This window comes from Sander lucioperca, chromosome 11, assembly GCF_008315115.2.
Source record: "Sander lucioperca isolate FBNREF2018 chromosome 11, SLUC_FBN_1.2, whole genome shotgun sequence".
NCBI classification, from domain to species: Eukaryota; Metazoa; Chordata; class Actinopteri; order Perciformes; family Percidae; genus Sander; species Sander lucioperca.
Window position 1 is genome coordinate 32,607,334 of NC_050183.1, and position 72,089 is coordinate 32,679,422.

At 40.8% G+C, this 72,089-nt stretch overlaps 2 protein-coding genes and 1 long non-coding RNA gene across 4 annotated transcripts in view; all 3 read left to right on the forward strand.

The window, feature by feature from the left end:
- Positions 1–18,061: 18,061 nt before the first annotated feature.
- LOC116059143 (GTPase IMAP family member 9-like) lies at positions 18,062–40,528 on the forward strand. The gene is made up of 4 exons (XM_036007700.1): positions 18,062–18,162; positions 23,551–23,685; positions 38,783–39,808; positions 40,524–40,528. The coding sequence occupies exons 2-4, from the start codon at positions 23,661–23,663 to the stop codon at positions 40,526–40,528; spliced, it is 1,056 nt and encodes a 351-aa protein (XP_035863593.1). The 5' UTR covers positions 18,062–18,162; positions 23,551–23,660.
- On the forward strand, positions 30,319–35,208 carry LOC116059150. Of its 2 annotated transcripts, XR_004898749.1 has the most exons (6): positions 30,319–31,006; positions 31,641–31,712; positions 32,408–32,467; positions 32,659–32,796; positions 32,895–33,112; positions 34,697–35,208. It is a non-coding gene; the product is annotated as an uncharacterized LOC116059150 (long non-coding RNA). The 2 variants fall into 2 exon arrangements; XR_004898748.1 differs by having other exon boundaries at positions 32,659–33,112.
- Positions 40,529–65,616: 25,088 nt separating the features above from the next.
- Positions 65,617–72,089, forward strand: part of LOC116059142 (GTPase IMAP family member 7-like) — a 19,537-nt gene continuing 13,064 nt past the window's right edge. Inside the window, exons 1-2 of the mRNA XM_031312101.2 lie at positions 65,617–65,741; positions 68,624–69,525. Coding sequence (XP_031167961.1) covers positions 65,639–65,741; positions 68,624–69,525 — 1,005 coding nt within the window. The 5' untranslated portion in view covers positions 65,617–65,638. The remainder of the gene's footprint in view (positions 65,742–68,623; positions 69,526–72,089) is intronic.

The window sequence follows — 72,089 nt, forward strand, 5'->3', positions numbered from 1 at the left end:
TCTTGGATTTTGGGTAAACACAAAAAGCCATTTACAGATGGAGGGGTTGTCAAAGAATGCATGAGTGCAGTAGCTGAAACACTACTTGAGGGAAAACAAAAAAAATGAGCTTGTTTTTTAAATTGTTAAGATCTGTTGAGATTTGTTATTTGTAAAATTGGTTGACTGTTGAGTCAAGATGTGAAACAGAAAAGGAAAAATTCACACTTTTCCTCCCTTTATATTATTTTTCCGAAGTTAAGCACTTTTTTTGAAAATGCACAATTTTCACATTTTATTTATTTTCTCTTATTTGTAAATACAGCCCTAGTTTTATTTAGTTAATGAGAGAACATTATACATATCTACAGTCATGCATATATGTTCAGTTCTATGTTACATGACAATAAATATTGTCAACAAGTTTTTGAATTGTACTGAATTAATTTGATTTGATGGTCAGTTATTGATTACATTCAGATGTTGATACAACTACTAGGCTACTTAAATATATATAACACTAAATTGTTAGACATTATGATCTTACGGACCTTTGCTTCAAAACATTTTCTCTAACTGGACCTTTTTAAAATTTAGTTGAATACCCCTGCTCTATATAAAGGGCTCTAATTCAGTTGTTGGTGACCAAAAAAGGAATAAGAAGATGAGATTTTGCCTTTCTCCTGTTAGGCGATACTCTATTGATCCCACAAAGGGGTCTCCAGCTATCAGTCAACACTCCATACTTGGTCAAGCACAGGGAGTTGAACTAGCAACCCTTCGGTACCCAAGCCAAATCCCAACAGACTGAGCGACTGCCATCCTTAGTATCACCACTGTTGTTTAGTTTTTCTAAAAAAAGACCTGAACATGCTAGTACAATGTGAATTAAATTAATAACATGAAATGCTTGCAGGACACTAATTAATATTTCTAAGAGTTCAACTTTGGTTTGAATTTGATTGTTTTGAATATGGCTAATTTACAAAAATAAGGTTCCAAATATTCAGTGATAGATACAGAAAACACTCCTGAATGTAAATTCAGTGGGGACTTTAAAAAATGATTAACAATCTAATTTGAATGCATGGTGCAACTGTTGCACACTTAAAACAGACTCCGTCTTCTCTTTTGCAACTTTATTTTGCCAGTTCTGTTGGAATTATCTTTTAACACGAAGCAACACAACATCTTCTAATCTCAGCGACATAGCCTACGTTCACCTTACTCGGCTCAGCTCTTCACTAGGCTGCTGCGCTGGCTTATGACATCATCGTAATTGACCTTTCACCTTTCAGTAACATAAATCAGAATAATATCCAGAATATTTTTAAAACAAAATTACAATGAAATAACAGTGATTTCCCTACAGAATTCTAAACATATTCCCTATTCTAGGAAATTATGAAATTATAAAATAATACTAAATTCCAATTTGCCAGAATGTAGCTTGTAATTCTTTTCTGCCAGTGACAATGTCCGTGAACCATAGGCAATTACCCTAAGAACACCCTCTTGACGCTGGTACAAAACCGCACCTAAGCCCTCTTCTGAGGCATCCACATGAAGTACAAAGGGTTTCTCCAAGCCCAGATATGCCATCACTGGTGGATTTGTCAGCTGATCCACCATTCTGTTCAGTATTTCTTGGTGAATCATTGTCCACTGGACAGGATGGGATGGTGGCAACTGGGCAGACTTACGGCTCACATTCTTCGTCTTTTGGCTTTGCGTCTGTTCAGACAGTTTAGACGTTGCTAACAGTTCATAAAGAGGTTTGGCTATCCTGGAGAAGTCTGGTATATAGGATCTATAGTAACTGAGGAAACCCATCAGCTTTCTCACCTCTCGCACCGTGGTTGGTGTCTCATGTTTCAGTGCTTGAACTGCCTCCCCCTCTTTGGGATTCATCTTGTATCCCTCTGCAGAAATGACTCGACCCACATAACAGACCTCACTTTTGATTCATTTTTTTGGCCTCAGTTTTATACCACACTCTCTTTGCCGTCGCAGTACCTGTCTCACATTTTGGATGTGTTGTTCAAAGCTGGAGCTAAACACTAACACATCATCCAGATACGGGACACACACTTCATCTCTCAGATCTCCCAGGCATCCCTCCATGTAGCGCTGAAAAGCTGCGGGCGCATTAGTAAGCCCAAACGGGATCCTCACCCACCCATTCATACAATCCCCATGGTGTTATGAATGCGGTGCAGGGTCTGCTTTTCTCGCTCATGAAGCCCTGGTGGTAAGCCTTGCCCTGGTCCAACACCGTGAACCAGGAGTTGCCCCCCAGGTTTTCCAGGATCTCCTGTATCTGCTGTTGGTCATCTGACAGATGGCTCAGGTCCACAGGTGGATCCCAGGGCTCAGCTTGTGGCATCCGGCTGCTGTGCAAGTGAGGTGACACCGCTGTCTCGTGTCTCAGGTCCCTGACCAAATGTAGACTTTGTCTGTGACGGGTAGATGGCATCAACACTGTGCAACCATCCAAGTGTTGTGCGACTACACAGCATGATGTCATTGTCAGTCATGTTTTCAACAGTAACCTCTATTTTACCGTTATCTTCTGAAGGGAGCTGAATTAACTGCTCTCTGATGACTAGGCCTGTTGGCCATGGTGTTTCATGGTTTGGCTCCAACACTACATGTGACGCACTCAACACTCTCTTATTTAGTCGGCCGCATGGCACTGCTACCACTTTTTTTTTCGGGATAGTCACTGGTTGTCTGCCGACTCTGGCTATGTGGGGTTGGTTCTCAAGCTTTCGGTTCTTTAAGCCAAGTTTCTTTAAGACAAGACAGCTCTCGCCGTTTTGCGCCCTACTTCCAGTGCTGAACACAGCCTTTCCACCATGTGGCCGGAAGGAGTACAGTCTCCACAGGTGTCGTTCGTCAAGGCAAGTTCTTCAATCACATTAAAGCCAATGATGGGGCGTTCAATGTCACTGCTGGCAACCAGGATTGGGACCACGACAGACTCATTCCAGCCACAGCATTCTTAGACAAGGTGAATTCAATTTCCATCCATCCATCATATGGTATGTCTGTTCTATTTGCAGCTGATAGCGCCAATGCTCCCTCCTCAAGCAGCTCCTCCACTGGTCTCACCTTAACATCTGGCAAGTATTCTCTTTTCCAGTTCGTTCCCACTATCGATACCTGTGAACCGGTGTCCCACAGTATTGAAGTGTCAACTCCCCCTAGGGAAGCTCGAACTAGGCATCGCTTCACTACTAGCTTGGCTGTTTGTCGCTGTTTACCGGTGAGTGGTGCTCTTAAGCTGAACAGATCCACGTTGTCTGTGTTTTCGGCAGGATGAATCAGAATTTCAATCTTGTTTGTACTGGCTGAGGCATTTCTCATTCTACAACCTGATGCCCAGTGTTCTGCGCTGCCACACTTATAACAGTGACTACACCTTCCATCCGGATTGGACAGTTGACACTGCTGACACTGTTTACTATTTACAGTCTTTGTCTTTGCTGTGATCGATATTTTCGGTTCGGCTGTTCACTCACTCTCATTGGTTGAGGCTTAGAGGTCTGGTGGAGACTAGCAATTTGAGTGGTGAGGTTCTGAATAGCTTCACATATAGCTTTATTAACTTGGTCCACCTTTTCCATCAGTGTATCACGTTTGTTCGTTTCACCGCGTTTGTTCTTATCGTTTGGTTTGTGCGCGTAGGCTTCCTTTCCACATTCTTCACTTTCCTCACTAACCGCTGCAATTTTGATCATCTTTGCTTTTGATGTAGTTGACAACTTATTCTTTCTTTCCGTTTCCAGAGTGTATGCAGCCGTCATTTTCTCCAAAAGGACTTCATCTTCAACTTTCGGATTCTCTAAGTATGGATGGCGTCATCATGGAGGCCAGTGAGTACTGTTTGGAGGAATTGATTTTGGATTAGCTCTGTGCTGTACTTCAATCCAGATTTAACTCTTTCTGAAGCAAAGACAATTTGTTGTCTCAGATCCATGGCTCGCACTAAGAACTGGATGGGTGTTTCTTTTGAATCTTGAACAGCGCGCATGAGGGAGTGGTACAAGTCTTTGGCATCCTTCTCAATGTAATGAGTCCGTAATATCTGTCTGAGAGCTTGCAATGACAGATCAACTCTACTTTCAAGATAACTCTTCAGTTTTGTTCCTGGAGCTATAGCTTGAATGACAGCTTCTACGACTTCTCCCTCATCATATCCTTTTTTTAGTGCTCTTTGGATTTGTCTTTCCAAGCTAGTGTACGCTGGTTTATCCTTTTGATTTGGTTCTCCAATTTGTCCAATTATTTTTAACTCCCTTCTGTACAGTGGATGGACAAAAGAAACATTCTGGGAAGCTGTTACTGTTGCATTTGGGACAGAAGCATTTTCTCCTTGTTCATTTGGATCACTGGGTGCGATATTATTTTCTACCTCCGGGTGGTGCTCTTGTGCTATTTGTTGGGGCTGGGATATGCTATTATCGTCATTTTTCCCTTTGATTTCTTCAATTTTGTCCTTTACTTGCAGCAATAGAGACATCCCTTCATCCTCTAGTGAAATAACATCTTCCCCTTCTAGATACTGGAGAATATGCCTCCTCAGCTTACGAGGTAAGTCTTTGTCATTTTTTTCCACTGTTAGGCTGAGTGCCCAGCATAGATAATTCAATTCTGGTGCTGTCAGTATCAGTAAATTTTCTTCTATCTCAGCCACAAGAGTTTCCCACGCAGGCGACATCTGTTGCACTTTTGACATGATGGAAAACTTTTACCTTCACTGCTTCGTCTAGAGCACTGCAGTATTGACGACGTCGGTAGCTACGTAGTTAGCAGCTAGCTCTTACTGTGTCGTGGCTAGTCACTCGTGACTCATCTTGCTTGCTTCGTAATGAACTCCAACCGGGCGGAAACACCAAGTTTATGTTGCACACTTAAAACAGACTCCGTCTTCTCTTTTGCAACTTTATTTTGCCAGTTCTGTTGGAATTATCTTTTTACACGAAGCAACACAACATCTTCTAATCTCAGCGACATAGCCTACGTTCACCTTACTCGGCTCAGCTCTTCACTAGGCTGCTGCGCTGGCTTATGACATCATCAAAACTGACCTTTCACCTTTCAGTAACATAAATCAGAATAATATCCAGAATATTTTTAAAACGAAATTACAATGAAATAACAGTGATTTCCCTACAGAATTCTAAACATATTCCCTATTCTAGGAAATTATGAAATTATAAAATACTATAATACCGCAGAGGTACAAGTCCTGCATTCAAATGTTTACTTATGTGAAGTGAAAAGTGAAATAAAATGCATTATATCAGCACAATGTACTTGATGCTGGATAGTTTAACGAAAAATAATGCATCATATTTTAATTTCTAAATCTGCAACGTAACCAGTAACATTTCTCTGTCAGGTAAATGTAGTAGGTCAGTGTATCTGTTGGTCATTCGATTTTCCTTTCATAAACGGGTATTAAAAAACTAAAAACGTACAAAATACCAAATTTAAAATTGAAATACATGGTATTTTTTACTTTTCATGGTTAAAAGGGGACAAGAGACATTTAAAATATGCTTTGATTTTCAATTTCATTTAATATGATGAAAAATAAAATCACTTCAAAACAGAAACGAAAAAAGGCCTGTATTTTTCATATTCTGAGACCGGATGTTTTCATTTCCAAGGTAACAGCGCCGGTATACCAGTGTTGCTTTCAGCCCAGGCTAAAATGACTTTGGAACATAACATAGACTGTTAATATTAACAACATTTGGGGACTGAGGCCATAAGCTAAGCTAATTAAATAAATAACTGGCCTTGAACACAGCATACCTTAGTAAGCTTCATCTCCGAGTTGCTGTCTGTGGCTGCTACATCCTCCAGCGCTGTGCCAGATGATCCCGCCGCGGGGGAGAGAACCCAGCCAGTCATGGTCATCATGGCTACACCAAGGCGTTCAAAGCATGATTGGCTGGAAAGAGGTCACATGAGAAGAAATGCAGTAGTTAACACAGACATAGTGTCCATAGTTTGCTATCCTGATCATGTCAGGAAATTAATTAAAATGAGACGGTGCAGACTAAAACCCAACTACTACTTGTAAGCCTCACAAAATGGTAAAAATATGGTACATTATGGCTATGTTCAGACTGCTGGCAAAAGTGGCCCAAATAAGATTTAGACCACTTCTATATGTGGTCCTGAATCAGTCCCAGGTCTGATGTTTTTCAATTTGGCTGTAGTGTGAACAACCAAGGCGGATTTGATGCAAGTTTTACGTCAATCTACATCGACATTTGTCACAATTACGCGCCGGCGGGAGTTAGCCCAAGACACAGACAGTAAAATTAAAAACTTGACTAGGCCTATAAAATGGAGAACAGTGATGGAGCAAGTCAATGGAGGGAGAGTGAGGCGTTTGACCTAATTTGTGTATGCTCATTAATGTTACGGCTGCCATTACACAAACATTTTGAAAGTGAAAAGTGAAAATACTTACTTCCTCCATAACCTCCCTAACTTTAGTACAACAGCGTGCTGCGTCTGATGTCAGGCAGTTAGACAGGTGACGCGACAAGCGGGCGCAATCCCGCAACTCACGTTTGTGCTTGTCACACGCACACGCCCGCCGCGAGAGTTGAATCTGGTTGAGCGAGCAACACGCCGTGCAAATCAATGAACAAGAGACTCATTATTGCTGTTTGTGAATTCACTAAAATATATAAATGTTTTCTAAACAGTTATCAGGACAGAGACAGCGGGGCTTCTGCTTGTCAGAGCATCGGCACAAGACTGGATTAATCGGGGACGTCTGTAATTATGACTGTGCTAATTTAGCTAACTTTAGCTATCAACAATAACAGATCGTGGTTAGAAAAAGACTAGGATTACCACTTTTTGTTATAAATGGACCTGTGATTAGGGATATATGATACCAGAGTCAGCTAATCTCATTCAGGTGTAGCCTACGGCAGGGATACAGTAGTGCACAGAATCCCCATGGTTACCACACATTGATCGCCTGGCGTTTAATTACTGAGCGTTTTCCTTCACATGAGGAGCGAGACCCAGCAGATCCCGGCGTGTCTGTAGTCTCGCTCCCCGTGTGAAAAGCCCTTTATACCCACAATGGGGAAATTCTCACTGTTTCAGCAGCGAGGGATAGAGATAAAGTTTGAATAAAAGTAAAAATAAATGTTTTATTGTGGTAAATACACATCTTAAATAACAGGTAGTAGCTGAGAGCACATGGTTAGTGGAGTTAGACAAAATGGCGTCCCAACTGGCGCATAATTGTGTGTACTGCTCTTGTACAAAGACATCCATCTTTTTCCTTTCCATATTTCGTGAAGTGTTCTTTCTTTGCCATGTTTAAGGAATCATCAGAAATCATTACATTCATACTGTATGTTCAAATATAAACAAACTGGTATCCCATAGCAACAACAGAATCAAAGATAGAATGGAATAGAACCAATAACCATTTGGATTGAAAACATAAGAATACATGTTGTTGTTGTTGTCATAACGACTCTTTTAATGTTGTTGAGAATCTATGGATACTGGGACCCAGTTCTGACACAAATTCACCCAGACAGCTGCAGTTTGTATCAGAGAGGCATTTGACTGTGACAATCCAAAGGTGCACATTGCAACAGGAGAAAAACCACTGGTCCAGCAGAATACAAAGTTGGAAAACATGGAATTCAACTCCAGAGAGATTGAACCGCAAATTAATTTCTATCTCAGTTCACTTGAAGAACAAGTGCGGTGTGAACTGAAGGACAGCGAGGCGAGGCTCACCCAATGTGAATCTGAGGGAAGAGTTCACCTGATCATCCGAGAGGACTTGCTGGCCAATCTCCTCGATCAGCTCCAACAACAGAGAGAGGGCAGCACTTTGAGCCGTGACAAAAAGCTGATGCAGAGGGAGATGGTTGACTTAAAAGTTCAGCTGGCTGAACGTGTCCCCTCCCCACCCAGGGAAACAGAGTATCTGAAATCCGAGCTGGGAAAAATCAGCAACAGGCTGCGAAAAAAACCCAAAAAGATCTTGACCTGCAGTACTTTATTACTGAAGACCTGAAAGTCGAATTGGAGCAGATGAAGGGAGAGAAACAGCTGATGCAGAGGGAGATGTGTGACTTAAAAGTTCAGCTAGCTGAACGTGTCCCCTCCCCACCCAGGGAAACAGAGTATCTGAAATCCGAGCTGGGAAAAATCAGCAACAGGCTTCGAAAAACCCAAAAAGATCTCGACCTGCAGTACTTTATTACTGAAGACCTGAAAGTCGAATTGGAGCAGATGAAGGGAGAGAAAGAGGCTCTTGAAAATAAAGTGGAGACTCAGAAGATGGACTTTCGTAAAGAGAGACAGATGCTCGCGGTAGGTAAGGCCACAAATGTGAGGTTGGAGAGCTATCTGGAAATTGAGAGGGCTCAAGCTCAAGAGCTGAAGGATAAACTGAGCAAGATGGAGGAAGCTCTCCGAAAACAAGATGAAGAGGCAAAGGAGATACTGGAAAGATCCCAGGCTTCCCATAGAGCCCAGCTGGAAGAGGCTCTGGCTGAACGTGTCCACTCCCCACCCAGGGAAACAGAGTTTCTGAAATCCCAGCTAGGAAAAATCTCCAACAGGCTGCGAAAATCCCAAAAAGATCTCGACCTGCAGTACTTTATTACTGAAGACCTGAAAGTCGAATTGGAGCAGATGAAGGGAGAGAAGGAGGCCCTTAAAAATAAAGTGGAGACTCAGAAGATGGACTTTGGTAAAGAGAGACAGATGCTCGCGGTAGGTAAGACCAACGTGGAGTTAGAGTTGGAGAGCTATCTGGAGATGGAGAGGGCTCAAGCTCACGAGCTAAAGGATAAACTGAGCAAGACGGAGGAAGCTCTCCTAAAACAGGAAGAGGGAAAGACAATACTGGAAAGATCCCAGGCTTCCCTGAGAGCCCAGCTGGAGAGCCTCCTGGCTGCTCTGAAGAAGGCTGAGCAGCAGCTGGAGAGTCAGCTGGAGGAGTGGAAGGAGGACAAGTCATCGCTCCTTCAGGCCACAGAAAGCCTGAAGCTGACTCAGCAGGAAAAGGAGCAGGAGTGGGAGAGGACAGAGAGCACCATGAGGTCCCAGCTGGTAGATCTTCAGAGCCAGATAATGGAAAAGCAGAAGAAGAAGAAGAAGAAGAAGTGGTACAAAAAGCTTTTCTCTGGCTGAGGAAAAGAACATGCATTTGTACTTGTATAGTGTGTGTGTGTGTGTGTGTGTGTATGTGTGTGTTTGTGTGTGTGTCTGTATGTGTGTGTGTGTGTGTGTGTGTGTGTGTCTGTATGTGTGTGTGTGTGTGTGTGTGTCTGTGTGTGTGTGTGTGTGTTTGTGTTTGTGGGGGGGTCTCTGTGTGTGTGTGCGTGTGTGTGTGTGTGTATGGGTCTGTGTGTTTATGTGTGTGTCTGTGTGTCTGTGTGTGTGAGTCTGTGTCTGTGTGTGTGTGTGTGTGTGTGTGGACTTGTTCAACTATATTCGTGGGGTCCAAAAACCAGGAGTCTCGATAGCTTTGTGCGGCCAAAATGCTGGACCCCACAAGTTTAAAGGTCTGTTTGAGGGTTAAGACTTGGTTTTAGGATTAGGGTTAGAATTAGGTTATGGTTAGGGTGAGGGTAAGGGTTAAGGTTAGGCATTTAGTTGTGATGGTTAAGGTTAGGGTAAGGGGCTAGGGAATGCATTATGTCAATGGCGGGTCCCCACAAAGATAGGGCCACAAACCTGTGTGTGTGTGTGTGTGTGTGTGTGTGTGTGTGTGTGTGTGCGTGTTTGCACGCAAGGCGTGTGATGCGTCAGTGCAGTAGTGTTGCAGTAGTAGTGCTTGTAGTTGCATGCTGCTTCTGCTTGCCACTCTCTGCTTTCAGCTACTGCCACCGGTAGCCCTTTGTTTTCAGGGGTGAAAAGAGGAGCCGAGTGTGTAAGCCTCCTCAGCCGGTACATAGCCTCTCCACTGTCAAGATCTCGTACACGCCTCCCCGTGGCACACATGGTAACTGGTCCCTTGTGGCTCCAGGCTAAGTTGTACGGGATCTCGGAGCAGCAGTGGGCCCCAGAGACGTGGCATGGTGAGTGGAAACGCCCTGATGCCCGTCAACCACTGTCCCAGTTATGGGTAAATAGTCCCAGCTATGGTTAAATAGTCCCAGCTATGGGTAAATAGCTCCAGCTATGGGTAAATAGCCCCAGCTATGGGTAAATTCTAGACTGCTGGGGAACTTCCTTCCTATGACACACTGAGCTGCTCTCTCCTCTCTCTTTTCATTTGTTTCCATTTGTGTGCATCCTTGTCCCAGAAATGCCTGTTACTAACCTAGCTCTGGGGAGTTTACTCCCCAGAGTCCTTATGTTTCTTTTTCACCCAGAATATTGCCTTGGATTAGGATGGTACCAAGTCCTGGGTCTTGGGTGCAGCTGTCGCTGTGGTCCTGCTACACCCTGCTATGCTCTGCGATTCCCTGCAGTGTCCGCCTGCGTCCTGCCGCGTCCACCGTGTCCACCCGTGCTCTGCTGTGCCACGCTACATCCTGTAACGCCCTGCTGTGCCCTGCTATGACGTGAACTACTACGACTACCATTGTAGTCACTGTTCCATTATCTTTATTATGACTAGTAATAGTACAAAAAATCTTGAATACTTTAGTACTTCTACTTAAGTGTGGTGCTTAAAGAGCAATTCTACTTCTACTCAAGTCACTTTTTTGATAGAGCACTTGTACTTTTACTCAAGTATGGGTCTCTAGTACTTTATACACGTCTGTGGTTAGGTGGGTTTATCAGAACTTTTTTTTACTTAAAACAGCTGCCTGCTGCTGACGGAAATTGTGCTGAAGAGAGCAGTGAGAGTGAACCAAAACAGTAAAGTTGTAGGCTACAAAACCACTACAAGCGACCCCTTTTTCATTATACCTAGTCATTTTTTCCATAGTTAATAATACAAAATATTGATCAGTGCAGCTTTAAGGATTTATTTTATTTGAGAAACACATTGGCCAGAGTGACTACCAGACAGCCTCATCTATAGCCTAAATCTATACATCTATCTAAACAGGAAGAGAGTGGTGCAATAACAGGGTTTGTAACCAACGGCGGAAATCGTTGTGATCTATCAATGTCTCGTTAAAAGTACACTTTCCCATTTTCCACACAACTCTGGGGAAACGCAGACGTATTTCACGGGCAAGTTTTCCATTTATCACGGGATTTGTAGTTTTATCATCGCGTACGTGACCAACACCAATATCCCCCAGACAGAACTACAACACACCGAACCAACGTTACTGTAGTAAAGTTGGTTTTATATTGAAAGGTGCAAGCTGCATAATAGATTTTTCAAATGTGTTGAAGAGCCAACGTCCAATATAAAACCAACTTTACACACACACACACACTGAGCTTCTCTCTCCTCTCTCTTTCCATTTGTGTGCATCCATGTCCCAGAAATGCTTGTTACTAACATAGCTCTGGGGAGCTTATTCCCCGGAGTCCTTATGTTTTTTTTTCGCCCAGCATGTTTCCTTGGATTAGGGTGGCACCAAAATAATGGTTGCAGCTGTCGCCATCTTCCTGCTGCACTCCCTGCTACGCTCTCCGGTGCCCTGCAGTGTCCTGCTACGTCCTGCTACATCCTGCTACATCCTGCCGCGTCCTGCTGTGTCCTGCTACGTCCACCCATGCTCTGCTGTGCCATGCTACATCCTGTAACGCCCTGCAGTGCCCTGCTATGCCATGAGCTACTACGACTACTATTTCTAGTCACTGTTGCATTATCTTTATTGTGACTTTAATTGCCATTGTTCATCACACCCCCAACCGGCACCGTCAGACACCGCCTACCAAGAGCCTGGGTCTGTCCCAGGGTTCTCCCTAAAAGGAAGTTTTTTAAATACTTGCTCTTGGGGGAATTACAGGAATTGTTGGGTCTTTGTAAATTATAGAGTGTGGTCTAGATCTACTCTATCTGTAAAGTGTCTTGAGATAACTCTTGTTATGATTTAATAATATAAATAAAATTGAATTGAATTGAATTGTGGATTGTGGGTAGTGTAGTACTTCTCCATGACATTGTGAATAAAACCTGGTTTTCTTAAAACAATGTTGATTTCATACAGACCTCTAGCTTCTACAGGAGCAGAAACATTTGTTTCAATATCTCACCGCTTGTGGTTAGTCTACCTTGGCTGGTTTAGACATTATGGCTGATAATAAAAATCCTTATGATGACAATCATGAATGTATTATATTAACTGGATCGCAAATTGGAGCCTATTCAGATTAATGGAGTTGGTCGCCTGGTACATATTGCTTCTGGGTTTACTACCATGACTACTTCGTATTGTTTCTCCCACTGGCTCAACTCGTCAGTTCCCATTCGGCCTGTAGACTTTAAATCGTGGTTACGTCACAGGTTTGGAATCACTTTTCTCGGGTAGAAGGACGTTTTTCAAATATAAAAAGGTCCATGGATGTTTAAAAAAATCTGAATAAAAAGAGTTAGAACCAACCTTGCTTGCAGTTTGAGGTGTCCTGGCAGCAGTTTTACAGGCATCTCTATTACAACGGTGGCCATTGGGGAAATCCTTTTTGTGCTGCAGGGCCTGAGCATTCTTCCTGGAGGCCTAGAGAAAATTAATTAAAAGCTTTATAACAAAATGGAGGATGTAAAATTCTCTTGCAGATTTAGGAACTGCATAAAGAATGAAATCACAATATTAACAGTGAAAATTACTTTTGGTAGCAGAATATCAAATAAAAGAGTAAATCATCATATTTTGGTATATACCTGGTGCCAATACAATCTGATATTTATGATTTAAGTTAGCTAGAAAGACAACCAACAGTAATGTTAAACTGTTATTTTTATTTCTGTGCCTCAGCTAACCCTTGCTATTTCACCTAGCTTGCTAACTCAGATGCTTGTATTAGTTAATTATTAACTCAATATAGTTGATCCACAGGAAAACAGTGTGTATAAAAGCTACATATCTGAATGAATGGCAAAACTTACAAATAATGCTTCAACCAAAAGTTGATAAAACCAAATATTGTTTATATTGTAAAGAGTTAATCATTGGATTTTGGTAGTCACATAAAGTAGCGTTTGTTTTGTGTTGTATTTTTGTTTTGTATCGTCTTGTTGTCCAGCTGTCTTATGTGGTGTTTTTCTGTCTGTTAAAAAGGAAAATATTAATAAAAGGTTGATCAAAAAAATTGTTTTTCTTCAAATACATGCCAAGGCAGATTCCTGGACCTGTATCTAATGTTTACCTTGTGATTGTCACAACGGAAAATAACATTTTCTGCAGTTATAACTTCCCAGAGTTGTAAAAGTCTGTCATTATAAACCGCTGTGCTGTGTTTTGGTTTCTGATCAACATGCATCACGGATGTTTCTCACAAACTGGACTTCCTAGATCATATTTCATCCTCTCACCTGGAGCAAATCCCCAACACAGCCACTAGTGTTATTTTCTAACAGGTAGCATTCATAAGGTGGTTCAAACTCTATTTCATACAGGTTCAGTTGTTTTATAGCAACAGAACAAAATTAATGAATGACTTGATGGTACGTTCAGGTCTATTGAAACACTATATATACATATATACAATGCCTTGACTGCTGCATTAACCAGACTGTCTTCTCCACTGGCGACATTGTGGTTTTATTGCACATTATTCTCCACTTGTGTTCAGCAACATTGATGTTTGCAGGCACCAAAAACTAAGTCTGTCCCATTGATGTCCACAGGGTGGCTGTCTTGTACCATTCAGTTGTTTGGTGAACCAAAGAGCAATAGAAAGATTAGATTCTGCCTTTATCCTGTTTGTTTAGTGTTCTCTTTCTGAAATGACCTGAAAATGCTAGTATGATTTAAATTAAATTATCAGAAATAGATGCTCTGAGGATAGAAGGGAATTCAAACAGAAGACAGCAAATTATTTAGTTGGGGCACAAAGCTAAAACAAAGTTGTAGAAGTTACTGTTTAGGATAGATATAGCCTGGCCTTTCCTCTAACTCTTTCACTGTCGTTAAGTCATTTTAGTTTTTTTTTTAAATAATTCTTCATTGTGTATTTCTTAAATGTGTTTGCCTTATATAAATGTGCTCAATAATAAATAAATTGGTTTGCAAAAAGGATAGAATTTAAAAGATGGGTGTGATATACATAAATATTTTAAGTTTTAAAATTGGTTCCCCCATAAAACTCAAAAAAAAAAAAAATTCAAGTGGAGGTCCCAAACTGTCCCACTATGTCATATACACAGGACAACATTTTGGAGAAATGTGTATACAACAATGCATATGACATATTGATGGTTTGATAAAGCCATAAGAAATGGCACTTTAAAGCTAAAATGGTTAGTCATTTATTGTATATTGTTCAAAACCCCTCTGCAATCTTTAGTAAATGTTGTGGTATTGAGTTTCTGTGAAAATGTGATTTTGATAATTAAATGAATGATGAATAAATTACCTATAAACTCAAATTTGTTACACAAACAACTTTAGTCCTCATAATGTTCCTTTTTTGATCAACAGATTTATTAAAGTGCTCATATTATTCTTTTCCCCTTTCCTTTATTGTGTTATATATCTTTTTCGTGCACGTTCAAGGTTTATAAAGTGAAAAAGCCCAAAGTCCACCCCAAAGGGACTTACCATCTCCAACAGAAAACACTGTTCACAAACTGCTCCAAACAGCTCTATTGTAGTCCAGCCTTTACTTCAGAGACAAACGTGGTCACTTTGGAACACACGTTATAATGCTCGCCTAGCTGCTAGCATGGCACGCCCTCATACTCTGCTTCTGACTGGCTAGTAGTCCTTACCTAGGTACTGTCAGGACACGCCCTCATACTCTGCTTCTGACTGGCTAGTAGTCCTTACCTAGTTACTGTCAGGGCACGCCCTCATACTCTGCTTCTGACTGGCTAGTAGTCCTTACCTAGGTACTGTCAGGGTACGCCCTCATACTCTGCTTCTGACTGGCTAGTAGTCCTTACCTAGGTACTGTTAGGGTACGCCCTCATACTCTGCTTCTGACTGGTTAGTAGTCCTTACCTAGGTACTGTCAGGGCACGCCCTCATACTCTGCTTCTGACTGGTTAGTAGTCCTTACCTAGGTACTGTCAGGGCACGCCTTCATACTCTGCTTCTGACTGGCTAGTAGTCCTTACCTAGGTACTGTCAGGGCACGCCCTCATACTCTGCTTCTGACTGGCTAGTAGTCCTTACCTAGCTACTGTCAGGGCACGTCCTCATACTCTGCTTCTGACTGGCTAGTAGTCCTTACTTAGTTACTGTCAGGGCACGCCTTCATACTCTGCTTCTGACTGGCTAGTAGTCCTTACTTAGTTACTGTCAGGGCACGCCTTCATACTCTGCTTCTGACTGGCTAGTAGTCCTTACTTAGTTACTGTCAGGGCACGCCTTCATACTCTGCTTCTGACTGGCTAGTAGTCCTTACCTAGGTACTGTCAGGGCAGGCCCTCATACTCTGCTTCTGACTTGTTAGTAGTCCTTACCTAGGTACTGTCAGGGCACGCCCTCATACTCTGCTTCGGACTGGTTAGTAGTCCTTACCTAGGTACTGTCAGGGCACGCCCTCATACTCTGCTTCTGACTGGTTAGTAGTCCTTACCTAGCTACTGTCAGGGCACGCCTTCATACTCTGCTTCTGACTGGCTAGTAGTCCTTACCTAGGTACTGTCAGGGCACGCCCTCATACTCGGCTTCTGACTGGCTAGTAGTCCTTACCTAGCTACTGTCAGGGCACGTCCTCATACTCTGCTTCTGACTGGCTAGTAGTCCTTACTTAGTTACTGTCAGGGCACGCCTTCAAACTCTGCTTCTGACTGGTTAGTAGTCCTTACCTAGGTACTGTCAGGGCACGCCCTCATACTCTGCTTCTGACTGGCTAGTAGTCCTTACTTAGTTACTGTCAGGGCACGCCTTCATACTCTGCTTCTGACTGGCTAGTAGTCCTTACCTAGGTACTGTCAGGGCAGGCCCTCATACTCTGCTTCTGACTTGTTAGTAGTCCTTACCTAGGTACTGCCAGGGCACGCCCTCATACTCTGCTTCTGACTGGCTAGTAGTCCTTACCTACTGTCAGGGAACGCACTCATACTCTGCTTCTGACTGGCTAGTAGTCCTTACCTAGCTACTGTCAGGGCACGCCCTCATACTCTGCTTCTGACTGGCTAGTAGTCCTTACCTAGCTACTGTCAGGGCACGCCCTCATACTCTGCTTCTGACTGGCTAGTAGTCCTTACCTAGGTACTGTCAGGGCACGCCCTCATACTCTGCTTCTGACTGGCTAGTAGTCCTTACTTAGTTACTGTCAGGGCACGCCTTCATACTCTGCTTCTGACTGGCTAGTAGTCCTTACTTAGTTACTGTCAGGGCACGCCTTCATACTCTGCTTCTGACTGGCTAGTAGTCCTTACTTAGTTACTGTCAGGGCACGCCTTCATACTCTGCTTCTGACTGGTTAGTAGTCCTTACCTAGGTACTGTCAGGGCACGCCCTCATACTCTGCTTCTGACTGGCTAGTAGTCCTTACTTAGTTACTGTCAGGGCACGCCTTCATACTCTGCTTCTGACTGGCTAGTAGTCCTTACCTAGGTACTGTCAGGGCAGGCCCTCATACTCTGCTTCTGACTTGTTAGTAGTCCTTACCTAGGTACTGTCAGGGCACGCCCTCATACTCTGCTTCTGACTTGTTAGTAGTCCTTACCTAGGTACTGTCAGGGCACGCCCTCATACTCTGCTTCTGACTGGTTAGTAGTCCTTACCTAGCTACTGTCAGGGCACGCCTTCATACTCTGCTTCTGACTGGCTAGTAGTCCTTACCTAGGTACTGTCAGGGCACGCCCTCATACTCTGCTTCTGACTGGCTAGTAGTCCTTACCTAGCTACTGTCAGGGCACGTCCTCATACTCTGCTTCTGACTGGCTAGTAGTCCTTACTTAGTTACTGTCAGGGCACGCCTTCATACTCTGCTTCTGACTGGTTAGTAGTCCTTACCTAGGTACTGTCAGGGCACGCCCTCATACTCTGCTTCTGACTGGCTAGTAGTCCTTACTTAGTTACTGTCAGGGCACGCCTTCATACTCTGCTTCTGACTGGCTAGTAGTCCTTACCTAGGTACTGTCAGGGCAGGCCCTCATACTCTGCTTCTGACTTGTTAGTAGTCCTTACCTAGGTACTGTCAGGGCACGCCCTCATACTCTGCTTCTGACTGGTTAGTAGTCCTTACCTAGCTACTGTCACGGCACGCCTTCATACTCTGCTTCTGACTGGCTAGTAGTCCTTACCTAGGTACTGTCAGGGCAGGCCCTCATACTCTGCTTCTGACTTGTTAGTAGTCCTTACCTAGGTACTGTCAGGGCACGCCCTCATACTCTGCTTCTGACTGGTTAGTAGTCCTTACGTAGGTACTGTCAGGACACGCCCTCATACTCTGCTTCTGACTGGTTAGTAGTCCTTACCTAGGTACTGTGTGACTCCCAACAAAGATGTTACAGCAGTGAGAGGTCTCACTCTGTAGCTAAAACAGAGAGCTCAACACACAGGGTGAAAAGAGGAACTGCAGCAATGTGCAGTAAAACAAAAATATGGTGTTTTTTTTTTAATTAAACCATGTAAACCTATTCTGATAGAACCTCTAAATACAATTATGAACCTGAAAATGATCATAATATGAGCACTTTAATGAAATTAAATTCTATCTTTGTTTTTGAAGCATTTAAACATTACGGGACTGTTCTAAGCAAAACTCTCTCACACTTATTAGGTTTGTTTATTTTAGATTAGATTTGATCAGTATTTGTGGCGTTCTCAGTTGTATTGTAATGAACTAATGTTATACAACTGCCTGTTTGAATCTTTGTATTCAATAAGTTAAAGAAAAAAAGAGGGTGGAGACATGTTGGTCTATTACATTCTTGCTTGTCACGGAAGTGGTGTAGCTGAAGTTTCAGTAAAGACAGCACGGGTATAACTTATAGTGTGTGGTGCAGTATTTATCTAAGCAAATGTTTTAGTAAATAGATGACTGGTCAGTTTCTGTTCAGAATAACATCACACCTCTCCAGGAGACATGACCAGCAGCTAAAATCCAGTCTGATAAGACATACAGGAACATCAAAAGGTGAGAAATTCATTTTCTCAATCGATCCATCAATTGCTTTTGTGTATGTACAAACTGAACAATAATCTCACATTGTGAATTTTAACTATACCAGCTGCTGTGGTACCATTTGTATAAAATATCAGCACTGCTCTTGGTTATTATTTCTGTCAAAAGCTTCTGGCAGGAAATGGCTCAATGTATCAGTCGGTGAAGTAAAGGTAGAGGTAGAGTAAAACACAGTATTCTGACACTATTCAGATGTAGACATGACTGGACATTACCACAGTGAAAAGGGAATTTTGGCGAAAAAGACACAGGCCTGAAGGCCGAGAAATCTGACTCCAGTTTACTCTAATTCCTGTGTATTCGTTAATAGGACTTATGATACCAAAACTCAAGGATCAAGTCTGAGATGAAGAATTCAAGTTAAGCAAAGTTTACTGAGTCCAACAGTTAAGTTACAAAACACGTGTGGGTTCACAAAAGACACTAAGTGTCAATAACTTCAGACATGAAAGTACGGAGCTCAGGATAACAAAGTCTCTGTCAAGTTTGTGAGCCACTTTCCACAATATCCTTTGACCTTTATTCTTTATTCTCTTCCTTGATGGGGTCTCATCCTCCTGTCTCTGGGCAGATTCTTCTGTCACCCTATACACACACACACACACACACACACACACACACACACACACACACACACACACACACACACACACACACTCACACTCACAGGGTTTGGGTCCTCAGTCTGGTGCATCTTCATCTAATGAACACAATAACATCCGGTTCCTGCTATTCTGCTACTCTGTCTGGTGAACAACACTATATATGGTATAAATTATAAGTGAAAGCTTAAGCTAACTCTCTGTGCATCAGAGTCTAATCCTTGTACAGGCAGTGCAAGTGTGCCCTGCCAGGAACTTGTAACCACTTCCTCTGACTGCACACAACTCTTGCAATGAGCACACCAACTTTAAATGTCAAGCAATACTGATACTAATATTTCTAAAACAATACTGATACTAATATTTCTAGAACAATACTGATACTAATATTTCAAACTGACAAGCTGACAAGCACGGACTGCAGGAAAAAGAAAAGCATGCAATTAAGCAAAACTGAACAATGACTTCCATTAAATCTCACATTGTGAATTTTAACTATGTCAGCTGCTGTGGTAGCATTTGTATACAATCTCAGTACTGCTCTTGGTTATTATTTCTGTGTCAAACGCTTCTGGCAGGAAATGGCACAATGTATCAGTCGGTGAAGTAAAGGTAGAGGTAGAGTAAAACACAGTATTCTGACACTATTCAGATGTAGACATGACTGGACATTACCACAGAAATGTAAGTGTAGTATCTGAACCCCTCACTATCTATCAGAATGGGTGGTGGCTGACAAGCATGGGCTGCAGGAAAAAGATAAGCATGCAATTAAGCATTTAAAAACAAAATTTTAGATTTTTTTTTTTAATTCTGTAGACACATTGATGAGAAAAATTACTTACAACTGTTTAAGTAATCACCTTGCTTACACCTTTATAATATACGTTCTTGTTTTGTTTCTTTTCTTTTTTAAGTTTTCATCAGGATTTGTGGCAGTCGTGTTCTCAGTTTTATTGCAATAAACTAATGATACAACTAATGAAATAAAGATGTCTGTTTTAATTTTTGTATTCCATAAAGTACAAGAAAAAAAGGAGGGCTGGCGTCCGCACCTCGCTGAAATCAAGCAACCACACAGGCCGACTGATCCGAATAAATCAGAAAGAACCAGAATAAATCAGCCTGAAATGCAGTTTAATTGGAATAGTAATTTTTTGTTGAAATAATTGTTTATGAAAAATATATCATTAATAAAAAATAAAACTATAACTTATTGATCGTCAGGTACCAGTAGAATTATAAATTACTTTATTGTTATGCATGCATCATTATGTTGGGGGATAATTTTTAACTGTGAGAACACTTAAGGTCCACCTTTCCTTTTAAACTGAAAGGCATTTCTTTTAACATCTTTTGTAAAGTGCTCATATTATGCTTTTGGCTTTTTCCCTTACCTTTATTATGTTATATATCTTTTTTGTGCATGTTATAGGTTTACAAAGTAAAAAAGCCCAAAGTCCCCCCCAAAGGGACTTACCATCTCCAACAGAAAACACTGTTCACAAACTGCTCCAAACAGCTCTATTGTAGTCCAGCCTTTACTTCAGAGACAAACGTGGTCACTTTGGAACACACGTTATAATGCTCACCTAGCTGCTAGCATGGCACGCCCTCATACTCTGCTTCTGACTGGCTAGTAGTCCTTACCTAGGTACTGTCAGGGCACGCCCTCATACTCTGCTTCTGACTGGCTAGTAGTCCTTACCTAGCTACTGTCAGGGCACGCCCTCATACTCTGCTTCTGACTGGCTAGTAGTCCTTACATAGGTACTGTAAGGGCACGCCCTCATACTCTGCTTCTGACTGGCTAGTAGTCCTTACCTACTGTCAGGGAACGCACTCATACTCTGCTTCTGACTGGCTAGTAGTCCTTACCTAGGTACTGTCAGGGCACGCCCTCATACTCTGCTTCTGACTGGCTAGTAGTCCTTACATAGGTACTGTCAGGGCACGCCCTCATACTCTGCTTCTGACTGGCTAGTAGTCCTTACCTACTGTCAGGGAACGCACTCATACTCTGCTTCTGACTGGCTAGTAGTCCTTACCTAGCTACTGTCAGGGCACGCCCTCATACTCTGCTTCTGACTGGCTAGTAGTCCTTACCTAGCTACTGTCAGGGCACGCCCTCATACTCTGCTTCTGACTGGCTAGTAGTCCTTACATAGGTACTGTCAGGGCACGCCCTCATACTCTACTTCTGACTGGCTAGTAGTCCTTACCTAGGGACTGTCAGGGCACTCCCTCATACTCTACTTCTGACTGGCTAGTAGTCCTTACCTAGCTACTGCGCATGTGCAACTCCCCAAAAAAATGGAACAGAAGTGAGATGTCTCACTCTGTAGCTCAACACACAGGGTGAAAAGAGGAGCTGCAGCAATGTGCAATACAACAAAAAATATGGTGTTTTTTTGAAAATTAAACCATGTCAACCTATTCGGATATAACCTCTAAATACCATTATGATCCTGAAAATAAGCATAATATGAGGTCTTAAGTGCTTTCGAGGCCTTTTGTTTTTAAGCTACAATCAGCAAGAGGCCGAGCAATCAGCAAGTTCCAAACAGGCAAATTTTGAAGGGGCACTGCAGTAGTTCCCATAAATTTACATATATGTAGTGCGGTGCAAAAGGCGACAAGCTTGTAAGATAAAGTTATGTTCAGTTATTTGTTCATCAACACACCTGTGTTATGACTGTTAAAACATGAGAGTGCTGTCTGTGACGTTAATTACGGCGCTTACCCACTGCTAGTTCCAGCTCTACTCAGCTCCATTTCCATTGCAGATTTAGTACCGCCTCATGCGTGAGGCGAGCGTGGCTGGTCGTCATAGCGACACCACACGAAACTGCCGTGACCTAACACGCCACACACACAGAACGTGGAAGGTTTGTTGTTTTTGATTCTCGGCATGTGGCTGTTTGCCAGAAGACACATTTTGTTTCAAAAGAAGCTGGAGGCAGCAAAAAAAACACCGCTGGCTAAACTGCTGTATTTATAAATGGTGGGTTTGCTCAGGATACCCCTGTCTGTCGCTATAGCAATGATGATGCAGTGATTAGTGACGATTCTCTCCGACCAATCGGTAGTCTGCAGGTTTTCACGTCACCTTTTGGTATCGCCTCAGCTTGCTTGGAACCTCGACGGAGGTGATACTAAATAAAGTACCTGTTGGCAGGTACCAGGGACTTTTTTTCATAACAGAAAACCAAAAAAGGCGAGTCGAGCAGGAACCATGTAATGGAAAAACGCCATTAGTGTCTGAGTGTCAATAAACGTGAAAGATTAACTTAACTTAAATTTCCTTGCTGGAAAATGAAGTATCAAATTGAATAGAGCAATGACTGAATGAATGATATGCGTGAGGACATTTCTGTAGTTTTTAAAAAAATTTAAAAACAGTTATGCCTAAGTAAATGTCCCATAAAGGATCAAAGGGGTCAACTGTGTGCAAACCCACACTATCCCAAGAACAATATATAACATCACCTTCATAAATGTTCGTCTGTCTTCTACTACAGAATACAGGAACTGTCTGTATTTTATAAGATTGTATGTTCATGAGATTAACAGATTTTGTTTGCACAGATGTGACCTTTTAAAGCATCAGATACAGTGATCAGTAATTATGAGAGAGCTGCACTGTAGTACCATGTGTTTACTTTGAAATATTTGATAGCAAATGTATTAATTTGATTATTTCATTTAGCATAATGGTTGATATGGTGAATATTGTAAGACCCAAAGTGTCTCTTGTGCTACTCATTAAGCCAATGCTGATTTGTTCTCAAAATTGGTAATGTATCAACCCTTTGAATTTGGATCACATCAGAACTTCCCATCATGTGTAGGGATTTATCCTCTATCAAAGAGGAAGAGATTTACTGGGACACAGAATGGGAGAATCTACAGGATACCTCCCAAAACCCTGATCACCAATTAATACATTTTAAATGTATACACAGAATGTATCTTACTCCAAGAAAACATCAAGCTATGAAAATCATCCCATCTCCTAATTGTGACATATGTACACTTGATGTCTCAGGGTCATTTATACATATGTTTTGGGAGTGTCCCAATGTGTTTGCCTTTTGGTGTTATCTGTACGCATTTTGAGCTATCCACGTGTATGTGTACGCTGTATACAGCGGATGTAAACATACATCATGCGTCTTATCGCGAGAACGTGCCTTGCTATCGCGAGAACAACGTCACATGCATGTAAAAAAAAAAAAAAAAAAAAAGGCTGGGTTTAGGAAAAGAACATTGGGAAAGGCTTTACTAACACTAAAAAACGACAGAAACACGAAAAAACGACAAAAACACAACGGTGACCAACGTCACACGCTTAGGAAAACAATAAACGGTTCGGTTTAGGAAAGAAACATTGGGGAAGGCTTAAATAAAAAAAAAACTTTTTTTTAAAACGGTTGACAAACGCCACACGCGGGACGTGATGCCGGCTCTCCTGGGTGAAAGTCCTGTGTTGATCAAAAAACAAAAAAGAACTTCCCATAATTCAAAGTGATGTATATCCATTGGATGATGTTGACATAATTAGTACATAATTGTTGAAAGCGAGCAAGAAAAGCCTGTATCTGCTACTATACATACAATTACATTATGGTTAATGTAATGTAAATCTAAAGGGTTGAATATGATTTAACTACACTGTACAGTAACTGAACCAACTTCATACACATCCAGGTTTATCTTTCTTTCTCTGACTCGATAGTGCAATCATCAATGGATGTGTTTTAATGCATGAAGCCATATAAAGAGGTGCAGCGCCAGAAAGACTTTCACTTCAGCTGCAGTATCGACTCTCTACTCTGAAACCCGAACATGGCAAGCAAACATTCCAGCTATGGTAAGTCATGACACTACTATGTTAATGTTTATATTCTATTTTACTATTGATAAAATTGTTGTGAATGTATTGTTTTTGTATTATTAGTATATTGTTCTTTGACTTGAAGTTGTGTTCAGTATGTTTATGTAAATGGGAAGAACAGCTCAGATACATGAAGGTTCTTACACAGAAGCATTAAATGAAATCTTGATCAAGGAGAATTGGGATTAGCCAGTACAATTTAACCACGATGTAGTTATGTAGTGCCATCCCAATTTCTAAAATACCTGTCTTCCTGAAGATATATTTAAACTTGAGCTGGAGGTGTCCAGTTTAGCTAAACCTTCAGTGTAAACAAAGATATTGCAGGCGCCGTGAACACATATGCTTGGCAAAATCAACAGAGGAAACACTGCTTATGTCATTTTTTTTTAAGTTATTGAATTTGGCTATTTGTCAGTGTTTCATTACAGAAGGGGTTGGAATACATTTAAAAATGTTATTAATTCTGTCAAACTGCAACTTATTTTGTTTTAAACAAACTTTTTTTGCAATTTATTTTCATCTTTGAACATTACTTGGTGACACCTCTGAAAGTAACTCAGTCAACTTAATGTTTTTAAGTTTGCCTGTTTTAATTAAGTGTGTATTTTGTCAGATACATGGCTAATGGTAAATTGACAGCAGATATATACAATAATATTTAAAAATTGCATTTACAATGTTAAAATAAAAAGATATTTTTCCCCCAAGACCACTAACGGATAGTTAACTTCAATAACTTCAAAAGCCACAAACCATGAAAACAACTGTGTGCGTCATGTTTTAATGTCTGGAAACAAACAATACGAGTTCCTTAGATAACGTAGCAGCTGTATGTAGACATATCTCAGTTTAATTATTGTAATTCACTGTATTCAGGGACAAACAGCCATCTCACACTTTCAGGGTTGCTTGAGTTTAAGAAAACGAAAAGACAAAATCATATCAGCCCTGTCTTCACTGCTGACCAGCAAGTCATAGAATTGATTTTAAGATTTTCCTATTTAGCTTTAAAGCATTTCATGGACTAATTTGATGCTCACCAATGAGCAAGAGTGCAGCCTCATATCATCTGGCAGGGCTCTGCTAGCTGTTCCTATTGTAAGTCCTGGATCAGGACTAAAAGGGACCTGGTTTACAGTCTGTACCCCTCAGATCTTGAATCAGTGTCATCTTTTAAATTACTTATGGATAAATAAAAACTGGGAAATGACACAGTTGGATTTCCAACTTGTTTAATTATTAGTATTATTTTTTGGGCATTTCTTTCCAATTGAAAAAAATAGTGTTGGAAAAGCCCAACACTATCAACCAACAAGTCCTCCAAAACATACGACAATACTGGCCGTTTGCTCCCCCCCCCCCCTCTAATCCGACCCACAGGAGTGTTTTCTGTCCTCATATCTAAACCAGAAAAGGTAACAGTGGCGGTTTCAAACATGTCAACGTTAAAGTTAAGTTTGAAAAAACTTCAGGGACATCATGAACAGTGGTCACCTGCGTTTGGTTGACCTATCCATGTCCCCTCCTTCCCACCCTTATTGGACTTTCTGGGTCTAAATCCCTTCCTGCTTTGCCCCTGTCATAACTACATGTACATACATACAATACATAAACTACAGCCAAAACAGAGCCCTGCCTCACAATAAACCAAAAAAAAGGTATTGTAATTGCTGCGTGACCTATGAGCGTTGTATTTCGGGGGAGAAAATTCTCCCATCGACACTGATGGCTATTTGTGAAAACTTACAATTCCTTAAAGGGTAACTTCTAATTTTATATTCTTCATCCTTTCAAACAGAAGCTATTCTACGAAATAATGAGGAGCTGAGGATTGTGATGGTGGGGAAGACTGGAATTGGGAAGAGTGCCACAGGAAACACCATTCTTGGGCATAACTGCTTTGAATCAAAGCTCAGCGCCACGTCTATGACTGATGAGTGCTCTAAGGCCTATGCTGAAGTGGATGGACAAAAGATTGCTGTTATTGACACCCCAGGTCTCTTTGACACCAGGTGGGCCCAGGATAAAACACATAAAGACATAAGCCAGTGCATCTCCTATTCTTCGCCTGGACCCCATGTCTTCCTGGTTGTCGTTGCGCTCGGCAGATTCACAGAAGAGGAAAAGCAGTCAGTGCAGAAGATCAGAGAAATGTTTGGCCAGGATGCAGACAAATACAGCATGGTTCTCTTTACTTATGGCGACCTTCTTAAAAGCACCACTATTGAGGAGTTCATGAAGGGGAGCCGGGACCTGCAGGAACTTGTGGCCAGGTGCAATGGTCAGTACCATGTCTTTAATAATGAGCTGGAGAATCGCTCGCAGGTCACTGAGCTGCTTAAGAAGATCAGAACCATAGTCCAGAAGAACGGAGGAAGTCACTACACCAATGAAATGTTCCAAAAGGCAGAAAGGGCAATCGAACAGGAGAAAAAACGCATCCTGAAAGACACAGAGGAGCAAATACGCAAAGAGAGAAAAGAACTGGAGATGAATCTACGAGCAGAATATGAAGAAAAGCTTCGAAATGTAATGGAGAAATTCCAGGCTGAAATTGAGGAAGAGAGAAGAGAGAGAAAAAGGGTACAACATGATATTACTGATTTGAAGAGGGAAAGGGAGAGGTATGCTATGGAAATGAAGGAGATGGAGATGGCAAGAAATAGGGAGAAAAAAAAAATGGAGCAGATGTTGAAGAGGGATAGGAATGAAGACTTGCCTTTATTAAACAGTACGATAAAGAAGCTACAGATAGATTTGGAAAAGAGAAAGCTGGATATAGAGAGGGAGTGGCTAAAGAAAAAAGAAGAGGAGAGGAAAGAGTGGGAGACAAGAAGGAAGGAGGAAATGAAGGAGATGGAAAAGAGAGAAAAGGAGAGGAAAGAGTGGGACACAAGAAGGGAGAAGGAAAGGAAGGAGATGGAAAAGAGAGACGAGGAGAAGAAAGAGTGGGACACAAGAAGGGAGAAGGAAAGGAAAGAGATGGAAAAGAGAAAAGAGGAGGAGCAGCAGAAGATGATTCAACAATTAAAGGCAGAGCATGAAAGAGTTCTGAAAGAGCAAGCAAAACAGTTACAGGAAAGGCATGACAAAAAGGCCAGAGAGAAAGCAGAAAAGAAAAACAAGTGTAATATTTCCTAACAAGGCAGGGAGTGTAAATCGTAAACTCTGTTTTGAACTGTGTTGTGATGTGTTGAGCTGCAGAATAATATACTGTATGGAAAACTAATTCAGCAATAAGAAGGATGGAAAACTTCCACCTTTTTAATCACAACGTTAAATGGTGTGGGCTGTTCTAGTGTTAAAAATACAGGCTTTTACATTAGTAGTACGGTAACACTTTACAATAAGGGTACATTAATTAGCATTAGTTAATGCATTAATAAGCATTAACTAACCGTTACTAACAGTTTAATAAGTTGTGTAATAAACATTTATTAACAAATGCTCATGTTAACTAAGGTATTAACTGATGCATTATTTACCACGAGTTAATGCCTTAACTAACTGTTAATAACAGTTAACTAAGGTGTCTATTTTACCATTAGTTAATGTAGTAACAAGCCTTGACGAACTGTTTATAACAGTTAACTAAGGTGTCTAAACTTAGCACAACAAGTAAGAAAATTGTGTTTGGTAGATTATTTCTCTGTGGTAACAATGCTTTTTGGCAATAAATCTTGTACCGTTGGAAAGCCTGTTTAGTTCCCTTACAAATGGTGCCCCATTTGTAAGGAACATGCATTTGTGAGATGAGCATCAGCGCTGAGTATGTGGGTTGTGCCCATGAAAAATTTGCCAAATCTTCTCTGCTGGGATTCTCACAAAATGCAGCGCGATGTGGGGTTGAGTTTCTCCAAATTATTTTTTGCTATTACTTACATATACTTTTCTAAGCATCAAAAAAGGGCTCTCACTAACTTTCAAAGGTTGTAAACTGATTTCCATTCGGAAGTTAATCCTTCTGCTTTTACCCCTTGATAAGTGCCAGCTTGTTTTCGGTTGGAACAATTCGATTATAGATTTAGATTTGAATGTTAAATTGCTAACTGTTTCTGATTGGCTACTGTTGGTGTTTGTAATGCATAATTAAAGTTTGAATGTTACATATCTAGTCGTTCTAATTGGCTGCTGTTAACTAATTTAAATTGAATGTCAAATGGTTGCATTTTTTTTTAAACACCTGTAAATATAATTTCTATTCACATGGCTTTTTTGATACCTGGGAAACTAATAAATATGTTGTTTGTCATTCAATGATATGATTTTTTGATTATTTGTGATAACAATAGTAACAACAATAATAGGCCTAATATTAGGGCGTAATCATTAATATTCGGGGCAACTAGCTTACATCTTATTTGATGGGGGGGGGGAGAGAGACCTGGATAATGGATAGGGGGGCGCTGGCACAAAAAAGGTTGAGAACCACTGGTCTAAGTAAACCCTTAGTTGATGTTAATTAAGGTATTTCCTTATATTACTAGGTGGTTGATAATGATGTTTACTAGCATGTATTTCTTAAAGTTCACAGCATCTCATTATGAGAAAACTGTTTTTATTGTTTACTTATGAGTTATGGTTGTCCACATACTTTTGTCCACTATTTGTCCATCCTCCAACATATGACTTACTTTTGGTTGAGGGTGAGATCAGTTAATGCAACTGATTTCTATGCTCCGCTATGACCATGTTTTAGTATAATGTGAAGACGTGCACTGTAAGAAATGTTTGATTATAGGGTTAACCCTTTCATTTCATTGCATTGTTTAGCATATTTGTATGGATAACTCTAGAATATGGAAGATCTGTGGAAGCTCCAAAGCTTTGATAATTTTTTATTTTCATTCAATTATTTTATTGTTATATGTTGTATGTGTTATATGTTGCTGTATTTTCTTGCTTTTCTTGCTATTTTATTTTATTTGTGTTATTTTATGACTCCTTTTGCTTTGATTTTACTTGTTGTGCCGTGCACTTCAATTTCTACAGCACTTTGGTCAACTCTGGTTGTTTTAAACGTGCTATATAAATAAACTTGACTTGACTTGACTCCTGTTTTTTCAATCATATAGCCCAGTCAGACTTGCACAGTTAAACCTATTTCAGAGGCAATGACAGTCCTATTTCATGGTACATTTATTTTGTAATCTGCCCAGGTCTGCGTCTGTCCATGTGCATCCCAAAATGTCTCACCAACACGCCTATAAAACACATACAGGGGTTTTCAAACATATTACTCAAAGGTCTGTATCTGATTTTTACTCAATAAGAGAGGTCAGGAATGATTGGCAATAACAAAATATTTAATTAGCTAACTTATGACGTTTAAACAACATACATTCAAGTTGAGTGCTCGGTTGTCCTGGTCAATCTTTGTACCAATAAGGGTACCCAGCTGTACCTTTCCAGGAGGGATAAGAAAACACTACACTTTACAGGTGTATTCATGACACAAGGTATGGGCTGGGTCCAGATAGACATGCCATTCGGTCCAGATGCGGACCTTGGTCTGGTTTTTAAGAAGCCCTGCATTAGTCTAATTTACTGAGAGGCAGCAAAGTCATAGGCTTAAAACCCTAAATGCTGCTATTCTACGTAACTTACCAAATTTAGCTAATGTTTACCTGCATTACTGCCCTGCAAAGGCAAAAGGAAGTAACTTAGTTTTTGGTCAAATATGAGTTCATGATATTTTTGGGTCATTCAAGACATCCTTTATCATGCGGATAAGGATCTTGAGTCAATTTCGTTGTTTTTCGAGGAAATAATGGGTTGTCTTAACAGTGACTTCCAAAAGCCTCCGGAGAAACCAAAGGCGGAACACCGTAACACCTGTTACTGCTCTTTGACTTTGTTTTGGAACGCTAAAATTGAGTTAGAGTACAGGATAGCAACAAGTAGATGGCTATAAGTAATTGTAAATCATCAAAATATATGCCATGATCCTCAGATTTTATACAGGTGGTACTATACAGAGACACACACACACACACACACACACGCACACACACAGGTGTTACTATAATGATTTTGTGAATGGTGATCAGCAACCAAATATAGATAATGTGGAAGTTACTGCCTCTTGTCTTGGCGTGATGTATCACTTTTTGCAGACAATACAAAGGCAGAGTACCATAACTTCAAAATAGAGGTCAAAAGTCAAAAAGTCAAGTTTGAGCTCAAGATTTTTCATGTAGATAAATGTCATTACTAAAACATCTAATAGCCAGATTTCCTGTGTCCTACCTATAATTCACAAGTCATTTTTGCCTCTGTAGTGCAGGGTAGTGCCATCATAGCGGGCAGTTAAATTGTCTTTTTATCTATTAGGCTAAGGCTGGAACGCACCAGGAACAGGGAACAAACATAAATCTGTGTCCAAGGCACAAGTGATGCATAGCTCTGAAAGTTAATAATTTTTGGGCTCTATTTTAACGATCTGAAACGAATGTATCAAACGTGAAACGCAAGTAGCTTTGTGGGCGGATCTTGGGCACTGTTGCTATTATAACGGCGGGATAAATGACTCTTGCGCCCCGCGCAAATCTAAAATGGGTTGGTCTGAAATAGCTACATTACTCGTAGGTGTGGTTTGGACATCTGTTGAGTTGTGTTTCTTCTTCAGCTTCATTGCGTTTTGACATAACCTGCACCTTATTTTCTTTTTCAAAAGCTTTTTGTTTTGTAGCCATCTAATCAGCTTGACTGTCTTCCTTTTAGTTGGCTTTCCTTCAGTCAAACACAATATTTTACTTTCCAGACTCATGTCCCTACCATGGATTGTAAAATTGGTCTTAACGTGAGGTTTGGTGGCCTATTTTTTTTTTCAGCGATGTTAATTGCCCGCGTAAACCTAACCAATCAGAGACAGAGTAGGGTGACCTTTCGCGAGCGGTCTTGTGTGCCCCTGTCGAATAGTGTTTTGCCTCCTGTTAAAATGCATAGCGCCCCTATCTGTAGAGATGCTCCCTAACAAAAACATCATAAACGTTCTTAATGATATCAAACTATTTGGAGCGCCGTGTTCTCTGACAGTGGTACCATCCTGGGACATGATGTTGGAAATCCAGGTTCCTCCAGAGCTCCACTTGGGACTTTGCCTCGGAATGAGAAAAATTTACACCGTTCTGCAGTTAGCACCAGATAACGTTACTGAGGACAATGGAGTGGGAGGAGGAAGAGAAAGAGGTGCGTGCAAGATCTGAAAACAACCTAAGCATGGAATCCTTAGCTCTGTGAAGAGGCAAGAGAAAGTGTCAGAAACCTCAGTATGACACGGACAAAATTATTGGTATGTAACATAAGAAAACATTAATCTTGCTAATTTGGTGACGGAAAAGTATGTTATAAAATTCAGAACGTTACAAAATTACAGTGATGTTTGCTAACTAGCTAGCTAGCAAGAACAAACTAACGTTAGCCAGGTCAACTGCGTGCTAGTTTTCTGTATTGGTTATTCCAACGTACTGGTAAAGGTCAATGTTAGCTATAAAAGCTTATTATTATTTATTCTCTTTTACAATTGATAACGTTATCACTGTACGCCAGCTTTGTAACTATTTAGGTTTAGTTTATATCATCGTTTTGTAATGTTACACTGTTAACGTTACACAACACTTCACTAATGTGAAAAATGGTTAGCATACTGTTCAGGAATAACGTTAACGTTACTTCTAAAAAATGTGCACTTAAAAGGTGCTTATATATAACTTACATTAAATTGAATTAGCTTAAGTATCAGGTTAAAATGTGTATCTTCATGTCATCCTTCTGGGCCTCTGCACAGTGAAATGATAACGTTACTCCCACAACCCCCTCCTAAAAAACAATAAGCAGTAATAAGTGATGTGACATTGATAGTGACACTAAAAAATGATGCTTTAAGTTATTCTCTTCTGTTTTGTCTTGTGTAATCTTCCACCCAGTCCTGTCTGTGCAACAGCCTCCACAAGATAAGGCACAAAAAAAACCTGCAAATGCCAAGATGCATGAAAAAGGTATGCTACATTGTTTTGTCTGTATTGTTGTTATAATGTAGTATTGTTGTTATAAAGGTTGTTTATTGTTCTCTTAAAACATTGGAACTGAATAGTGAAACTAAAGTTTGTTGTTCATGATGGAGATAAAAAAGATGCTGTCAAAACCTGCCAAAAGAGATCCTTTCTGAAGATCTTCAAAACACAGGTGGTTACTACTATCTACATGTACTGTTGGTAACCTATACCCTTTTTTAAAATCCTGACAGACAGAATATTTTAGTGCTGCATTGTCACACAAAAAAAATCAGCAAAAGAAATGTACTGCTAAAAAAGGGGGTGTCTGTTTTATTACATTGTCAGTGCTGTATATAAGCTATTGTAAGGTTAATTTTACTCCAGCACTCACTGAAATTGTTGAATTATAATGTTGACTTTTTTCAGCATTGTATGTTGTATTTTATGTGGTTTTTATAAAGCTTACTACAAATGCTAAATTTCTAAAACTTACTAATAGTTGTTATGAATCCAAAATGAATCCCCAACATACAAAATTATCTGAAGAGGTTCTTATCTCCTGATACAAAATTAGCCCTTGACCTGGCTGCTACTTAGACATAAACATACATTACTGGCCAAAAAAGAACATTGACATCATCTGTAGCGAAGGTATTATCTCTCTAAATTTATTTATATCTTTCATTCAAAATGTACAGTGCTTCCACCTCCACATGACCATCCAGGAACCTCTGCAAAAGAAAAGGCAAAAGAAAACGGTATGTGGCATGTGTTTCATAGCCAGTTACATTCAGTGAAACATTAAAGATGGAATTTATATTTTCAGTTTTATAATTTTAGTTTTATGCAGCTTTAATTATCTGCCATTTTGCTATTAGCTAAGGAGAGGGAGATTGTCAAAAGTTTAAAATGTAATAATATTTCATTATGAGGCCTCCATCTGTTCCAGAATACTCTACTCCACAGACACTTCTGCAGGAAGCTAGGCAAACCATTGAAAGGCAAAAAGGTGAGATTGCCACCTTAAAAGAATGGATCGATATGCTTACTGAGGAGAGAAATTTCCTCCGGGAGAGACTTAAAGAAGGTAAAGATGATTTGAGGAGATTACAAGTTCATAAATGTACATGTACGTTGATTGTGATGAAACATCTGTTGTTAAATCACTTTATTTGTTTTGCACAGCTCTTACACGCTCAAAAATGACAGGAGAGCTGAGACAGCAGTTAAGATCTCACCTGTAAAGAAACAATCTGGACGGATGAAAGATGACTCAGATGAAACTGACCTTTCCTCATCTAATGAGTCCTCTGATTCTGAAGCTGACACAGCATCATCTGAGGACAAGAAGCCCAAAAAGTCCAAGTCCAAGCGCAAAACAAAAAAGCTGAAAAAAATGCGAGGTATGTACTGAGTTGTTCAAATACTTAAGTGACATATTTCTCGTCTGTTTATGGACTGCAAGTTTAAAATGAGGTCGTCTGAGCACATTGACCAATGCTGACAAAACAAAAAGAACCACTCTGTGAGCAGAAACATGTTATACCTTCCCTAAACAAATTCCTCTCTAGTAGTATCACAGAAGTCCCACAACTGCAGAGGGCACTAATTTTTAAGAGAGATGCAGCAGGTGAAAGCTATTTCCATTGAGGCTGACAGATGCCTTGCTCATCAAGTTGTTGTGTTATGCAGTGTGTTGAATCCTTACAAATGCACAACAGCTGCAAAACAATTAGCCAATTTAATTTTGATGACTGGTTTGTCATAAACCCCAAAAGAGTGAAGTTGCCATTAAAATTGACAGCAGTGTTGCTTATAACTGGACAGTTATCTGTAACACAGCGGTTGTCACAAGTTTATTAACCAGTGGGAAAATGTCCTCATCGTGGCATCCCTATTTTATAGAGAGTCATAGACATACTGTATGTGTCCTTTATTGCTCACACATGCCTTGCCTGTGTATTTACTTGATTCCTCCTACCGTCTAAATGCACACATGGCATTACCATATTCTTTTATGATACTTAATTTATTAATTTAGAAAGAACAGCTTCTACAGTTGTTATGTTTTACATGTTTTATCTTCTGGCACATATCACTCTGATTAAGTAATTATGATGGCACTAGTCATTTTTATATACCTATTAGTTCCTCATTTGCTCGGGCTGGCCCCTTAAAGTCAGGTATTAAGATTAGTCGATGGAACCCAAATTCCCAAGCCCTAATACTAACCACTAGCATTAACTATTGCTTGACTGCTGTCCAGATGTGTGCAGTAAGTTAAGAGTTACATTCTTTACTGACCGAGAGACACCCCAAAGCAGGTGCAGTCCTTGCTAACTTTTTAAATGATACATCGGTACAAAGTGGCATTTCTCATTCTAAGAAAGCTCTTTGGCAAGCGTGCGAACAATGGCTTGCAATGCACTTTTATCAGATAACATTCAAGAGTTTCATTTTGTAGTAATTCATGAAATTAAAGGTGATAAAGCTGATAAAATAAAATAAAAATGAAAAGCCAGCTAGCAGCATTGATTTTACCCTTGAGTTTATGCGGGATATTTGGTTGCAGGGAGGTCGTAGTGACATTTTATGTTTTAAGGGGGCAATTGTCCCAAGGTCAGTGTTCAAGGTATTGGCCTGAAGTGCTGGCTGAGTTGACTCAACTAGAAAATTCTGATTTGGGTACATTGCTAGTGTGTCCTTGAGTAAGAGTTGGGTTGAAACGTTGCTAATGCAACTTAAGAGAGCTCTGATTCCAGTTGGCATTTTACCTTATTATTGTTACTATTGCTGCACAATTTGTACTTGAAGTATTTAAGTGTGTGCTAGGGTTGACTACTGTGTTAAGAGCTAGGGGTCTGATTATGAAGCAAATAGGGTGGGTTTTAAGTTTCATGCATCTGGTGGATATTTACATTATTGATGCCTAAGTCCAAGTTGCATAAATATGGTCTCATGCTACTTGTGTTTTTTTGTATTTGCAGTGAAAACCCCTGACCAATCCATCCAGCGTTACAACATGGTGCTGGAGATGGTGAGGAATGATGGCATCAGCAAAGCGGAAGCCTATGCAAGGATTGTAGTAGATCGGAATACCATTGTATATCAGGCACCAATTGCTGAACTTGCAGCTACCAACCACGAGCTGTACAAGACATTGAGGTCTACTGTTAAAAGAAAGGAAAGCCTCAAAAGGTTTGCTGAAACATGTAAGGGCTTTTGTGAGCAGGAGCCTACAGCTTCAGCAATTCTAAAAAAAAGAAAAAGAAGCTGGATCCTTGCTGGACATTTACAAGAAATAAAAGGGTCAACTTGTTGTCAAGAATCTGGCTTGGACCCAAGTGCAGAAATGCGAGGAGGAAGCAGCAGTGGAAATAAAAATAATTTAATGAAAACACAAAGAGAGCTTACAAAAACACGCAAGCTGGTAATGTCCAAAAACACAGGAAAAACCACCAAGAACACGGAAGAAACAGGGAATCAAAGAACACGAGAAAAAAAGCTTACACTGGAAGAAACTAACACACAAAGACTCACGACAGAAGATAAACGACGATCCACCAACAACAGACACAGAAAGCACAGGGACTAAATAACCAGGTAACGAGGACTAACAAAGGACAGGTGACACTAGCCTGGGCAAACAGGTGAAACACATAAGGGCAATCACAACGGAGGGAAAACACAGGAAGTAAAATAGACAAGACAGAAAACAGACTATCAAAATAAAACAGGAAACAGAACAAATATACAACAAAAACAAGAAACAACAACAGAACCTCAACACCAACAGAAACTCAAACTCCAAACCATGACACTTGTTGATTGTCATGTTATTGGACATCATAGGCCTACAACTTAATATTGCATACTTTTTGAAAATTGTGTATTTCTGTTGTTTTTTGTAGGATTTAAGTTGGATCTTGAAGCTGTTTTTGAATGTTTACTATTTGTAAACATTTGCACTCTGCACTTACAGATCATGTATCTGTTTTTTTATTTTTTGTCAAGAATTTTCAGGTCTACAGATGCTAAGAAGTTAGTAAAAAGTCAAAATCATAAATATTCTACTTGGGTGAGCATTGTTCTCAGGCATTACTGTTTAAGTGCCTTATGTTGTGAATAAAGCAACTATAAAAGTGCATCTGCAGTATACTGTATTTTGTGTAAATCTAGTGACCTTAGTATAATTTTGCAAACCCACCCCTTTAATTCTTAATACATTTCAATTTCATGGCACCATTAATCATATCTGATTTATCAATTTTAAAGATGTACCAGGTTAGCACTTTATTTGAAGGGCCACAAACATGATGAAGTAATGAAGAAATAATGTTTAGTTAGTCGTGATTACAACACTATAATTCATTAGAATACATGTATACTGCTATGACTGGTCCAGGTCAGCACTTTATTTCAGGGGCCACAAACATGAAGAAGTAATGAAGAAGTAATATTTAGTTAATCATGATTACAACACTATAATTCATTAGAATATATGTACACTGCTGTGACTGGACAGTTTTTTGTTCTGTCATTTTAACTACAGATTTACCTGATGAAGAAGACATGAACATCATTGATAAATCAGAAGTCATGATGATTCAAATACCTTAATTAATGAATTAATAAACGTATTGTTCCTGCATTAAGTCATGCATGAGATACTATAAATCCAGGTATATAGTTCATGAAGTACTACATGAATGAATTCATGCTTTTTCATGCATGAAGTCATGCATGAATTCATGATAATTCATGTACCAGCATTTCTATAAATACAAATATTATGGTTCACTTTCCATCACGAAGGCTACATTTTAACGGTTGAATATGATTTACCTACACTGTACAGTAACTGAACCAACTCCATACACATACAGGTTTATCTTTCTTTCTCTGACTTGACAGTGCAATCATAAATGGATGTGTTTTCATGCAGGAAGCCATATAAAGAGGTGCAGCACCAGAAAGACTTTTACTTCAGCTGCAGTATCGACTCTCTACGCTTAAACCCGAACATGGCAAGCAAACATTCCAGCTATGGTAAGTCATGACACTACTATGTTAATGTACATATGGTTCTTTGATTCAAAATTGTTTTTGTGTAGATTTTGGATCTGTATTTGTGACAAACATGCTACATGAAGTCTGTGCCTCCCTTAAATCATTTGCAATCCAAAATGGATCTCTTGGCTCTATGTGCGGTAACCGTGTTCACTACTGAGACACATCAGTGTAACTCTTAATGTTCAACTGTTATGGTTACTGACAGGTTATCGGACCATAACAATTTTCTGTCCGATTTAACTCTTTCACATCACGTGTGCAAGTTAATGAATGAGACAAAGGGTGTCAAACTAAATATTTGACAACTGTAGAGTGTTGTCTAGAGCCTGACGATAAAGGATTTTTAAGGCCGATAACGATACAAATATTTGGTGATTTAAAAATCCGATATTCCGATATATCAGCTGATATATATTTTTAAAAAAAATCCAGAAACACGTAACAAAACAAACAGATTTCCCTAACATTAGTTATTTGTAGTTATTTACGAGTCCTCACTAAAATAATATGATAATGCAGTTTAAAAATGAACTTGTTTGTTTTATACTCACAACAGAACATCAAAATATATTAAAGTTCTGATAAATAAAATGTATAAAAATACAAACTTAAGATATGAAACTTAAAGTCCTTTGAACAAAAACACAATAACAAAACAAAAACAAAATCAAAGAGTGTAGCAACAGGAAGGTTGTAGAGCGCCCTCTGGTGGACAGATTATGCAACGCCAACACTCAGAACATGGTTGAAGGGGGTCTTATTTTATTTTTTAAATATTCATTCATCAGAATCATTTATAATGACAAATAAATGATTCTGATGAATTAATATAAAAAAAACAAAAACAAAAAAACAAACATGTATCGGCCATTAAAAATGCCGATACCGAAAGTTTGGGAAATGCCTAATATCAGCTGATAATATTGGCCCGCCGATATATTGGTTGGGCTCTAGTGTAGTTTCAGAATAATCCCTTCCATTTTATCAAAGCATTTGAGAAGAATTTTTAAATGCAGAAAATGGCACCAAATGTGGTGCTATTTTGATAATCTATTGAGAGCAAACTCATGTATCCATCAAACAAAGTACTCAATAAATACACTCACACACGGAACAGCAACATCACTCACTAATGACACCACCACTAGGTGAAAGACTGAGTACGTTCACATGCACACCAATATTCCACTATTATACCCACAGTGTATTATAATATTCCGAGTTTGATACGTGTCATGTTCTGTTTGTACATTCATCATATGCCTGTTTACGGCTTACAGTCAGCTCTGTGCGTTTCTATGGTTGCTGTACACAAACCAACCAGCCAACAGTTTGCAAGGCTGCAGACCAGATAAGGAGAAACACAGCTACTTTTAAACATTATCAAAGACTTGGATATCAACAGATTTTTGGATATGCGCACACATCGCTATGCCGACTTTTTCAAGAAGCTGGTTGAAGGAATAAAAGAGGGACGCTGTGTTCACACGGTCCAACAAGTCCGCCACCGCTGGAAAACTTTTAAAAAATCGTATTTTGCACGGCTACATGTAAAGAGGAATATTAGTGGAATATTCTCTTTCATTAGCCGTGTAAACAGCTTAGTCGGAATATCGTCTTTTTCGGAATAAGGGCAAAAACCTGAATATTGTGTACATGTAGTGTTATATGCAGTGTTTCTAAACTGCTGAACTGGGGCAAAATTTAAGGGTTCATTTCGACACCATAGGACCCTTTATGTTTGATTTAAATGTTGATCAATAGTATTGCAATCACTCGTAGGACTTATAACTAATAAAAACCTTTGTGCAACTGCATCAAGAAATAAAAAAATATATCAGAACATTTTATATAAAACTGTGCAAATAGTTTTCTCTCTCTCAAAGAATCTGGAGTTGCACTTTCTTCCTTAATGTCAAAGATGCCTATTTCTGATGTCACTGAATTGATTGATATGAAATCATAAATTCTTATTTAGTATTCTTCATCCTTTCAAACAGAAGCTATTCTACGAAATGATGAGGAGCTGAGGATTGTGATGGTGGGGAAGACTGGAATTGGGAAGAGTGCCACAGGAAACACCATTCTTGGGCGTAACTGCTTTGAATCAAAGTTCAGCGCCACGTCTATAACTGATGAGTGCTCTAAGGCCAGTGCTGAAGTGGATGGACAAAAGGTTGCTGTTATTGACACCCCAGGTCTATCTGACACCAGGTGGGCCCAGGATAAAACACATAAAGACATAGTCCAGTGCATCTCCTATTCTTCGCCTGGACCCCATGTCTTCCTGGTTGTCATCAAGCTTAGCAGATTCACAGAAGAGGAAAAGCAGTCAGTGCAGAAGGTCCAAGAAATGTTTGGCCAGGATGCAGACAAATACAGCATGGTTCTCTTTACTCATGGTGACCTTCTTAAAAACACCACTATTGAGGAGTTCATGAAGGGCAGCCGGGACCTGCAGGAACTTGTGGCCAGGGGCAATGGTCAGTACCATGTCTTTAATAATGAGCTGGAGAATCGCTCGCAGGTCACTGAGCTGCTTAAGAAGATCAGAACCATAGTCCAGAAGAACGGAGGAAGTCACTACACCAATGAAATGTACCAAGAGGCAGAAAGGGTAATCAAAGAGGAGAAAAAACGCATACTGAAAGAGAAAGAGGATGAAATACACAAAGAGAAAGAAGAACTGGAGATGAAACTACGAGCAGAATATGAAGAAAAGCTTCGAAATATAGTGGAGAAATTCCGGGCTAAAAGGCAGAAAGAAGAAAACAGGAAAGCAGAGATGGAGAGAACACCAGAGTTGAAAAGAGGCAAGGAGATGAAAGGGGATGAGGAAAATAGAGACAATGAGGGGACAGAGGGGGGGGGGAAGGAAAAGAAAGGGGAGGAGAGTAAGAGAGAAGAGAAAATAAAGAGGGAGAAGGAAATAAGGGGAAAGAAAGACAAAGAGTTGACAAAAGAACAGGAGAAGATTTTAAAGGAACAGCCAAAGGAACGGAACAAGCTGGATGAAAAAGAAGGAGGTGAGAAAAAAATCTCTGTAATTATTTTTTTTTTTACAAAGAATCACTCAGTAATTTTCAGCCTGATTTTCGAACTTGCGCAAATAGTTTACATTTCACTGCAAAACGAACCTATGCACTATGCAAGTTTGCCAGATTGGGTAGCGAAGCTGTAGTTGAGACTTAAGAATAATGGTAATGGTAACGGTAATGGGCAATACCGCTTCAAACCTGTAGGGCAGGGGTCATCAACTACATTTTTCCAAGGGCCAGAATTTTTCTAAGCAGACACTGGAAAATGCTTGCAGAAAGAAACGGCTGTTGTCAGGTAAGAATGTCACTGTCAACGAGGCTGAAGCGAAAAGTTGATGTGGAAAAGCCCAGCTTTAATGATGAACGGACTGATAAGCAGGCTATGCATTCGTCACCTATGCCCATTTGCAATGAAACCGATGTTGTTGCAAAAAAATACAACCAGCATCATCATCAAGAATGAAGAACGCGAACATAATGGTCGCGTCATTCACGTGCATATTAAGTAGCCACATGTATAGGTTTTGGTCTTAATACATCCATAGATTTACCGCTCCAGCGGAGAGGATGGCTCGTTCAGCCAGCAGTTAAATTTATAAGAATTTGTCCAAATTTCAAGATTCCCAGCAAACTAAGATAAACAGTTAGACTACAAACAGACAGCTTTTGTTTTAGCTTGTTTGTAAAAATTCTCTATTTGGAGAGTAGAGCTGTGTTCGCGTAAAACAGCACGGTGGACTGAGCAGACAGAGCAGATTGAAATATGCTTTCTACATGTTTATGCCTGTCTATACAGGTGAGTGCATTGATAAATATTGACTTTTTACTCACAAAGGTTTTATTGTAGCCTACTTACAGTAACAAGACTAGCGTGAGTTGATCTGCCCCAGCGGCCATTGGTTATCTTCTTTGTATCATTCCCAGTCAGGTACTGCGTGTTTTAACGCACACACATCTCGGTTCAGCTGTGTGTGTGGAGCGCAGGTATCTACAGATTCCCGGCATGTGAATAGAGATGCAAATACAGGGGGCTGGGTTTGTGCTCTACCTGTGTAATGTTACCTGCTGTAAATGCTTGAAATGCTTTACATTTTCTGAATCCGTGATTGTTCTGCGGGCCAGACTAAAAGCTTTGGCGGGCCGGATCTGGCCCGCGGGCCGCCAGTTGACGATCACTGCTGTAGGGGGACTGAAGAGGAAAAGTAATTTAGTGCCTACTGTAAAGGTGCCGGTTGACAAGTAGCTAATGCTAATGCTTGGTCTACAACGTTAGCTTATTCTTGGTGGGTAACATAAGATTACGATGCGCTCAGTTATTTTTAGTATGATTGTTTTAACCACGGTTAACAACTCTGGGCTAACCCACAAATTCATCAGTAATGCAGTGTTTCCCACACATACACTATTTTGTGGCAGTGCGCCACATTTACTTTCCCTGCTCTCCCTCCATCTCTCTGTCACTCATGCGTCTCTCTCACATACACACACACACACACACACACACACACACACACACAGCCCCTCCCCTCCATGCATACTGCGTCTAAGAGAAGGCTGGCGAAATTCACAAGTTCATGAGAGGTTGGTATCTCGTGTACACCTTTACACAATCACACATTAAAAAGTACTATAAAAAATATTTTATATTCTGAATGCAATGTTGTCAGTGTGTTAATGTTGGAGTCCCCACCCGATTCTTAGCAAACAAGCGATTGCGCCTTCTTTAGAAAGTTAATTAGTCGCAAGTTTGCGGTAAAATGCAGTTGGGTTGTTGAGGTCAAAACACTATATGTAGCAGCTGTGAATCAAATAAACTTATTATAAATAATGTTATGTCATTTCTTTACTCTTACACTGAATGTTTGCTGCTTCAATCCAGAGGCAGAAAGGGCAATCGAAGAGGAGAAACGCATCCTGAAAGAGAAAGAGGAGCAAATGGGCAAAGAGAGAAAAGAACTGGAGATGAATCTACGAGCTGAATATGAAGAAAAAATCAAAAGAATTACTGAGACATTTCAAGCTGAAATTGAGGAAGAGAGAAAAGAGAGAAAAAGGGTAGAACATGATATTATTGATTTGAAGAGGAAAAGTGAGAGGAAAATGAAGGAGATGGAGATGGATAGGGAGAGGGAAAAAAAGGAGCAGATGTTGAAGATGGTTAGGAATGAAGACGTAGTTTTAAACAGTACAGTGCAGTGGGTAGAGAAAAAAGAGGAGGAGAGGAAGGAGATGGAAAAGAGAGAAGAGGAGAGGAAAGAGTGGGAGACAAGAAGGGAGGAGGAAAGGAAGGAGATGGAAAAGAGAGAAGAGGAGAGGAAAGAGTGGGAGACGAGAAGGGAGGAGGAAAGGAAGGAGATGGAAAAGAGAGAAGAGGAGAGGAAAGAGTGGGAGACAAGAAGGAAGGAGGAAATGAAGGAGATGGAAAAGAGAAAAGAGGAGGAGAGGAAGGAGATGGAAAAGAGAGAAGAGGAGAGGAAAGAGTGGGAGACAAGAAGGGAGGAGGAAAGGAAGGAGATGGAAAAGAGAAAAGTGGAGGAGAGGAAGGAGATGGAAAAGAGAGAAGAGGAGAGGAAAGAGTGGGAGACAAGAAGGGAGGAGGAAAGGAAGGAGATGGAAAAGAGAAAAGAGGAGAGGAAAGAGTGGGAGACAAGAAGGGAGGAGGAAAGGAAGGAGATGGAAAAGACAATAGAGGAGAAGCAGCAGGAGATGATTCAACAATTAAACACAGAGCATGAAAGAGTTCTGAAAGAGCATACAAGCCAGTTGGTGGAAATGTATGACAAACAGGCCAGAGAGAAAGCAGAAAAGAAAAACAAGTGTACGATTTCCTAACAAGGCAGGGAGTGTAAATTATAAACTCTGTTTTGAACCGTGGTTGATCCAGACTAGCATTCCCCTGATTGTCTAATGTTATCCATTGATGTGTTGAGCTGCAGAATAATTTACTGTACGGAAAACTAATTCCAATGTACAGTCATCAAACAAACATAAGGAAAGGACCAACAATGGCCGGTGCTGCTCCTGACGGGGGTCACCAATAAGCCGTTAAGTTGGTTTGCTAAACATTTGTCTAACATTATGACAATAAAGGAATGATTGGAATAGCTATTTAGGAAAAGTCACAGCAGGAGGGAAACATAGTAATAACAATGATGGAATAATTCTACCTTTTTAATCACAACGTTAAACGTTATGGGCTGTTCTAGTGTTAAATATATAGGCTTTTTGTGTTAGCATTATTGTATTACACGCAATTACATTAGATAGATAGAGTGGAAAAAGAGAAAAGAGGAGATAGAGAATGAGTGGCTAGAGAAAAAATGAGAGGAAAGAGTGGAATGAAAGAAAAGACGAAAGGAGGGATATTGAGAGAAAGCAAGAGGAGAGGAGGTTGTTGGAAGTCAGAGAAGAGAAGAGGGAGTGGGAGAAGAGGAAAGAGGAGGAGAGGAAGGAGATGAAGACGAGTGTATTTAGGAAAAGTCACGGCAGGAGGGAAACTGCAATAACAATGATGGAATAATTCCACCTTTTTAATCACAACGTTAAACAGCGTGGGCTGTTCTAGTGTTAAAAATACAAGCTTTTATATTAGTATTACTATACATGTAATTACATTTGGTTCACATTTAATCACGAAGGCTGAACATTTGAATATGTTTTAACTAAACTGTACAGTAACTGAAACAACTTCATACACATTCAGGCTTATCTTTCTTTCTTTGACTTGATAGTACAATCATAAATGGATGTTTTTAATGTATAAAGCCATATAAAGAGGTGCAGCACCAGGAAGGCATTGGTATTTACACTCACCTTGAAGATTATTAGGAACACCCTACTAACAGCGTGTTTGACCCCCTTTCGCCTTCAGAACTGCCTTGATTCTTTGTGGCATTGATTCAACAAGGTGCTGGAAGCATTCTCTAGAAATGTTGGCCCATATTGAGAGGATAGCATCTTGCAGTTGATGGAGATTTGTGGGATGCACATCCAGGGCACGAAGCTCCCGTTCCACCACATCCCAAATATGTTCTATTGGGTTGATATCTGGTGACTGTGGGGGTCATTTTAGTACGGTGAACTCATTGTCATGTTAAAAAAAAACAATTTGAAATGATTTGAGCTTTGTGACATGGTGCATTATCCTGCTGGAAGTAGCCATCAGAGGATGGGTACATGGTGGTCATAAAGGGATGGACATGGTCAGAAACAATGCTCAGGTAGGCTGTGGCATTTAAACGATGCCCAATGCCTAAAGTGTGCCAAGAAAACATCCCCCACACCATTACACCACCACCACCAGCCTGCCCAGTGGTAACAAGGCATGACGGCTCCATGTTCTCATTCTGTTTACGCCAAATTCTGACTTTACCATCTGAATGTCTCAACAGAAATCGAGACTCATCAGACCAGGCAACATTTTTCCAATCTTAAAAGGTCCAATTTTGGTGAGCTCGTGCAAATTGTAGCCTCATTTTCCTATTTTTAGTGGAGATGAGTGGTACCCGGTGGGGTCTTCTGCTGGTGTAGCCCATCCGCCTCAAGGTTGTGCGTGTTGTGGCTTCACAAACGCTTGGCTGCATACCTCGGTTGTAACGAGTGGTTATTTGAGTCAAAGTTGATCTTCTATCAGCTGGAATTAGTCGGCCCATTCTCCTCTGACCTCTAGCATCAACAAGACTTTTTCGCCCACAGGACTGCAGCATACTGGATGTTTTTCCTTTTTCAGACCATTCTTTGTTAACCCTAGAAATGGTTGTGCATGAAAATCCCAGTAACTGAGCAGATTGTGAAATACTCAGACCAGCCCGTCTGGCACCAACAACCATGCCACGCTCAAAGTTGCTTAGATCACCTTTCTTCCCCATTCTGACAGTGAGTTTGGAGTTCAGGAGATTGTTTAGACCTGGACAACACCCCTAAATGCATTGAAGCAGCTTCCAAGTGATTGGTTGATAAGATAATTGCATTAACGAAAAATTGAACAGGTGTTCCTAATAATCCTCAAGGTGAGTGTATGTGTGGGTGTTTGTGGTTACTCATTGCCCTGAAAATCAGATGACAACTTTCTCCAAAAGTGCATCTGGTGAAGCCAGATGGCATATCTTTACATTATTGTAGTGTATTAGTATTAGTCCAAGTTGCATAAATGTTTTTCAAAGCATCAAGGGTGTCCTTGTGTACAAACACACTTTAAATAGATAACTAAGACAGTGAATGTTCCAAAAAAGATCAACTGATTTCGTTGCACTGCTATGACCATGTTTTAGTATAATGTGAAGAAGCACTGTTGTGTTTGATTATAGGGTTAACCCTTTCATTTCATTGCTTTGTTTAGCATATTCATATGGATAACTCTAGAATATGTGTTGCTACCTGGGTGTTGGCTAGTCCTCATTGTCTCGCCTGCAGCTGATGCAAAATGCTGCAGCGAGACTTCTGACTGGCACAAGGTAAAGAGAAAGCATCACACCGATTCTAGCATCCCTGAATTGGCTACGTGTTAAATAAAGGATTGATTTTAAGATTCTTTTATTTGTTTTTAAAGACATACATGGTCAGGCTCCCCAGTATATATCAGAACTCAGCCCTTACTCCAATTCCAGGCCTCTTAGATCCTCAAATCAATTGTTTTTAACTGTTCCTCGATCGAGGTTAGTGGGTAAGGGAGATCTTGCCTTTTCTGTGGAAGCTCCAAAGCTTTGGAATAATCTTCCACTTTGTCTCAGTTGTTTGATTTTTTTAATTTGATTTTAAAACACATCTCAAGACATATTTGTTTTCAATGGCCTTTGGTTGCTCTTAGAGGTTTTTAGCATTTTAATATTTTTTTTATTTTTATTCAATTATTTTAAAATGATTTTATTCTTATATGCTGTACTGTATTTTCTTGCTTTTCTTGCTATTTTATTTTATTTGTGTTATGACTCCTATTGCTTTGATTTTACTTGTTGTGCTGTGAACTTCAATTTCTACAGAACTTTGGTCAACTCTGGTTGTTTTAAACGTGCTATATAAATAAACTTGACTTGCTTCCTGTTTTTTCAATTGTATAGCCCAGTCAGACTTGCACAGTCAAGCCTATTTCCGAGGATATGACAGTCCATTTTCATGGTACATTCATTTTGTAATCTGCCCAGGTCTGCTTCTGTCCATGTGCATCCCAAAATGTCTCACCAACACGCCTATAAAACACATACAGGGGTTTTCAAACATATTACTCAAAAGGTCTGTATCAGATTTTTACTCAATAACAGAGGTCCAGAATGATTGGCATTAACAAAATATTGAATTAGCTAACTTATAATGTTTAAACAACATACATTCAAGTTGAGTGCTCGGTTGTCATGGTCAATCTTTGTACCAATAAGGGTACCCAGCTGTACCTTTCCAGGAGGGATAAGAAAACACTACACTTTACAGGTGTATTCATAACACAATGTATGGCCTGGGTCCAGATAGACATGCCATTTGGTCCAGATGCGGACCTTGGTCCGGACTTTAAGAGGCCCTGCATTAGTCTAATGTACTGGGAGGCAGCAAAGTCATAGGCTTAAAACCCTAAATGCTGCTATTCTGCGTACCTTATCAAATTTAGCTAATGTTTACCTGCATTACTGCCCTGCAAAGGCAAAAGGAAGCAACTTAGTTTGGGTCGAAAATGAGTTTATTTTTAATTTTGGGTCATTCAAGACATCCTTTATCATGTGGATAAGGATTTTGGGTCAATTTCGTTGTTTTTCGAGAAAATAATGGGTTGTATTAACAGTGACTTCCAAAAGCCTCCTGATAAACCAAAGACAGAACACCGTAACACCTGCTACTGCTCTTTGAATTTGTTTTGAAACGCTAAAATTCAGTCAGGGTACAGGATAGCAATAACTAGATGGCTATAAGTAATTGTAAATCATCAAAATATATGCCATGATCCTCAGATTTTATACAGGTGTTACTATACAGAGACAAACACACACACACACACACACACACACACACACACACACACACACACACACAGGTGTTACTATAATGATTTTGGGAATGGTGATCAGCAACCAAATATAGATAATGTGGAAGTTACTGCCTCTTGTCTTGGCGTGACGTGTCACTTTTTACAGACAATACAAAGGCAGAGTACCGTAACTTCGAAATAGAGGTCAAAAGTCAAAAAGTCAAGTTTGAGTTCAAGATTTTTAGTTAATAATTTATGTCCATTGTATGAAAGTAGAACTTAAGAGGCTGACCAGTTGTATGTAAACTAACAATAAAGAGATTTCAAAAGACAGACCAAAGAATATTTCTATAAATACATATATTATGGTTCACTTTCCATCACTAAGGCTAAATTTAAGTGGTTGAAAATGATTTAACTACACTGTACAGTAACCAACTCCATACACATCCAGGTTGATCTTTCTTTCTCTGACTTTATAGTGCAATCATAAATGGACAGTTTACATGCTTTTATTGTTCAGATTTGATTGAAGAGTATAAAATAAAAGTCAGTGCCTGTGGGCAAAATACACATGGTTCTATTTTTTTAACCCAACGACGCATTGCTTGCTCGCCTAATTACTATATGCTATACGTACAATTACATTATGGTTTTTAATCTCTAAATCTCTCTTAAATCTAAAGGGTTGAATATGATTTCACTACACTGTACAGTAACTGAACCAGCTCCATACACATCCAGGTTTATCTTTGTTTCTCTGACTTGACAGTGCAATCATAAATTGATGTGTTTAATGCATGAAGCCATATAAAGAGGTGCAGCACAAGAAAGACTTTTACTTCAGCTGCAGTATCGACTCTCTACGCTTAAACCCGAACATGGCAAGCAAACATTCCAGCTATGGTAAGTCATGACACTACTATGTTCATGTTTATATGGTTCTTTGATTCAAAATTGTGTTTAGTAGGTTTTTGATCTGTGTTCGTGACAAACATGCTACATGAAGTCTGTGCCTCCCTTAAATCATTTACAATCCAAAATGGATCTCTTGGCTCTATGTGCGGTAACCGTGTTCACTACTGAGACACATCAGTGTAACTCTTAATGCTCAACTGTTACAGTTACTGACAGGTTATATGGTTGCTGTACACAAACCAACCAGCCAACAGTCTGCAAGGCTGCAGACCCGATAAGGAGAAACAGACCTACTTTTAAACATTATCAAAGATCATCAACAGGTTTTTGGATATGAGTACACATCGCTACGCCGACCATTTCAAGAAGCTGGATGAAGGAATGAAAGAGGGACGCTGTGTTCGCACGGTCCAACAAGTCCACCGCCGCTGGTAAACGTTGAAAAAAATCTTATTTTGCACGGCTACATATTAACGGGAATATTAGTGGAATATTCACTTTCATTAGCCGTGTAAAAAGCTTAGTCGGAATAACGTCTTTTTCGGAATAAGGGCAAAAACCTGAATATTATGTGCATGTAGTGTCATATGCAGTGTTTCTAAACTGCTGAATTGGGGCAACACTTAAGGGTTAATTTTGAAACCCTAGGACCTTTATGTTTGATTTAAATGTTACTCAATAGTATTGCAATCACTCATAGGACTTATAACTAATAAAAACCAACTGGATTAAGAAATTGAAAAATATATATGAGAACATTTTACATAAAACTTTGCAAATAGTTTTCTCTTTCTCAAAGAATCTGGAGTTGCACTTTCTTCCTTAACAATGTCAAAGATGCCTATTTCTGATGTCACTGTATTGATTGATATGAAATCATATAAATTCTTATTTAGTATTCTTCATCCTTTCAAACAGAAGCTATTCTACGAAATGATGAAGAGATGAGGATTGTGATGGTGGGGAAGACTGGAATTGGGAAGAGTGCCACAGGAAACACCATTCTTGGGCATAACTGCTTTGAATCAAAGTTAATATTGTATTATTGAGGATGCAAAAGTTTAAAAAAGTAGGGAATGTTAGAGAAATTTTGATTTACATACTTTCTCTCTTGTTATTTAAACTGTTTGCATAGAATGCCATATTATAAGGCTGGGCGATATGGGTGAAAACTGTATCACGATATAAGTGTTTCATAGCGGTCAATATCGATAATTATTGATATTTTTTTATGACCTCTTTAAAATAAGGACCAGGAGAAAAATATATTAAATTTAAACATTTTTATTTTAAACTTAACCTTCCTCTGATTATAATCCCCTCAGTTATAAAAGCAGAAATGTCAACACAACCATGGAAAACACTCAAATAATTAAAATGTAAACATAGGTCTAAAATCACAATGAACACTTAACAATTATCGCTTAACATTTAAGGTGCAAAATTAAAGAATATGTAAGAAATGCTTTAAAAAGTGTAATAAAATAGTGTTAAATATAAGAAACCTGAAACCTGAGAATAACTATTTTCTGCAAGTTTAGTGCTAGGTTGGTAACCTGGCTTCTCAACAGTGCTCAGCATGTCTGCCTCCGTCATTTCTTTGTACCTTTTAGTAAGACAGAGTACCTCTCCATGGTGGTCTGCTGCTTGTGCGGTGTTGCAGCTGCAGATGTTGTTGGACGTTGCTGACAAATATGGCTGTGCTCCAAAGTGTGAACGCGGCTAAGGTGGTAAAACAATTTTGTGGTATTACCAGTGTTGGTGGGGACGACAGTCTTGCATAATTTGCTGACTACATTGGTCTGACTACGGTCAGACTTATAAAATCCCCAAAACTGCCATACTGACTTTTCCTGTTTTATCAACAATTTCCTCGCTCGCTGCGGCACTCACTGTCCACTTATCACTCCACGCCGCCGGTTCTGTTATTGAAGAACCCAACATGAGACAGCGATGTGGCGCAACCAAACTTGATACTGTTACATAATTGGCTGTTAGAGTGTCACTCCCTACGTTGCTAGGTTACCAGAGAGTGAGTGCATTTGTTCATGCAACCAAACTTGCTTCGCAACCTCTGGTTTCTTCCGACAAAGAAAAACAAGTTATCGAATGTTTTATCGACCGCATTTTCTATTGATATTGATTACGTGTCTATCGCGAGACATATTGTTACCGTTTCATCGCCCAGCCCTACCATATTATAATTGATTACACGCTCACAAGATACCATGGAGCCATCGTCTGTCCTTGTGAAAGGCACAGGATGTTGCTGAGAGCAGGGCAGGCAGAGGAGATGCCCAGCTTGAGATAACTGACGACATTGACTCTTTATTATGACTATAGAGTTTTATCACATTCTACGTTGTATTACAAAAGCTGTTGTAGAAAGCTTATTCATTGGTCATTTCTGTACTCATGCTGTGAGTACTGTAACTGTCTCCTTGTTGGGTTCCCAAGTAAAATGAACTTTAATATAACTTCAGTGGTTCTGTCTATTATTTGATAATGTAATTATTCTAACAGTATTGTCTTGTTGTCCGGCTGTCTTATGTGGTGTTCTGTTAAAAAGGAAAATATTAATAAAAAGTTGATAAAAAAACGTTAGTCAAGCTCTTATAAACACGGACCGACTGTTGTGCACTTGAGAAGCCAACAATATAATTATGTGTTTATCATTTTTGTTCTCACTGTATTTTTGTTTGTTTGACTTAATATCAGGGATTAACTAAATCAATAAATGAGTCTAAACAGTCTTGCAGGAGGCAAATTTGCAATTCCAAGGATGGTGAAGGCATGACCCACCCTACCCTTGTCTCTGATAGACTAGTACTCGTTCCCTTCATTGGTTGGATTGGTTAGGTTTAGACATTAAGAGTTGGATTGGTTAATGTTGGGGTAAATATCAGGGTAAGCCAATCAGAGCCAAAGTAAGGCAGAGTAGGGCGGGACATGCCTTCGCCATCCTAGGAAACACAAATTCACTTCCTGCAGTGATAAGAAGTTGTGGGGTTTTACTGCCCTCTGCTGATCGTTCAAAACAATTTAGGCTGGTTTTTATAAAAGAAAGAATTTTCAGCTCATGGTGACATTCATCATTTCAAGACAAAAACGTTGTAGTTGTATTCAGATCTTGTACTAACAGTGTATAAAAACTCTGTTACAATATAAGTCCTGCATTGAATGTGTTCCTTCAGTAAAAATATGTAAGTATAATCAGTAAAATGTAGTTAGAAAACCAAAAGCTAAGTATGTCCCATTGCTGTCCACTAGGTGGCTGTCTTGTAACATTCAGTTGTTTGGTGACCACAAAAGAAATAAGGAGATAAGATTTCTCCTGTTAGGTGATATTCTATTGATCCCACAAGGGGGTCTCCAGCTACCAGTCAACACTCCATACTTGGTCAAGCACAGGGAGTTGAACCAGCAACCCTTTGGTACACAAGCCAAGTCCCAACAGACTGAGCTACTGCCATCCCTAGTATCACCACTGTTGTTTAGTGTTTTGTGTTTCTAAAAAAAGACCTGAACACGCTAGTATAATGTGAATTGCAGGACACTAATTAATATTTCTAAGAGTTGAAGTTTAGTTTGAATTTGATTGTTTTGGCTAATTTACAAAGTAAGGTTCCAAGTATTCAGTGGTAAATACAGAAAACACTCCTGAATGTAAATTCAGTGGGTTGTTTTTTTTATGTTGTCAAAATGCAAATGTTATATACAGTAGATCCAAAGAAGAGTTGGAGCAATTAGATAAAGAATACTGTGTGTATATCTCCCAGTTTTAAAACAACAGTTTTTCACACCTTGAAGCTACTATGGGGGAAATATAATATAAGGAAAATACTGTTCAACCAATTATTCAATGACAATTGTACACCAGTTCTGTGTTGACGATATGTTTGTTTATGTCGTTGCCCGTTATGACTGTAAAGACACTGTAGTGCGGAAACGGTCTGTGATTAAGTGGCCTAACCGTAACTTGGAACATCTTTGGAAGGTGTATTGTTTTATTGTTAGCATTATCTTGATGTATGATAGTAGACCCAGGTTTGTGATGTTGATGCACTCTCCTGCTTTGGCATAATCGTTGTTCCTTTTTTCAGGTCAGTGGCATGTTGCAAGTGAACGTGTTTTAAATTTAAGAATTTCTTCAGCTTTTCAGCTTTGATCTTGAGTAATATCATTTGTCAAAGCATTTTCTCTGGCCTAGCCTGTAAAGCCCAGTTCAGACCAAAAATTTGCGATGAGTAGAGGTGAAATTCACCGGTCTGCAACAGTCTGAAACCTGTCAGTTTATACCAATGCGACGAGGTGGTATATTATCTGCATAGCAACGACTGTCTGTTCTTCCGTTCTAACTTGCAACTTTTCAGGCAGGATGGCAATAGTAGGATACTTGCTACAGTTTCATTTTTGTAGTGATATAACTGTGAAAACTTTTATTTCTTTGATTACCGGTTTGTTCTAACGCAGCTCCCTCTCTTAAAGGTCCAATGTGTAGGAATTTCTCCCATCTAGCGTTGAGATCATATATCGCAATCAACTCTCTCGCACCAAGCAGTTCCAAGTACGTATTACTGCTACGGTAGCCTTCACGCTTCAAAAAGCCGGTCTCTCGCTCTTTTCAATATCCTTTTTCTTTTTCTGGGCGAAGAAGAAGACTCCTGTTCCTGAAATTTGGATTTTGAATACGTGTGGTCCTCCATGTTTCCTTCTTCAAACTTGCCAGGGCCGGGAAGCTATGATACCCATTAGCAGCATTAGCAGCACCTGTGAGTTTATCATGTGACAGCGATAACGCGAAAGGCGGAGCACTATGTCCTGTATGTCCCTTACAGGCCAACATATTTCAAGATGGCGCATGAATATGGAGCGTCTACCCCAGTTCATGCGAATGCAAATGATAAATTTCAAGCCAAAAGGAATACTTGGAATTGATGGATAGACAGATACTTTATTCATCCCGAAGGAAATTTTAGACGGTGGTGATAAATATTCATGAAAAAGGTTTTGTGAACGGGAAACACAGATTTTGATAATGAACAACCAAACACATTACACACTGGACCTTTAAATTACTCTTTAGCTCACTCAACCACATACGATGCTCGAGGGCGCTCATTAAGCTCCGTCTAAAACGCTGACATGTTGACCAGTTGACAACGTTCTAAAACGGTTTCTTCTCGTCACAAATCTTTGGTCTGAACTGGGCTTAAAGTTACAGCAGCTGATATAATCACCATTAAAATGTAATTTCTTTGAATTTACAGATACGTTGTGTGGTGCAATATGGCCCCCAACCTTGTTGTCTTCGTTGTTTGTTATGACTGTCATGACTGCTGTCTGTGACCTTTAATTTGTGTCTGACAATGAACGCGAAAGATTAACTTAAAGCAATAAGCTTCTATTACCTTACTGGAAATGAATTATCAAATTGCCTTAAGCAATGACCATATCTGTGTGAGGACATTTCTGTAGTTAATCATTGTTGTTTTATCTTTAACAGTAATAACAAAGCCCAACTCCAGGTTAGGTAAAAAACAATTCTAAAGTAAAACTATGAATTATCAATAGTAAGCTAAAACTAATAATACCGCACAGGTACAAGTCCTGCATTCAAAGGTTTACTTAAATAAAAGGCATTATATCAGCGCAATGTACTTAAATTTACTTAACGTCTGTTCAAGGTGGAGCTTTTAACTCTAATATGATGCTGGAGAGTTTAATGTAGTCTGTAGTAACATTTCTCTGTAAGGTAAATGTAGTAGTACAATGTTTTCCTCTGAAGTAGAAGTACACAGTAAGCCAGTAGTATACAGTTGGGTTGCATATTAAGTGCTTTCTGGGCCTGTTCAAAGTTATTTCAGGGTACAATGGTTCTGGGAAAGCTACAAGCAGCAATAGTCTTTAGTTTCCCCCCGGGAAGTGAACTCCGCTTCCTGGTTTAAAAGTCCTGTGTTTTAACGCCCACCCATCCCCCCGACCTCCCCCCTACGCGGCCAGCTGCGTTCTTATACATCGGCTGTCAATGAGGTGCATACTGCAAAAAACAAGTGGAATGCTTACGAATTACAGTGCTTAACTTTTTGTAGCTTTTTGAACGAATGGTTCATGAGAACAGGCTGGTCTGTGATGTTAAGCTAATTAGTGTCTGAGTGTCAATAAACGTGAAAGATTAACTTAAAGCAATAAGCTTCTATTTCCTTACTGGAAAATGAAGTATAACAACAACAATCAAATTGCATAGAGCAATGACCATAATATGTGTGAGGACATTACTGTAGTTAATCATTTTCTTTTTTAAATTTAAAACACTTATGATGCGTAAGTCCAGGTTACGTAAAATATCCCGTAAAACAGGGGTTCTCAACCTTTTGCAAGCTGGGCCCCCCCAAAGCTGGTTCATTACAGTTGGGGCCCCCCCCGCCCGGCACCACCCCCACTACACCACCTTGCATAGATAGATAGATAGCCCTAGGCTAGGCTATTATTTTTAGGCCCACACTATTATTATTATTATTATTATTATTATTATTATTACCAGTAGTGGTAGATAGGCCTATTATCATTACTAGGCTATTGTTATAATTGGCACTAGCACCAGACTTCTAATGTGAGCTTGCAGGCATTATTATTATTATTATTATTATTATTATTATCAGTAGGCCTATTATCATTACTAGGCTATTGCTATAATTGGGAATTGGCACCAGACCTCTGATATGAATTCATGCTTTATTACTGTTATTATTACTAGGCCTAACAGTAGGCATATCATCTGCATTTTTGACAGAAGCTTGCAGGTAGGCGATGTTAATGTGAGACCTGAGCCAGGTACGCTTCATCGTACCTTCGAAGCTTTTTTGCAGCTGGTGGTGCGTTGGTTGCCTTGTTGGTCCTCACTAGAAATCTCTCTATTTTGTTTGGTTTTGAAATAATTTGGATGTGGATTAATTGTGTTGTGGTGTGGTGTGTGTCTCCTCTCTGCAGGCTGGGACTGCTCCGCGAGGCTACTGAGAGACTGACCGCCTGTGAGAGCTTGTGGACGGGGGAGGGGCTCACGGCAGCACCCGCTGCTCGTTGAGCACATAACTGCAGAGTGATACATGCTTTTGAGTCTCCAAACACCACAAAAGTCTCCAATAACACCAGTAAAAGTTGCTAGATTTGTCACTAGTCGCTTTTGACAAAAAAAGTCGCCAGGAGGATGATTTGTTTTACAGTGCGGAGGCTCCACGCAGAGCTTCCTCCGTAACCTACAAAAGTGGCCTGATGTTTATACTTGTGCACTGGTGTGTGCATGAGCCGGCGTGTGTGTGTGTGTGTGTGTGTGGGTGGGTGGGTGGTAGAGGGAGAAGTGAGAGAGTGACGGCATTTAGCTTTAGAGCGAGTACCAACTCTAGAGTCATAGTGAGAGAAACAAAGTGTCTCCTCTGTTCTTTCTGACCACGGTGGGAGATCTGGAGCAGGAGAAGTTAACCCTCTCCTTGATCTCATGTTGTTGATGGAGAAGGAGAACCAGGAAATGAGTCGGGGAGGAAATGCAACGCTACCCAGCCACGACCGAACAGCGTGCGTCGCCACGACGTGTAGTTACATTACGTGATTTTTTTTTTTCTCCCATCCTGTAGCCTACTCGCACCCCCCCAGGAGAGTGTCTGCGCCCCCCCAGGGGGGCGGGCCCCACCGGTTGAGAACCACTGCCGTAAAAGATCCAAAGGGTCACCTGTGTGACCCACAGTATCTCAAGAACAATATATAACAGCACCTTCTTAAGTATTTGTCTGTTTTCTACTACAAAGTACAGGAACTGTCTGTATTTTATAAAATTGTATGTTTATTAAATTTACAGATTTTGTTTGCACAGATGTGACCTTTTAAAGCATCAGATACAGTGATCAGTAATTATGAGAGAGCTGCACTGTAGTACTATGTGTTTACTTTGAAATATTTGATAGCAAATGTATTCATTTGATTATTTCATTTAGCATAATGGTTGATATGGTTAATATTGTAAGACCCAAAGTGTCTCTTGTGCTACTCATTAAGCCAATGCTGATTTGTTTCCAAAATTGGTAATGTATCAACCCTTTGAATTTGGATCACATCAGAACTTCCCATCATGTGTAGGGATTTATTCTCTATCAAAGAGGAAGAGATTTACTGGGACACAGTATGGGAGAATCTACAGGATACCTCCAAATCCCTGATCACCAATTCACTCACTTACTCCAAGAAAACGTCATGCTATGAAAATCATGCCATCTCCTAATTGTGACCTATGTACACTTGATGTCTCAGGGTCATTTATACATATGTTTAGGGAGTATCCCAATGTGTTTGCCTTTTGGAGACATATATACTCAGTAACAAAAGAAACATCCTCTCACTTTCAACTGCTTTTATTTTCACCCAACTTAACATGCATAAAACCTTGTATGAACATAAAAAAATTCAACTACTAAGAACTAAACTGAACATTTCACAGAAATGGAAAAATGTGTCCCTGAACAAAGGATGGTCCAAATCAAAAGTCACAGAACGTTACAGGGAAGACATCCTCCTCCCTTATGTGGTACCCTTCCTGCAGGCTACAGGGAAGACATCCTCCTCCCTCATGTGGTACCCTTCCTGCAGGCTCATCCTGACATGACCCTCCAGCATGTTAATGCCACCAGCCATACCGCTCGTTCTGTGCGCGATTTCCTGCAAGACAGGAATGTTAGCGTTCTGCCATGGCCAGCGAAGAGCCCGGATCTCAATCCCAGCACATCTGGGACCTGTTGGATCGAAGGGTAAGGGCGAGAACCATGCCCCCCAGAAATGACCAGGAACTTGCAGGTGCCTTGGTGGAAGAGTGGGGTAACATCTCACAACAATAACTGGCAAACCTGGTGCAGTCCATGAGGAGGAGATGCACTGCAGTACTTAATGCAGCTTGTGGCCACACCACATACTGATTGTAACTTTTGATTTTGACCATCCTTTGTTCAGGGACACATTTTTCAATTTCTGTTAGTCACATGTCTGTGAAACACTGTACAGTTTAGTTGTTAGTAGTTGAATTTTTTTATGTTTATTAAAAGTTTTACACATTAAGTTGGCTGAAAATAAAAGCAGTTGAAAGTGAGAGTACGTTTCTTTTTTTGCTGAGTATATGTCTCACTTTTAGTGATCTGCTTGGAGTTAATATTCCACTGTCACCGACCTTGCTTTTACTTAATAATAGGGATGCACCGAATCCAGATTTTTGGGGTTCGGCCGAATACCGAATCCACTGGTTAAGATTCTGCCGAATCCGAAACCGAATACCGAATTCGGGTCCTGGACACCACAAGACAAATCAAGCATTACAAATTGAACATGTAGCTGGACTTGAATGGCCTTCTTTTGACTGAAAGTACTGCCAAACTACACTTTTTCTGCTCACGAGTTCCATTTTGACTTTCTCACAGCCTACTGCATTGAACGCTCCACCAACGTAAACACCTTCCAGTAATCAACGGCGGCGTCATTACGTCGACCAGCTTAACGCGCATAGTGCAAACGTAGGGTTCGGTTCAGTGGAAAAAAAATTCTAAGGTTCGGCAGAAACCGAACCCCGTCAAAAAGCCCAATATTAGGCCGAAGCCGAAATCCTGGATTCGGTGCATCCCTACTTAATGATGACTCTGCCTTAGAATTGTCTCTACAGCAGAAGCATATAATATGGGCTGGTCTCACTGCAGCAAAGAAAATGTTGGCTTTGCGATGGCAACCGCCTCACACATTGTCGTGGCAGCAGTGGTCAAACTCTTTTCTAGACATAGTTATGATGGAGAGATCTGTGGCTCGGTACATGGAGCTAGTCGGAAAACTACATGCATGGGATGAAGCTAACACCTTTAAAAAAGAGAGAGCTTGGGTTGTCTCCAGGAATTTAACTGGTTTAGAGCGGCGAGGTATGGGGTTGGTGTTCCCGCTAAAGAACACGGATACAGAAGTCCTGTTTTGGTTGATTTATTTGGCTGTGGTCTGTAATAATACAGAGTAACAATCAGTACAGCAAACACCATACATAAACACATATACACAAACATAATAAGGTAACTAAGGTAGCAAAGGACTGTATTCGGTACTCAAGTATATCACAGGAATCATATAACGTACATAAATCACCTCACACGATGTATACAGACAGTGTAACTTAACTTATTAGCTTTAACAATGCCAATAACAACAACAGAGATAGCATTAACTTATGCAAATCTAAACAGTACACAATGTCAGCATCCAGTCAGACAGTATAGTGTCGTAAATCTCACCTTATGTCATTTACACACAGCAATAAACCAGGGAGGTAGAGGTGAAGGTGAAAAGGCAAAGGAGATTACAATATATCCACCGGAGAACTAGCATAACAGCACGGCGTTTTCCACACGTGTGGTGCATTCAATAGCATCGGAATGGCTATGGTACGTTCAAGAGCGTGGGACATATAGAAACTTACAGAGAACTGGCTATTACTGAATGGAACTTAGCTAAATAAACAATTTAACAATACATTAACAATGTGGGCTTTCTAACACAGCCGCCCCCGACTGTCTGCACAGACAGTCGAATCCAAGGTAGAAAGACCACTCAGGTAGGTGGATCTTCAGCAGTGTCTTCAAACTTTGGGAGCTGGACCAGACGAGCTACTGGTCGAATGTATGTCCGTTCCTTGACCTTTATGGCAGCAGTCCGGACGCGTCCATCAGCTCCAGGATAAGTAGCTGTTACCTTCCCAATAGGCTATAAAGCTCGTGGAAGTTGAGGATCCACAATGAGCACCACTTGGTTTGGTTCGAGGCGTTTCCCATCTTTCTGCCACTTTCGTCTCTCCTGTAGGCTGGGCAGGTAGTGACTGATGAATCTGGACCAGAAATGATCAACGAGGACTTGGCTGTGCCGCCATCGACGATTCCAAAGGGTGTTACTAGAGTCATAAACGACCTGAGGAAGTGATGCATCATAGCGTCCCATCAGTAGGATACTAGGTGTGATGGGATCCGGGTCAGCTATGTCTGAAGAGACGTAGCCAGGGGGCTTCGCATTCAGGATGCCCTCCACCTCCACGAGAACTGTGCGGATCACTGTTTCAGGCACTGACTGCTCCTCAAGTATGACCTTGAGAGCAGTCTTCACGGACCTCACTTCTCTCTCCCACGTTCCACCAAAGTGGGGAGCGCTGGGGGGATTAAAACAGAACGCAATCTGCTGTTTGGCCAACTGTTCCTTCAGGTGAGGAGGGTTTGCCTCTTCTGGCTATGAATCGTCGCAGAGACATCAGAAAGGCATCAACGTCGAGGCTCTCCAGGAGGTCTAGGTGTACACAGCGAGTTGTCATGCACTTGAAGATAATGCCCCAACGCTTCTCTGTTCGACGTCCGATCTTCACTGTGAAGGGGCCGAAACAATCAACTCCAGTCGAATAGAAGGGTGGCTTATAGAGGCGTAGGCGAGCAGGTGGCAAATCCGCCATTTTAGGGACAGAAGGATTGGCGCGCCATGTCTGGCATTGCATACAACGACTCTGATACCTCTTGACTGCTTCCCTCCCCCGCAGGATCCAAAACCTACGACGCAGCTCACTCAGCACTCTTTCCGGTCCAGGATGCAGGAGGGTCTCATCAAAATCCTGGATGATAAGGTTGGTCAGCGGATGCCTTTGGTCTAACAAGATCGGGTGAATGGTGTCCAGTTCGAGCTGCTCCATTCTCCGTAACCTCCCCCCGACTCTGAGGAGTCCTGTATCCTTGTCATACTCGGGAGATAAGGAGCCCAAACGGCTGGAGGTTGGTAGGGGTCGGTCAGAGATGAGAGCTTTTACCTCTTCTGGGAATGACTCCAACTGCGCCTGTTTTAGGAGCAAATTCTCAGCTTTGATGTAGTCAGCTGCTTCACTGAGTGAGGCAGAGTTCGGATTGGCCGCCCCGTGAAGGGACTGTGCCATTGTCCGCATGAGGTCCTTCCATGTGGAGAACTGGCTGACATCAGGGAGTTCAGGGCAGGTGTCGACAGTCACATGTCCGCAGAAGGAGGATTTCTTCAACTCGCTATCAACTGTCGCTGGATGGGATGATGGGTTAGTCGGCCATTGATCCTCTGCGTGTCTTAGGAAATCAGGGCCTTGATGCCAACGATGTGGTTGGCACAACTCTTTCAGGGTCTTGCCCCTCGTGATGTCATCAGCAGGGTTGTTTGCACTATCCACGTACCTCCAGTTATTCACCTCTGTAAGACTCTGGATCTCTGCCACACGTGTACCCACGAAGACCTTGTAGTGACAAGATTCTGACCTGATCCAGTGTAGAACCGTAGTGGAGTCGGACCAGAGTGTGATCTTCCTGATGGGTAAGGTGAGCTCGGTGTGGAGGACACTGGCTAGTTGAGCACCGGTAAGTGCAGCACTCAGTTCTAGCCGTGGCATGGACAGCTGCTTCTTTGGCGCCACACGGGACCTGGCCAAAACGAAGGAGACATGGACTTCCTTCTGAGCGTCTTCTGTCCGTAAGTAGGCAACAGACCCGTAAGCCCTCTCCGAAGCGTCGCAGAAGATGTGCAGATCTCTGCTGGATGTCGGTGAGTCTGTAGATGCTGGTGCATAACATCTGGGGATTTCCATCTGGATGAGGTCTGGAATCTCCCGTTCCCAGGCAAGCCATCTGTCACGGAGGCTCTGTGGCTGGATCGGGTCATCCCAGCCGATTTGTTCCCTCCAAAGATCCTGAACCAGAATCTTGGCTCTGGTGGTAAATGGTACGATATAACCTAGCGGGTCATATTGGCAGGCAAGTACCTTGTAGACGTTCCTCAACGTTGGTTCAATTCTCTCCACTGGTCTATGTTTGTACTTCAAGCTGTCACGGAGGCAATCCCATCGTAGCCCAAGAGTTGGCTCCTGAAGGTCCGTGCTGGATTGGGACAGCCATAACTCACTGCTCTCAGATCTGATGTCGGATGGAAGGTGTTCAATGACAGCCGGGACGTTGCTAGCCCACTGGCGTATCTCGAAGCCCCCAGTGTGGAGTAGCTGGCACAGACCATCAACAAGATCCTTTGCTTCCTCCTTTGAGTGGGTGCTGTGGAGACAGTTATCCACGTAGAACGACTGCTCGACGCAATCAATAAGATAGCTGTTGGACTCACTTGTGTCTTGGACATGCCGCTGCAGGGCATAGATAGCACAGCAAGGGCTGCACGTAGTGCCGAATGGCAGGACTTGCCATTCATAGACTTTTGGCTCTTCGGCCCTCTTCATATCCCGCCAGATGAAGCGCAGAACTGGTTGGTCGGCTGGCAGAAGACGTATCTGGTGGAACATACCTTTGATATCACCACTCACTGCAACTGGGTACTGCCGAAACCGAATGAGGACTCCTAGCAGGGATGGGCCTAGAGCAGGTCCAGGGAGGAGAAGGTCATTGAGAGACTTTCCTTCGTACTGAAAAGAGCAGTTAAAGACAATCCTGTCTTTGTTGTTGTGCCGCACTATATGGTGAGGTATAAACCATGATTCTGAGGTTAATGTTACTACCTCGGGTGGAACCTCTGCTACATAGCCCATCTTCTCTAGTTTCTGGATCTCCTGACAATAGACCTCGGCGCGCTGTGGGTCTTTAGCAAGTCTCCTCTCAGTGCTACGAAGACTTGGCAACACTGCTTCCATAGGAGCTTGAAGAGTGGTGGAGTTGGCTCGGCGAAGCAGCGGTGTAGCATATCTTTGGACCCCGTCAACATTGACCCTGACAGTGGATTTCTGGAGCAGGTTTAAGGCTTGCTGATCTTGTTTCGATCGGGTCACCTGCTTCTCGCTCAAATAAGGTAGTGTATCAATTTGCCAAAGACGTTCAACGTTCTTAAAGAGCTCAGAGGTAGGTGAGACTGTCGCTGTGAACAGGCACTGCTGCTTGGATGCAGGAACTTGGTCGATACTGGTGGGACCTTGAAGTGACCAGCCGAGCTTGGTGTGGACTGCAATGGGCCCCCCTGAGGGGCCCAACTCCACCGGCTCTATAGGTGTCAAGAGATGAGGCATGTCAGATCCAATTAGCAGCAGAGGTTGAGCGTGGTCTACAGCAGGAAAAGGTACGTTTCGGAGGTGCTTATATCTCCGTTGGAGGGTTCTCACTGGATAAGAATGTTCTGATAGTCCCAGGTTGTCGGCAGTGAATGCCTGACGTATGTGATACTTCCTTTCAGGTTTAGTCAGGGAAGACACGTAGAAAGCAACTGAGGCACCGTGAAGCTGCACTACATCTTGGTGAACAGTTCGAAGGGTAAGTGTTTCAGGCTGTACAGTGAGGTTCAGGCGTTGCACAGCGTGTGGCAAGATGATGCTTCGCTCCGAGCTGTCGTCTAGTACTGCATAGGTCTCCAGTACTCTGTCTTGATTATGAAGTAAGACTTTCACAACTTTCAACATCACCTTGGGCGATCTGTTTGGTCTATCCAGGTACACCTTTGCAGTCGGAGCAGTCACCATGAGGACACTCTTCTGGGTTTGCTGGACTGCATCGTGCAGTACTGTTAGATGTTGCTCTTTACAGGTATTGCATGGCCGCTTGAGGGTGCAAACCTCAGGCTTGTGAGATCGTCCACACTTCCAGCACCGCTGTCTATCCGTTATCCACCTCAATATCTGGTTTGTGTTCAGTTTCTTGAACTCTGTGCAAGCGTTCAGGAAGTGTTCTTTATTGTCGCAGTGGGGACAGTATGGTTTGGGTTTGGATGAGGACTTCGGTTGAGCAGACTGTCCTTTGGAGCCTTGGTCACCACTGGCAGTGAGGAGGAATGATGTTGACTTCTCCTTCGATTTGTTGAAGGGACATTGGTCCTTCTTCGGCGGCCTGGGTGCTTCATAGTTATAAAGTGAAGCTGCTCGACCTGCTATGCGCTTAGCTTGGGATTTCATCTGTAGCCAGGAGCTCAGATCAGGTAGTGTGTAAGTTTGGTCGGTACCTGTCCGAAGAATACCTTGGTTCAGGCAGTATTCCACAAACCCATCACGATAGCTTGGCGGCATCTTACTCAGTAGTCGGTCGACATGGGATCCACATCGTAGTTCGTAGCCGTTCTGGCCCTCCAGGGTCTTAAGCATGCCTACCAGTGACTGGATGGATAAGGCGAATGCATCAAAGGCTTCAGGGTCACCGAACTTGAGGGCTGGAGTGTTTAGGATGGCACCCAATTCACTTTGGACGAGCTGACGAGGTTGACCGTACTTGTCCTGTAGAGCCTGCATAGCTGATGTATATGGTCTTGGATCATGCATGAAGGCTTTGGCTAGTTGGAGCGCACTCTGTAACTTCAGGTGTCCAAGGAGCACTTGGTATTTGTAATGCTCGTTCAGGTGCAGATGGCTGTTCAGCAGGTTGTCGAGCGCCATCTTCAATAAGGCAAAGTCACTTTCTTTGCCGCTCTCAAAGCAGGGAATCATAGGTTTGGGAATGCCGTAGGATGTGGCGGTGAATGGGAACACAGCAGCTGCTTGTGGCTGTTGTGGACTGGTTTGAGGCAAGGCTGAAGCAGAGCATGACGCTGCCTGGACAGGGTAGGTGAAGGCTGAGTTGGATGGGTGATACTGTGGAGTAGATGCCAGGTTGTAGTTTACAGGCGCTAAACTAGAAGGCAAGGATGCAGGAGGAAGAGCGGACTGTAGCAGTGGAGGGAGAGATGGATACTGCACAGGAGACGAAGCCAGAGTTGCGGAATGCGGAGCTGCGTGGGGCACTGGAGGCAGGGCCAAGGCAGCAGGAGGTGGGGCCACGGTCACTGGAGGCCGAGTTGTGTGGAGCACTGGAGGCGGGGCCAAGGCAGCAGGAGGTGGGGCCACGGTCACTGGAGGCCGAGTTGTGTGGAGCACTGGAGGCGGGGCCAAGGCAGCAGGAGGTGGGGCCACGGTCACTGGAGGCGTAGTTGTGTGGAGCACTGGAGGCGGGGGCAAAGGGTTACTTGCATTGCTACAATCTGATGGACATGGTGAGCATCTGGCACCACCAGGGTCCTGTGGTTTCTCTCTAAGTAGAGAAGTGACCATCTTAGCTATCTCCAGCTCATTCACTCTCTTCTTTAACTGTCTTCGCCTCTCCAGCTGTCTAGTTAGCGACTCTTGTGTTCTAATGGCTTCCTCTTGTAGCTGTTGGGCTTCTCGGGCTTGAGATTGAAGTCGCTGACACTCATGTTCAATTTGTTGATCCTCCTCTATGTGCTGCTGTAACTCCTCGAGCTCCATTTCTTTCACTCGCTCCTCGAGCTGGGCTGTTTCTAGCTCTGATAAGGTAATAGAGGTGAGTCTGCTCATGGATGAGCGAGATGACCGTGTGGACCTGGGGTTGGAGCTCCTCTGAGATGAGCATGATTTCCGGCTAGGTGAGCTCTGGGTGGTGGTGTGGGTTTGTCCCTCTGGAGGGAGAGTTGCCACCACATAGTCACTCAGGTAAGCTGGGGGGTGACGCTCTCTCTGCGAAGCACGTTGGGGTGCAGGCTCAGCCTGGGCATCTGTAGGATCCATACCTTGGTTGTTACTCTAATCCGGCTCGAAGGACCATAAAAAAGAGAGAGCTTGGGTTGTCTCCAGGAATTTAACTGGTTTAGAGCGGCGAGGTATGGGGTTGGTGTTCCCGCTAAAGAACACGGATACAGAAGTCCTGTTTTGGTTGATTTATTTGGCTGTGGTCTGTAATAATACAGAGTAACAATCAGTACAGCAAACACCATACATAAACACATATACACAAACATAATAAGGTAACTAAGGTAGCAAAGGACTGTATTCGGTACTCAAGTATATCACAGGAATCATATAACGTACATAAATCACCTCACACGATGTATACAGACAGTGTAACTTAACTTATTAGCTTTAACAATGCCAATAACAACAACAGAGATAGCATTAACTTATGCAAATCTAAACAGTACACAATGTCAGCATCCAGTCAGACAGTATAGTGTCGTAAATCTCACCTTATGTCATTTACACACAGCAATAAACCAGGGAGGTAGAGGTGAAGGTGAAAAGGCAAAGGAGATTACAATATATCCACCGGAGAACTAGCATAACAGCACGGCGTTTTCCACACGTGTGGTGCATTCAATAGCATCGGAATGGCTATGGTACGTTCAAGAGCGTGGGACATATAGAAACTTACAGAGAACTGGCTATTACTGAATGGAACTTAGCTAAATAAACAATTTAACAATACATTAACAATGTGGGCTTTCTAACAACCTTGGTTAAAGAAAGAGTGCAGCATAAATGTGTTTGACTCATTTTTATCATGTCACGTATTATACCTGTATGTTTGTATTGTTTCCTTTTTATTTCTAGGGGAGGTCGAGAGATCAGGGACAAGGGTCGCCATGGGATGGGGGAGAGTGGGAATGTTTGTTCTGTATTTGTGAGGTATGAGGTTTTGTGATGTTTTTAAAAGTCTTAACCTGTACTATTATTGCAAGTTTACCTGTTTATTATCAATAGAAAAATGTTCTTAAAACTAAAAACAAAAAAGAACTTCCCATCATTCAAATTGATGTATATCCATTGGATGATGTTGACAATAATTAGTACAAAATTGTTGAAAGCGAGCAAGAAAAGCCTGTATATGCTTTTGTAGAATGAAAAATTGACAGTTTACATGCTTTTATTGTTCAGGTTTGATTGAAGAGTATAAAATAAAAGTGAGTACCTGTGGGCAAAATACACATAGCTCTATTTTTGTTAACCCAACAACGCATTGCTTGTTCGCCTAATTACTATATACTATACATACAATTACATTATGGTTCACATTTAATCTCTAAGGTTAAATCTAAAGGGTTGAATATGATTTAACTACACTGTACAGTAACTGAACCAACTCCATACACATCCAGGTTTATCTTTTCTCTGATTTGATAGTGCGATCATAAATGGATGTTAATGCATGAAGCCATATAAAGAGGTGCAGCACCAGAAAGACTTTTACTTCAGCTGCAGTATCGACTCTCTACTCTTAAACCCGAACATGGCAAACAACTTCAACTGTGGTAAGTCATGACAGTAATATAGTCATGTTTATATTCTATTTTACTATTGATAAAATTGTGATTGTATTAACGTTTTTGAATTATTATTATTATATTGTTCTTTGATTTAAAGTTGTGTTCAGTATGTTTTTGTAAATGAAAGGAACAGCTCAGATACATGACGGTTCTAACACAGAAGCATATAATGAAATCTTGATCAAGGAGAATTGGGATTAGCCAGTACAATTTAACCACAATGTAGTTATGTAGTGCCATCCCAATTTCTAAAATACCTGTCTTCCTGAAGCTATATTTAAACTCAAGCTGAAGGTGTCAAGTTTAGCTAAACCTTCAGTGTAAACAAAGATATTGCAGGCACCGTGAACACATATGCTAGCCTAAATCATTAACCCAAACACCCCAGCACAGACCAGAAAACAACGTCAGTCTGACCATACAGCAATAGTAGATGTGTGTGTATTAATGTAAGTATGTGTTAACTTCCTCCCCTGACCTTGGTGGAATGGGAGCCCTTAAGGCATCACTGTCTTATCATACAGCTATGGAATCAGAGAGTTGAACTACTCCTCTGCCTAAGACAGGTTATGACCTACTGCTGTTATGTTGGACACAGGCCTGAATAAGACCTGGGGTACCACCGTCTCAATTTATACAGCATGAATTTTTAAGCTGGAAATTCCACCACACCGTTAAAAAACTTGTCTTGGCTGTGCAGTGACTAAGATCACTACAGAGACATGTATGTTATTTATTTATTGTAAACTTTAAGTATTTACCCACATATTGTTCATACACAAGGTGGGTATCAGGCAGGCATGGGAGAGAGACCTAACCACCTGTATCTCATGAAAACATTGTACACTCTATATTAACAGAAATCCCCTTATCTTATCTAATCTGACAAAAAACTGTAGTGTTGCCTTGCAGAGCATTTCGGCTTATATGGCCTGTCTTTTTTAATGCTGTAGTTTAAAACTAATATCACGCTGACTGGTAGAGTGAACACTCGCATCTGTGTGACCTGTAGTGTAACAAGACTCTCTTGACTTTTGTATTTCAGATCCCTTTATGTAGTTTGTTGAAATCAAGCCTAAATTTAGGTGGCCCAGAGAGCTCAATACACTGGAAATTAAGAAAAAAATCAATCAATTCGACAACCCACGTGCAGCATTTAGAAAAAACATTATGGCGATAGATAAAAACACAAAGAAATACAGAAATGCACTGCAACTAGCACTGGCAGAAACTGTTTCCAGGGGACACTAAAAAGTGATGCACACGCTTGTGTCATGTTTTCATGAAGTGATTGAATTTGGCTATTTGTCAGTTTCATTACAGAAGGGGTCGGAATACATTAAAACATTTTATTAATTCTGTCAAACTGCAAACTGACACGTCTGAAAGTAACTATAGACAGTTAACTTAATGATTGACAGCAGATACATACAATAATATCTAAACATTGCGTTTACAATGTTAAAATAAACAAATATATATTGATTCTCCAACACCACTAACGGACAGTTAACTTCAATAACTTCACAAGTCACAAACCATGACACCAACTGTGTGCATCATGTTTAAGTGTCTGGAAACATTTCCATCTGTGCTCATTGCAACACGAGTTCCTTAGATAACGTAGCAGCTGAATGTAGACATATGGTATCTCAGTTCAATCATTGTAATTCACTGTATTCAGGGACAAAAAGCCATCTCACACTTTCAGGGTTACTTGAATTTAAGAAAACTAAAAGACAAAATCATATCAGCCCTGTCTTCTCTGGTGACCAGCGAGTTTTAGAATTGATTTTAAGATTTTCCTGATTAGCTTTAATCACTTCATGGATTAATTTGATGCTCACCGATGAGCAAGAGTGCAGCCTCAGATCATCCGGCGGCGCTCTGCTTTCTGTTTCGACTGTAAGTCCTGGATCAGGACTAAAGGGGACCTGGTTTACAGTCTGTACCCCTCAGATCTTGAACTGCAATTGTTTCACTAAACAAATGTAGTTAGACAAACCCAGTCACTCACTGTTAACTCCTGCACTTCAATACTTGCACTTATCTGATCATTGCTCTTTTACTGTTTTTATATGTCCTGTAAGGATTATTTATTGTATGCACCCAGTGGAGTAGAGCTCCTAATTTCGCTGTATTGTAAAGTACAATGATAATAAAGGCTTTCAATTCAACTTCTTTGCTGAAGAAGGCTGACGAATCAGTGTCATCTTTTAAATTACTTATGGAAAAATAAAAACTGGCAAATGACACAGTTGGATTTCCAACTTGTTTAATTATTAGTATTATTTGTTGGGCATTTCTTTCCAATTGAAAAAAATAGCATTGGAAAAGCCCAACATTGTCAACCAACAAGTTCTCCAAAACATACGACAACACTGGCCGTTTGCTCCCCCCCCCTCTAATCCGACCCACAGGAGTGTTTTCTGTCCTCATATCTAAACCAGAAAAGGTAATAGTGGCGGTTTTAAACATGTTGTTAATGTTGTTAACATTAAAGTTATGTTGAAAAAACTTGCTGTTTACTGTGATCTGCAAATTGGACATGAACAGTGGTCACCTGCATTTGGTTGACCTATCCATGTCCACTCCTTCCCACCCTTATTGGACTTTCTGGGTCTAAATCCCTTCCTGCTTTGCTCCAGTCATAACTACATGTACATACATACAATACATAAACTACAGCCAGTACAGAGCCCTGCCTCACAATAAACCAAAAAAAAGGTATTGTAATTGCTGCTTGACCTATGAGCGTTGTATTTCAGGGGAGAAAAGTCTCCCATCGACACTGATGGCTATTTGTGAAAACTTACAAATGCTTAAAGGGTAACTTCTAATTTTATATTCTTCATCCTTTCAAACAGAAGCTATTCTACGAAATGATGAGGAGATGAGGATTGTGATGGTGGGGAAGACTGGAATTGGGAAGAGTGCCACAGGAAACACCATTCTTGGGCGTAACTGCTTTGAATCAAAGTTCAGCGCCACGTCTATGACTGATGAGTGCTCTAAGGCCAGTGCTAAAGTGGATGGACAAAAGATTGCTGTTATTGACACCCCAGGTCTCTTTGACACCAGATGGGACCAGGATAAAACACATAAAGACATAAGCCAGTGCATCTCCTATTCTTCGCCTGGACCCCATGTCTTCCTGGTTGTCGTCATGCTGGGCAGATTCACAGAAGAGGAAAAACAGACAGTGCAGAAGATCAGAGAAATCTTTGGCCAGGATGCAGACAAATACAGCATGGTTCTCTTTACTCATGGCAACCTTCTTAAAAACACCACTATTGAGGAGTTCATGAAGGGGAGCCGGGACCTGCAGGAACTTGTGGCCAGGTGCAATGGTCAGTACCATGTCTTTAATAATGAGCTGGAGAATCGCTCGCAGGTCACTGAGCTGCTTAAGAAGATCAGAACCATAGTCCAGAAGAACGGAGGAAGTCACTACACCAATGAAATGTTCCAAAAGGCAGAAAGGGCAATCGAAGAGGAGAAACAACGCATCCTGAAAGACACAGAGGAGCAAATACGCAAAGAGAGAAAAGAACTGGAGATGAATCTACGAGCTGAATATGAAGAAAAACTTAAAAGAATTACCGAGAAATTTCAGGCTGAAATTGAGGAAGAGAGAAGAGAGAGAAAAGGGGTACAACATGATATTATTCAGTTGAAGAGGGAAAGGGAGAGGCATGCTATAGAAATGAAGGAGATGGAGATGGCAAGGAATAGGGACAGGACAAAAATGGAGCAGATATTGAAGAGGGTTAGGAACGGTACGATGGAGAAGCTACAGATAGATTTGGAAAAGACAAAGCTGGATAAAGAGAAGGAGCGGGTAGAGAAAAAAGAGGAGAGGGAAGAGTGGAAGACAAGAAGGAAGGAGGAAATGAAGGAGATGGAAAAGAGAAAAGAGAGGAAAGAGCTTGATGGTGTTTTAAGCCCCCACCATCGACTTCAAGCCAGTGCTGCGACCGCCGACTTCAAGGCACCTAACCCTAACCCTTTCCCACCCCCAGTGCCTTCCATGCCGTGCTGCCTGAAAGACGACGTTGGGGGCTTAAAACACCAAACACCAAGGAAAAAGTGGGAGACAAGGGAGAAGGAAATGAAGGAGATGGAAAAGAGAAAAGAGGAGGAGAAGAGGGAGATGGAGAAGACAAAAGAGGAGAAGCAGCAGAAGATGATTCAACAATTAAAGGCAGAGCATGAAAGAGTTCTGAAAGAGCAAACAAGCCAGTTGGAGAAAAAGCATGACAAAAAGGCCAGAGAGAAAGCAGAAAAGAAAGACAAGTGTACGATTTCCTAACCTAATTGTAAACATCCATTGATGTACTGAGCTGCAGAATAATTTACTGCATGGAAAACTAATTCCAATGTACAGTCATCATGCAAACATAAGGAAAGGACCAACAATGGCCGGTGCTGCTCCTGGCGGGGGTCACCAATAACCCGTTAAGTTGGTTTGCTAAACATTTGTCTAACATTATGACAATAAAGGAATGATTGGAATAGGTATTTAGGAAAAGTCACGACAGGAGGGAAACTTAGTAATAACGATGGAATAATTCTACCTTTTTAATCACAATGTTAAACGGCGTGGGCTATGGTGGTTCAAGTGTTAAGTATACAGGCGTTTTGTATTAGTATTACTATACACACAATTACATTGGAAGATAGAGTGGGAGAAGAAAAAAGAGGATATAGAGAATGAATGGCTAGAGAAAAAAAGAAGAAGAAAGCGTGGAATGAAAGAAAAGAGGAGGAAAGGAGGGAGATGGAGAGAAAGCAAGAGAAGAGGAGAGGGAGTGGGAGAAGAGGAAAGAGGAGTAAGTAAGTAAGTAAGTAAGTAAGTAAAATTTATTTATAAAGTGCTTTTCACAGATAAAATCACAAAGTGCTGTACAAAAGAATAGGTAAAACAAACAATATAAAATGTATATACATATGTAAAATTAAAGTGACACTAGTGAAAACCCATCAACCAAAGGCTTTCCTAAATAAACATGTTTTCAGATCCTTTTTAAAAGAGACAACAGAGTCTGCCAGACGCATGGACAGGGGCAGGGCATTCCACAGTCTGGGAGCAACAGACTGAAAAGAGAGGTGGAGGAGAGGAAGGAGATGAAGAGGAGTGTATTTAGGAAAAGTCACGGCAGGAGGGAAACTGCAATAACAATGATGGACAAATTCCACCTTTTTAATCACAACGTTAGATGGCGTGGGCTGTTCTAGTGTTAAAAATACAGGCTTTTATATTAGTATTACTATACATGCAATTACATTTGGTTCACATTTAATCACGAAGGCTGAACATTTGATTTTTTGATTTAACTAAACTGTACAGTAACTGAAACAACTTCATAAACATCCAGGCTTATCTTTCTTTCTCTGGCTTGATAGTCTAATCATAAATGGATGTGTTTTTAATGTATGAAGCCATAAAAAGATTTGTAGCACCAGGAAGGCATTGGTATTTACTGTATCTGTGGGTGTTTGTGGTTACTCATTGCCCTGAAAATCAGCTGATTTCTCCAAAAGTGCATCTGTTGGACATGCCAGTTGATGGCATATCTTTACAACATTATTGATGCCTAAGTCCAAGTTGCATAAATGCTTTTCAAAGCATCAATGGTGTCCTTGTGTACAAACACACTTTAAATAGATGACTAAGACAGTAAACTGTTTAGATTAGATTTTGAAACAAATTGTATCAATAAATGTTCCAAGAAAGATCAACTGATTTCTTTGCACTACTTTGGAGTTAGACAGGAGAGAGAAAAATTGCACTTTTTTACTGTTTTTTTATTTTTAAGTTTTTGTATTTGTGTATTTCTCGTGTAAGTGAGTTGAAATGTTAATTTGTTTTATTGTTGGATTTATTTCATGCCTCTGATTTCATATGTTGCTAAAATTGCACTTTTTTACTGTAAGATTAAGGGGAGAAGAGCTTGGATGTTAAACAAGAGCTTATTCATTATCTTACCTACTACTGTTAAAAAATAAAACAAATACAGACTACTCTTTTTGCACTTGCTCTGTTTTAAGTTTTTATTTTTGTATTCCTCCTGAAAGTGACTATTTTGTTGTTGGATTGATAGCTTACATCTGGCTTCAGGTTGCACTACAAATTCATTTTACTTGGACAGTGCAGTGTTAAACAATTTTAATAAATACAGATTTGTACCTTATTGAAATTTGTTTTGTGTAAATTGTTAATAATTGAGCAATGGGAAAATAATCGCTAATTGAAAAATTGATCGTTATATTAATCGAAAAATGTATCGTTAGATTAGTCGAGTAATCGAAAGAATAATCGCTAGATTAATC

What these genes read in the sequence shown, in the direction of transcription:
- LOC116059143 (XM_036007700.1), top strand. Translation starts at nt 23,661, where the DNA reads ATGGCAAGCAAACATTCCAGCTATG. An exon ending in AAGCAAACATTCCAGCTATG is followed by an intron (nt 23,686 to 38,782) that starts GTAAGTCATGAC and finishes CCTTTCAAACAG; the next exon opens with AAGCTATTCTACGAAATGAT.